This window comes from Malaya genurostris, chromosome 2 (assembly GCF_030247185.1).
Source record: "Malaya genurostris strain Urasoe2022 chromosome 2, Malgen_1.1, whole genome shotgun sequence".
NCBI classification, from domain to species: domain Eukaryota; kingdom Metazoa; phylum Arthropoda; class Insecta; order Diptera; family Culicidae; genus Malaya; species Malaya genurostris.
Genome location: NC_080571.1, coordinates 262,778,430 through 262,850,518, shown reverse-complemented (window position 1 = coordinate 262,850,518; position 72,089 = coordinate 262,778,430). Strand labels below are relative to the sequence as shown.

At 37.1% G+C, this 72,089-nt stretch overlaps 3 protein-coding genes across 5 annotated transcripts in view; 2 read left to right on the top strand and 1 right to left on the bottom strand.

The window, feature by feature from the left end:
* The window catches only part of LOC131429768 (pH-sensitive chloride channel 2-like), a 31,604-nt gene extending 7,643 nt beyond the window's left edge, over positions 1–23,961 (top strand). Inside the window, exons 2-7 of the mRNA XM_058594105.1 lie at positions 21,656–21,765; positions 22,127–22,209; positions 22,269–22,584; positions 22,646–22,804; positions 22,864–23,360; positions 23,420–23,961. Of these exons, the coding sequence (XP_058450088.1) occupies positions 21,656–21,765; positions 22,127–22,209; positions 22,269–22,584; positions 22,646–22,804; positions 22,864–23,360; positions 23,420–23,698 (1,444 nt within the window). The 3' untranslated portion in view covers positions 23,699–23,961. The remainder of the gene's footprint in view (positions 1–21,655; positions 21,766–22,126; positions 22,210–22,268; positions 22,585–22,645; positions 22,805–22,863; positions 23,361–23,419) is intronic.
* Positions 23,962–29,431: 5,470 nt separating this feature from the next.
* On the top strand, positions 29,432–60,689 carry LOC131429767 (uncharacterized). 3 transcript variants are annotated; one of them, XM_058594102.1, is made up of 8 exons: positions 29,432–29,656; positions 41,554–41,745; positions 41,847–42,034; positions 42,125–42,220; positions 43,121–43,348; positions 58,966–59,132; positions 59,206–59,634; positions 59,685–60,689. In XM_058594102.1, the coding sequence occupies exons 2-8, from the start codon at positions 41,571–41,573 to the stop codon at positions 60,004–60,006; spliced, it is 1,605 nt and encodes a 534-aa protein (XP_058450085.1). In that variant the 5' UTR covers positions 29,432–29,656; positions 41,554–41,570; the 3' UTR covers positions 60,007–60,689. The 3 variants fall into 3 exon arrangements, with proteins under 3 accessions (XP_058450085.1, XP_058450087.1, XP_058450086.1); XM_058594104.1 differs by lacking the exon at positions 29,432–29,656 and adding an exon at positions 29,792–29,811; XM_058594103.1 differs by lacking the exon at positions 29,432–29,656 and adding an exon at positions 40,161–40,410.
* A 5,340-nt stretch (positions 60,690–66,029) lies between these two features.
* Positions 66,030–68,395, bottom strand: LOC131429766 (protein transport protein Sec61 subunit alpha). Its single transcript, XM_058594101.1, has 2 exons — positions 68,208–68,395; positions 66,030–67,824 (listed from the first exon to the last, which is right to left on the bottom strand). The coding sequence occupies exons 1-2, from the start codon at positions 68,212–68,214 to the stop codon at positions 66,401–66,403; spliced, it is 1,431 nt and encodes a 476-aa protein (XP_058450084.1). The 5' UTR covers positions 68,215–68,395; the 3' UTR covers positions 66,030–66,400.
* Between the last annotated feature and the right edge of the window lie 3,694 nt (positions 68,396–72,089).

Genomic DNA, 72,089 nt, shown 5'->3' with positions numbered 1-72,089 from the left:
GTGAAAGTTCGAATGGAAGCAGTAATCGGTTCATTAAAGCCAAAACGAGTTCTGTGAAATCTCTGCTGAAGCAGTGATGTATTCCGCAGTGTCCTATTCGGTATCCGAAAATTTACTACAGAGCGTAATTCAGGAGCATCAATTTCCCCATTGATCAGTTTTGCAATTAATAATGCTTGTTGAATTTTTCGGCGCCGATGAAGCGTATCGATTCCTAATAGTTGACATCTATCCTGATACGGGGGCAGATTAGCAGGATTTTGCCAAGGTAAGTTTCGTAATGCCAGACGAACGAATCGTTTTTGAACTCTTTCAATGCGTATGCTCCACGAAAGTTGATAAGGAATCCAAACTACTGAAACATTCTCTAGAATAGGCCGGACAAGTGAACAATACAAAGCTTTCAAACAGTGAGGATCTCTAAAATCCTTGGCGATTTTACTGATAAAGCCTAATTGACGTGATGCTTTTGAGATGATCTGTGATCGTTGTAAATCAAATGATAATTTTTCATCTAGCAGTATTCCCAAATCGCGAACCTGGGTAACTCTAGTCAAGACTGAGCCATCGATGCGATAGTCAAATTTAACAGGTCTCAGAGTACGGTGAAACGTGATCACCTGACATTTTGCGACGTTGATTATAAGTTTGTTTCGACTACACCAATCTACGAACGATTCAAGTGCATTTTGCAACCGCCAACAATCCTCCACAGTGCGAATAACGAGGTACAATTTCAGGTCGTCTGCATATGTCAGTTTGCAATCAGTTCCCAAAGCAAATGAGACATCGTTGAAATATAACACGAAAAGCAAAGGTCCTAAATTACTGCCTTGAGGAACTCCTGAGTTGTTAGAGAAAAGTGATGATGAACTGTTGCTCAATTTTACTCGTAGAACTCTCCCGGAGAGATATGAGCTCAACCAGGACACAAGATGGGCGGAAAATCCGAGACGAGATAATTTGCTTAGAAGTATTGTGTGGTCAATTTTGTCGAAAGCAGCTTTTAGATCCGTGTAAATGACATCCATCTGAGCTTTAGCTTCCATGCTGGCAATACACTTTGAAGTAAGTGTTAGCAGATTTGTTGCAACTGATCTTCCTGGCATGAATCCATGTTGATCGAATGATATATAATTCCTTGCTCGATCTAATATAGCACTACTCACAATAATCTCGAAAAGTTTCGATGAAGCGGAAAGATTAGTTATGCCACGATAGTTTACAACATTACGACGATCGCCATCTTTGAATATTGGGCAAATGTAGGATTGTTTCCATATCCGTGGGAATTTAGCTTGCTCAAATGATCGAGTGAAAATAACACTTAGTGGTCCAGCTAAAGCGTCAATACAGCGACGTAAAATAACAGCAGGTAAGCCGTCGGGCCCAGGAGAAAATGAACTTTTCAGTTTTTTTGCAGCGCATTGGACCAACTCCGGGGTAACGATGAAAGTGTTTAAGTTTATCATGTCAACTGGAACATCCGAAACAGCAGCTTCCGTATCGCTACTTGAAGTGAAACTGCTCGAAAAAACACTAGCGAAATGCTTGGCAAACAGCTCACACGATTCCGAAACTGACACAGCCGTCTCATCGCCAAGAAATACATTCGAAGGTACAGATGAACTTTTTGGGTGATGGGTGTCCACGGGAAGCAGCGGGGTAGGGCTACGATCGACTACACAATCTTTCGAACAAAACACAAGATCAAGTGTACGGCCAAGTGAATTATACACAAGATTCTTCTGACCAAGACCTAGAAATTCCATCCCATCGAGTAATGTGTGGCTAGCATATGGCAACAGAGAACTACTGCAAATAATACTAGTATCGTTTTTTACCCACTGCATTCGCGGCTGATTATAATCCCCACACACGAGAACTACATCCTTATCCGAACATTTCTCATGCAAGTCGTTCAAAGAGGCAATATGCTCATTGACTACGTTCACATCCTGGCTTCGATCTGGTGGAATGTAAATTGCGCATAGGACTAGATTTGTACCTTTAATTTTTGTAGAGATAGATATTTGTTCCAAGTTTCGTCCGTACGTTGTGTGTATCATTCTGCTAGAATATTGATGAGCCACAGCGATCAGCACACCACCGAAGCGTGTTTTATTACTATTTATTTGAGAACGGTCGCAGCGAAACACATTATAGGCCGTTCCAAATAACTGAAGTGAGGAAATACAATCGTCAAGCCCAGTCTCGGTCATAACAATAACGTCGATATCGCATTCAGCAGAGTTCAGGAACAAGTCATCGATTTTTGTTCTTAATCCTCTAACATTCTGGTATAAAATCGAAATAGAGTTGGCCGATAGTTGCTCTGGTGGGAGCCCTGGAGCTCCCACCGTCCGCTGAAATTCGTGTTGCATTCAAACAATTGCCGCCAGTGTTGGTGTATCTGCAGGATGATCGCTGGAGAAATTGATCGGTTGTCTTTCGATGTTTTTTGAAAACTCAACAAATTCTCTAAACAATAGACCAGTTGGCCAACATGCAGCGTTTAGTGCTTGTTGTTTGTGTACTGGATCCAGACCAATTTTGAATGAGATGTAAGTTAACCTTGATGAGTCCGTTCCTTTGGGTACTAAACGAATGGTATCAAAGGGAGCATCCAAATTTAAACACCGAGTGACTATTTTCTGTACATCCTCGTTACTGATAAGGGGATGAAATCCCGATAAATAGAGCCAGAATCTAGGCTGAGCTGCAGGAGGTGTAATGAAGGGAACAGAGAGATCACCAAAATCAATTTGATTAGTTCCGCGATCGGCACCTGGGCGAATAGCTTGACCATTTTCACCACGACGACGTTTTGCACCTATTGGCCATATCGGATTTCGTACAGGCGGCTTAGGAGTTGAAACATTGGAGATGCTATCGACTTTTTTGCTAAGCACTTCAACAATATCGGTCAGTTGCTGTATCTGTACATTGATATTGCTTTTGCATGTACTGGTGGATGTCGTATTTGGATTAAGATCAGCCAAATACGCACAAATGCTTCTACCATTTAGCATGTCTCTGCACTTCGTGCAAATAAACACCGCTTTACCTTGAGCAAACATATCTTTGCATGAGCGAAGATTGAAACCACAACAGTTTTGACTGATGTGGAACGGAGTTTCGCATAAGCCGCAGCGTACTGGTTCCAAATCGTTGATTTCATGGTGACACTCTCCGCATTGTTCTTTTGCCATGTTTGTTTTGATCAAGCTACGTTGATGAGCTGATGATTATATGACGCAATTGACTGGTATTGGTGCTAACGGTCGGTTGTACGCCAAGAACACAACAAGTTGGCCGAAAAAACAGCAAAATGCGTAGATGCGGTAGAAAACCAGACGAGTGTTTGAACTACTAACGATACCAGATGCACTGCCGGACACGATGGAATAAGAACGGATACGATATTTAGAATTTTACACTATAAAATCGCAAAATACAATGACTACGAGTCGCTTTCAAACTGTATCAGTTGACAAGGTTGCCAAGGTATATGGATGGGACAGCCATCAATCTGTAGGTTTTAATAACAGTTTTAAAATAAAAAATATCTAAAAAAAAATTAAAACCATGCTTCTTTTTTATTTAACTTTTTCGGATTATTTTGCATCAATGAGGAAAAAATTAATTTTTTTTAATGTATATATTTTTAGAGTGCCCATTCGATTCCCTACAACTTCTTTCTGAACGCCATTTTTGTACAATTAACGGTTTCCGAGTTACAACGATGTGAAAAAGGCAATTTTGGTGAAATGCAAAAATACATACGCCCTTTTTAAAAATCAGTCGTGAGTCGGGTTGACCTCTCCATCGGTTCAAAACTCATGGTTTGCCATACTGAAGCCATGTGCAAAGTTTCATATAAATCGGAGAAGGTAGATTCTGATTTTGTCACTTTTTCGTCTACTCATTCCTGGAATTGCTCAACCGCTATAATCATTTTTGACAACTTCACTACTCTGGTAACGATGAACACAACTCGAAAGGAGGCCTAACTATGGTAAAATGGACAATATTTTCAAACTTTGCACGGTTGATTCGTGGGTAGATTTACAGTTTCACCACGGTGGCATCGTACCACAAGAGAGCACTCCACACGCAATCACCTTATTCTTATAGTCGAAGCAAAGATGTTGGCTTGAATTTCATCATAATTTGTTGATTATATAGCAGTATCAAGTAAAAAAAAGAGGTTATTCGATTTACTGTCGAATCCGGATCAAAAACATTAACGCGAGCGTGCCTCTGAGACGTGTATGGCCAACCTTTTGCATAATTAAGTGAACTTTTGGAGTCGATTGGTAGCTAAAGATGGAACTTAGATCCTAGTTTTACTACTAATTCAGAAAGTGTCAGCTGTTTTTTGGGTGCTGTAATCAATGCCACACACAACAATTAATATTATTATGTTTAAGTTGTCTTTGAAATTCTTTCGCATTAACTAAAAACTTTGTAATCATTACAAGTAGCGGTAATCATTACAAATAACGAATAATCGAGCATCTAATTTTACAATTTTTATGAAGATTTTTGCCTACCAAGAATTTATTACAGAATTCCGTAAATAAATATTCATACGGTAAATCTAAACAGTCACCGAGTACGATAATAATCCTATCGTTCGTACGGTAAAATTAACTTCTTATTACCGAACTTCTGTAGATACTGATTGATTCATTGGAGTTATACACCAGCGTGTAAGTTTCATGCCTACAACGAAGATGAAGTCGAAGAATGCCGCACTATATGGAAAGCAAGTGCGAGTGCGTGTGAATCACGTTCTCCTCGCATGAATCGCTCTCACCTAAATACACCCAAGTGTGCACTGGCGCGTGTACTGGCGAGGGAACATTTATGTGATTTTACTAATTACTTTTACAATATGTGGACCGTATACCGGCGTGTACACTTTGGATAAAATATCTGCGTCCACCTCAGAGAATTTGAGAACGATTCTCTGGTACTTTGGTGAGATTCGGTGCTGGAGGTGAATGAAAACAAACATGATGCGTGCACACTATACATATACAGGGGTGTATATGTGTCAAAACTAAAAGTTGTCGTTAGTGTTGTCAGTACGAGGGGAGAAATTACACTTGCTCCCTCCCCATGGAAGAGTTCCATGAACAATAGAGTACTTATTAAATAAAAGTGCAAATAACTTGACATATCATACTTCGTTCTCAGAATTTGTTGAACAGTGTCAATATTGTGGATGACGCACTTTTCTTTCAAATTTTTTCGCCTTCTCCACCTTTTGAACACCCCGCTCCATCGAACCCCCCCAGAACCTGCATTCTAGAACTAAATTGGTAACATGGGTTCTGGAGCTTAATTTTGAATCTGAGTTCAGTTCCTTTACTAAGGTTCGAAATTCTAGTTTATAATTAAGTCGCACGGAACCACCCGCGATCCCATTTCAACCAGAATATTAGTTGATTTTCTGAATTCGATTGGTTAAAATTTGGTACAACTAATCGATTGTTGCTTTAACTGAACTGTCATTTTTGTTTTTCGATTAGCAGAAACGAGGGTTGAAAAAAAAATGCTGTCAATTAGTGAGGACACATACCTTTCAATTTCAACAAATATTTTAGTTGAAATAACTGGTGTTGTTATTTAAATAAAATTCTGTTAGTTGAAAAATAAATCGGTTTTATTTATTTTAGACATTGCAAATAGTTGAATCAACTCTAACAATGTTATTGATTTGCGAAAATAATCAAAATATACTTACTGATACACGTTATTTTCTATTTGAAATAAATTCGGAATGTTGAGATTCATGAAATAAATATCGTTGTTAAAATATAAACAGTATTTTATATTGACATGCAATATCATTAGGGATGGTAGAACCACCGATCACTGCTGATTTCAAGTGATCTTAACCAAGGAATAAATTATCATTACGAAATCAGAACTGATCTGATCTCTAAGTCATTTTGTTTTTTGTATGATCATGATCATGTCAAGTCGAGATCAGTAAAGATCTAAATTCTAAAAATATACTTCTGATTCGATCGGAAATGATTGATGTAGAAAAACGTTTTTAATCAGCAAAAGTGCCCGGAGGGGCGAGTAAATTAGCGAAATTATAAAATTTACCTAAAATGAGTATTGAAAGATGATGCCTTCAAACGGTTGAACTACAGTTATGCACTGATAATTTTAGTCAATTTATATAAACTTGTGTGCATCAACCGCTGGGAATTAGAATTTTGCGACGGCAATTCAAACGCGCCATTCAATCGCAGCGCGTTCTGTGTGTTTGAAACCCTTCGCTCCTGTTACTTTTATAAATTAATTTCATGTCAAAAAGCGTTTTATTGCTAATGCATGAACATCATCATCGGTATCAAACATCTGGAAGTAAAACAGCCTGCTGGAAGTACATCAATGATCGAATTTGAAGCATAAAATTTTTGCGCATACCTGAAAGATAACGAGATGATCATTCATTAACATTTTCTAATTTGTCACCAAATCTTTTTCATCTTAAACAAGGTTAACCTTATCACAACACCGCTGTTAGATAAACACTTGTTATATTAAATTTCTCAAATCGATATCACCAAACGCTTTAACCATCGATGTTGTTTTCATTGACATTTTGAAGCGACGCGAACAGATTTCAACTAAAAAAGTTGTTGATTTTGCATTGCGATTATTGTTTTGCTATCAACTGTCTCCGGCATTTGACAGCATTCAAAACAACATATTTTTCAACTACTTGAATATATGCAAATCAAAAACCATATTGGTTGAATCAAAAAGAAATTAGTTAAATCAACTATCGCAAAAATCAAAAACTGCGATATCGCAATTTTATGATCGAAGGGTTCTCCGTGCGGTTCTAAAATTGTAGAACTAAATTGATGACCTGATTTCTTGATCTGAATTCCGAACCAGAATTTTGCAACTAAATTCTGAGGCTGTTCCAGATTTCGTTTTCGACTTTTGAATCCAGTTACAGAATTCGTCAAATGAATTAATGTACACGTGTTTTAAAAAAAGTGTCGCAATTTTTATCCCAATTTCTTCCGTACTATGTTTGTACTTAAATCTATATTGGTAATTAAACCGTAGCAACGACTTTTTTCGCTCGTTTCAGTGAAATGAACAAACAAAAACATTACCGAACTGATCACCGAACGATCAGCTGTTTAAAGTTCGGAAAATTTTTCTGAATTCTGCGAAATTTTCCAAGTGTTTAGAACAATGTTAACAATATAAATTCTTCATAAAACTAACACAACATTTTTTGATTATATTGTTTTTGTAGATTATTTTTTATTTTTTTACGAGCATTCATTCATTGTATTCATCGGATGACAGTTTTACACTTCATATTTATGATTTTAAAGTAGATTTATTGAGTATTTTGACGAGTCACTTTATTTATGAATGCAATTACCCGCTTGTAAGGAATTCTGGCAACCGTCAGAAGGCTGGCTGCATTCCGGCTGCTGTCAAAATTGTCCAGGCGAAATTGCGTCATTATCTCGCCATACGTGTCCTGTTTATTTCTCTCCTCTTTCTTTTTTCTTTTTTTTTATTCGACTTCATTTGATATTCGTTAATCCCGCATGTACGTACAAAAACGAATCTTGAGGCGAGGTAAATGAGATTGAAACATTTTCCATGATTAGTTTATATGAAGGGCAATAAATTATTGTCTTTCATATGTATCTTTTATTGGAAAAATAAAACCAAGACGCTTAAAATGTAGAACCGATTCAAAACGGTTCTGCCAATCTTGTATGGCAAGAATCCGACAGAAAAGAACCGTTAATAACCGCTATGCGAAATTCTCTGCCGGAAGAGGTTGTTGCATTGTTGCCAGACTTTTGCCGGAATTCTGTCAGAATTCCGGCAAAAATGGCTGGCAGACATAGCCAGCCGTCTGAGGGGAAATCTGCCCGCCGCGTACAAGTGGGTAGCACTAATGGCAATTTCACGATAGCATGATATGTACTGTGTGTACATTATGTTCAAACGTGAAAGAGATGCAATTGCATTTGCTTCGGTTAATAACGGGGTGCACAGAGTTCCCTGTGTACATGGTGGACAATGCAATAGAAGTACGCGTGCATGACCTTCACCGCAGACCAGCGATCAGTTCGTTCGGGAAAGTATGTCTCAGTACGGTGAAGTTCTTCCATCGAAAGTGAAGTATGGCGGATTTTTTTTCCGGGTGCGAGTGGTACGTATGAGACTACGTAAAGCAATTCCATCTTACATCATTTGTGGTCAAAACGGGATACATCCGTGTAAAACGCTGATTACGTATGAAAATCAACTGGTTACATGTCAGTTTTGTGAACAACCTGCACACTACGGCAAACCTTGCACTGAAACTGCGAAAAGGACATCTTCAAACAAAAACAAGGACAACCGCCCAACATCGGAAACTAGTGAGCGCAGTACTCCTGTTCCACCATCAAACCAACCAGCAACTGCAATTAATGTACAACAAGGCGCGTCTACAGCAACTAACAACGAGCCCAAGACTCAATCGCAAGATGAAAATGGAAACTCCTCTTCCGCTAGAAAAAGGGTAATAACGAGATCCAATGGTAAAAAAATAATTTTATCTAATACAAAACATGGCTCAATCGGCCACGTAAAGCTTGTACACGAATAGGCCTGAAAAAAATTTTTATTGAAAAAATATGATAGCTATTTGTAATGTTTTACCTTAACCTAGAATAAAACGAAATATGATTGGTATTATTGGTTATTTCAAATCCTATATATTTTTACATTCACTCACTGTTACAATCGATGCCATAATGGAAAATATTCAAGAAAAACTGATTTCGAGATTTTTCAGGTTTAATTACACATCAGTTTGATCAAAAACGTATGAGAATTTTGAAGAATGCTTGAATACACGTATTTCAAACACCATTTCGATGATTCTCATTAGTTACTAGAATAGTGATATAAACTAACTTGATAAATTGCACAATCAGTAGAAATATACAGGACAACAACTTTACATGCTACTTGGGCAATGATTATGCAGAAGTTTTCAGCCACAAATTAATCCAAGTGAAAGAGTTAAGTAACAATGTGATGTTTTAATTCAATCGTGGATGCTTGTTAAATTGGTATCTGGATCTACAAGCCTCGTTGCTATCAGGCTCAATACATATACATTGGACACGCGACGGAAAGAGCAGTCGACTCAAGTGCTCTCGAGACCTACCTCAAGAGAGATTTTGACGAAAATACCAAATCGAGATACCACTATTAACAATCAATAACAATGGTTTATTTGTTGTTTGAAAACACTTCACTTATGATTGGATTGATTTTTTTTTAAATTTTATCAGAGTGGCACATTTGCATGTACGTCATGCAGTGGCCAGAGTACGTATCTTTTTACGTATTGTGCTTGCAGAAAAAAATCAGAAGCGACGTCTCTCTCGCCTGATTGTTCGTGAACAAAGTGAATTCTTTCGGAAGAAAAAGTCTGGCAAAATCGGGCATCTATGTAAAATAAAATCTGTACCTTTCGGAAGAAAAAGTCTGGGAAAATCTGGCATCTATGTAAACAAAATCAAAGTTCCATTTGTTTATTTACGTGTATTTTCGTTTTTTCGACTCATTAGACGATTTCAAACGATTCACTCAAAATTGAGTTATTTCATGTGGAAACATTTTTAAAATCAAGTGAAAACCGAAAATCTGGCAAAATACCTGGTTTGTTAGAGGGTCTGTCGAAATGGGAAAAATCCAGAATATGCCTGATAAATCTGGAATATTGGCAACTCTGAGTAAAAGATTCAGCAAAAAAAGTGAAAGCCGTCTTTAGATTGCAAACGAATATAAACCCGTTGCCGGTACATAATTGAGAAATCATGAAAATCATGAAACATATCTTTTTAGGAGATCATGCCTGATCTCATAAAAAGATATAATGATTTTATGAATGAAATTATTCAAATCATGTGCAATAACTCATCTCCCATAAAAACAAATTAATGATTTGAATCATTTGGCTCATAATATCATTAATAATAGGTATGATTTCATGAGAAAACATGATTCGTGATCTTCATGATGTCTTGATCGTGGTACCGGCAATGAATTTTTATCCGTATACTATCGATTCTCAGTATACTACATATTCATAGTTTGTGTTTGTTTTGTTTTTCAAAGAGAGATTCTATATTGAATAAATAAATCTAGTGATGGGCCAAGAAATAAATGCTCACAATAATACTATAGACTTTTACTTTAGATATATATTAGCGATGTGATTTATTCGAGTTTGCAGTGCAAAACTAGGAAAATTCGAGTTTGCAGTGCAAAACTCAGTACTGAACGGAAAGACCGAATGTAAAATGATTGATATATTGAAAATGAAAACTTACGATTAAATTATCCATGAGACAGGGTTCAAACTCGCTAACTTCTCCCACCTTGGGAAACCGTTCTGCCTGTCGAACTACCCTGGATGTGATAAAACACAACTCAAAATAAAACACTACACGCAGAGATATGAAGCATGTTTAAATAGCAAAACAATTAGTAGATTTTTGAATTTGGTTTATTTCAATATCAAGCTTGAATATGATTGTTTTGAACTAATTTTTAGCTTCAACATCAACAATTATCTCGGTTTGATTTTGGTCTGACTAAAGGAAAAATATATTGGTTCCGGCTGAGTTTATGGTTGAAATAAACCAACTATTTATTACATGTGTCAACCAAAGTTTATTTGATGTTATCGGCCATGTTGATTCAATTCTACTTTATCTCTATATCGAGAAAAAAAAATGGTTCAATTTATCTATATGATCTTATTTGAGCACTAAGTTTACTGTTTAAATTAACCACAGATAACAGATATACAGACTCACATATGAACTGTGTGTAAAATTTGCTCAATCAGCGTGGCGAACACTTGCAGATGTCACCACAATCGACACGAGGTGTCACCACGATTTGGGTGCCGCTTCCACATGAGAATTGTTACTTGGTGATTGCTTTTTAATACGACCGTTAAATTTCTTATACAAATTGAAATCTCTACTTGGATGTCTGCTCTCTGTGCTTGTAATTTAGTTTATTTATCTTATTATTCATCTCATTTGTCATTAAAAACCTGATTTAGCCACTAAAATCACTATGATTTTTTCATATTGCTGCTTAGTCTTGCTCCACAAGGAGAATTGATTCACGTTCCTTGGAAATTAAAATAATGTTCAAAAAATCAGCTAAAAACACTTCTGATATGTTCACTACTCTGCTTCTAATTCCATCTCAAAGGGTTTTTATTCATCCTATCGTTGGTCTTTTATTCATCCTACTAACACAATCAAAACAAAACATTGCACTATTACACTCTCAGGTTCAAAATGTCCGAATTTTTCTTAAAAATGGCCTGATGCCAACTATGAGACAACACACGATATTTTTAGAAACAGTTTGGAATCATTTCGACGTTAAAAAATTTTTGGGTCGTTTTCGTCATCTTTCGTTTTAACTTTAAAATTTTACTGTAGAGTTAATTCGGTAATCTTAACAACAAAACAAAAAAGGAATTGTTTTTATTTAGATATTAGCCCTTCTAAAAACAAAATGCAGGCCAGAGATGCCATTTATACAGATTTATCTGTATTGTACAGGTTTTTTGCGTTGATTGAAATCAGAGTACAGATTTTATACAGATTTCCTAAATGTAATACAGATTTGTACAGGTTCATAAAAAGTGAGAAGTAAAAAATTAGACTTTTCTCTTTGAGTATCTATTACTATTTGATTGGAGTAATTCTTTGAAGGTTCAGTAATCAACGGACAAATCGCATGTTAAAGTGGAAATCTTCGCAGATATGAAGAATTATCTTTTAACATCATTTTATTAGTGAAAACAAATAGAGCAGATATAGACTTTTTATGTAAAATAATATATATTTTCTATGATAATATTTGGCATCTCTGTGCACAGCCGATGAAACGCACACACTTAACAGCGTTATGTTGACATATAGCGGAAAGAAACCAGTGCTGCTGGATTTGCCACAATGGTTATTTCATTAGTATTTAACACGCTCTTTCTGGTAATATTCGAAGCCGAAATAGTTTTTTTGAAATATAAATATCAATAATATAATTAAACTGGTACACGGATACAAAAAAAAACTTTTTGTTGATAATTTGAAGAAGAAAAACAATTTCGTTTTGTAACATTATGAGAAAACCTGGCAATTTTGCGAAACCAAATGAGATGAAAACAAAGCGCAATCAAGTGAACTAAGTGAAATACTTTCATCTCATATTTTTGAAGACGTTTATTGCTTGTCGGGTAGTTTTTGAAGTTTTTACTCGTTAATTAAACAAGTGGCAAGTGAACATTACTAATTATGAAGTCATCCAGCGTTCAATAGTAGTGTAATTGTGCGAAACAGTGATCATGTTTTGATACGAATTGTTTAGTAGATATTCAGAAACATGACGAACTGTAAATCTTGAGACGAAAATGTGTCCTAAATCGAAAAGTGAGTCTGTTCTAAATGAAAAAAAAACGATCACCGAAGAATTTAAAACCATTTCTGCCAATGGAAAAGTGTGACAATAGCTTAAATATTCATTTTTAAACATTTCACAGTTTGGTTCAGGTACGTTGTAAGATATTATTCATATTCAAAGTAATGAGGTGAAGGGATGAGATGGAAATAGGAGCTCAGATGAAATAGGGAGCCCTTACCCTAGTTCTTTTAATAGAACTCTGCATAACTGAACGGTTCTTTGAAATGAACTATTTTGCTCATCTCTACAAATAACAGTGTTTGGCTATATGAAACCAGATTTTCTTTTGTCACTATTTCAAATAAAAAATTCCTTGAGTGAAACCCAAGTTTGGTTATTTTCACAATTACTTTCTCTGCGTGTAGAGTGATAATATTGATTCAAACCAGGATTAAAACCGAACTGAAATGAGAGCAATAATAATAAGATAAACAATAATTCGTTAAAATCTCCTTCGAGTTCGAGGTCTGAGGTGAACACAAGCCATGCACACATGAAAACAACAATCAAGCACCATCGGAAGCGTACATATACGTCTATGAAACGTCAAGTTGTAGCACTACTTCGCAGCGAATGTGACTTACTGCTTCTCGACACCATGTTCCAGTTCCGCTGTTTACTGGGAAATGTTGTATGGCAAGTAAGGCTTAAGTAACGAGACCCATGTTATCAAACCAGCAGAGTTACACAACTTAAAACCATGTTATAATAGCTTAAACCATACGTACATAGCATGACGGATAAGTCGATGCCGTTCACGCAGTCTGACCGGGTTCGATTCCCAACCCCGCACATAAGGTCACGTGCATTAATAGATCCGTCCGCGTAGCTCAAAGTATCATCTAAATTAATAAAACTCCCTAGAAATTGCCTTTTGATCGATATTTCATTATATCATATTAAATAGAAGTATAAATTAACACTTACCAGGATAAAATTAGTTTCCAAGTGTCATTGCGATCGTTTTGCATCGGTGTTGTCCGCTAAGAATCGGCGGCAAAGTCTGTTGAAACCGTAGGGTAAAGCTTCACAAAGAGAATGTTAATAAGAGATTGTAGAATATAACTTTAAAGCATTCTCAGTAGTAACCTTTACCTGGGTAAAAAAAAATATAACATTTTGGGGGAAAGTCCCCCTACATGTAAAATTTTGATATGGAAACGCTGAGCATTCCTTTGTTTTTTCTTTTACATTTTCAATAACATATTTAACTGAAAGAACGTTGTTCAATTGAAATCTGTACCAATATTTATTGACTTTGACATGACTCCGTTTTGCTTTACTATGTAGCATTTTTTCCAAAATTGTGGGAGAACAATAAGTTTTTGATTGCTAGTATCTCGAATCTTACTAAAGATAACTACATAATTCTTTCAGAAAGCCATTTGAAATATGATCAGCAATTTATCAGTAATTTGTGACACAGTGTGATATAACGTGTAGTGACACAGTGTGATGTAACGTGTAGTGACGCAGTGTTTATAGAGAGTCATGTCATTCAGTTAGCGTCAGTATTGATATAGCTCCGTGTGCAGTTTTACGACCTGGTAGTTGGATTCCTCTCTTCTACCTGCCTTATTTAATTGTGTAGGTATTAGAATATGTTGGATGTGAATAAGTTGTCCATAAGTATAGATGCACCGTTCCAATCAAGGAAGCGAAAGTGATGAATGATAAATGTTGATATTACTCCACGAATCCATTCTATTAGAGTAACTTCCTACTACTGCAGTGCTTTTCTAGATCTGTACCGTGTCATACTAGATTAAATACTGCAATGTAAAGAAATGAAACAGTTTATAAGTTTAATTGCATAGCAGACAAAGTGACGCCTAGTCGAAAAGTTAGTGCGGTGGACGTTGAATATTTCGACTTTGTTATTTTATTACCTTCAAAAACATAATGAAAAAAAAAATAAAGAGCTTGGTCTTCTGTTTTGACCAACTTCACATCCGAATTCTCACGGCAATTCAACTCTAGGATTCCTTCCAGGTCAAGAATCCTACAACCGATTAACAAAACCTCCTGAACCGATAGCCTAGGCTAATATAGTAATGGAAAACGTGAACAATATGTGAACGAATCAAGTTCCTGATATATTAATTAAAATTGCTAACTCGATGAGACCTGTCGATAATCGACTTCGTTAATATTCTACTACGGCAGCGTCCCGAATTCGCAAAGGCTAATGGAAGGTTACACCTTTGATGTTTCCTAGATTTCAAAACATTTTATTAACAAGTTGCATAGTAGATTCCTCTTCATCAAGCCAAACTATATTTAATTTTTCTGTTTCGATGCTGATCATGCTATTTAATATATAAACAAATATCCACTTTGTCGCGTAGCCACGTACAAATTGTACACAAATTAATTCATAAATTTAGTCGCCAATAGCATGGTGGACGCGACTAATCATAAATCTGCATCGAACATTACTATTAAGTGATGATGATGATTTGTGTGCACCGGTCGTACTGCTGTAATCATGGTGGCGATAGCAAAAAAAATGAAGGAAGTGATCCTTACCGACTGTGGCTGCTCATTGCACCGAAGTAAACCCTGTGACGAGACCACACGAGCACGCGACCTAACGGTTGTGCGTGTGCATTTTTTTTGCCCTGCATATGCTATGAAAGGTGTTTCGCGGTGGCGACTTGACAGAAAGAGCTCAGCCTATTTATTGCACGCAGTGGCAGGCACGCGTCTATTCCGAAGGGTAAGGCATCTATAATTTGCATTGCAAATACTGTCGGGCAATGATCTGATCTTGATGTAGATAAAAAAAATTGGAGAACAGAAATTGTGGGAGTTTGTTTTCGATCGAGGAATGTGGGCGTACGACAGCAAGGATGAAGCTACCATAATCGTAAAATATCTGTATCTGTGATGATGTCGCTGAATTTTGACAGCACAATCAGTATACTCACGACGATCAATGAATTTTGAGGAAATAGGAATATGATAAGTGATTCAATCAAATCCTCACGAATTAGCATATTTTACTAATAGGCTTACTAATTATGGTAAAAAACCATGTTAATACGAATTATGCTTATTACCATTGTCTTTGAACTATTCGCTTTTATTATTTTATTCGTCCATTTAAAAGGCCTGCAATGAAAATCAATTTTTTATATATTGCAAAATTTTGAAGACGAATTTCGGATAGTTTCGGAGATGTAGTGATTTGAATTTACGCGCGCCATGTCTTCTCTTTGAGCGTCTAAACCTTGAAGCGCGTTTTCTCGAAATCGCCCGTACACTCAATAAAAAATAGATCTACTGAACTAATACCGTTTTCGTTTTGAACCTACACGCGGGTGACTCTGACTCCGAGTAAAACGAACACATGGTACGCGCCTTAAGAAACAACTTATACAAAAAGAAAAAAAATAAACAAACTCGCATGGATGTCGTGGTGCGACCCGAGAAAATTTTCAGAGCAAAACTACGCAATTTGAGTCCGATCTAGAGCGAGCCCAGGTTGCTAAAACAAACATCTCAAAAGTTGTTTGGGCGACTCTGGGTTAGCTCTCGGGCTGCTCTGATCAATAAACGAAAACGGTATAAGCGACACGAATCTTTTTTATTTTGCTAGATATTATACAGAAAAGGGCGTGAACCTCTGAAATGTATTAAAAGTTTGTTTTGAATATTTTATTTTTAATGAAAAATGTCCGAAACATAAGCGCGAGATTGACGTAGGCATTCGAGATATGTATAGATAAAGGATGATTTTTTGCTGGCATCTTTTTGGCACCACTGTTTTTGACAGATCACGCGTGAATCGTGTCTTGTGTCATTGTCAAACTTGTTTTGTTTGGTCTATAATTTAATCATGAATGAGCGCCGGCAAAGTTGGAGGAAGATCCACCTTTTTATCATAAAATTATGTTCAACGACGTAGCTGGATTTCTGGTTGAATGGATAATGGTCAACAAGCAAAATTGTCACATCTGGAGTTAAGACCAGCCAGAAGCATTGTAAGAACTACCAATGCATCCCAAAAAAGTCACTGTTTGGTGTGAATTATTAGCCGAAGACATTTTTCGTGAAATACCGGCCAATATGTTGGAGAGAGTGTGAAAAAAATTGGACCTTGCGCATGGGTCATCTTAAACGGAGCCGCGGTCAACATTTGCTTGAAATTATCTTCAAACATCAAACATCAATCAAAATTCATAATTTTTTTCATTTTTTTTGTGTTTGTTTTTAAAATCAAATTCTATACATCTTCAAAAATCGCCGTTTATTAACTGATTTGATACCGTTTACTGGTTAAGATTTTGTAATCCTGAAAAGGACCATTTGGTTTCGAAAGATTGCATTTGTGTTCTACGAAGTAGGATGGCAGTTTAAGACAGTTTCCAAATAATTACTTTACGCTTTTTTTGGGGATCGTCAGTGATTTTAGAAGTCTTGGAAAGGACTCTTTGGTTACGGATGATTACGTTTGTATTCCAGAAATTAGGGCGCCAATCCAAGCCATTTGTAGGTTTGAACCATGACCTAGAAGATGTCATTACATAAATAAAGACTGTCCCAGAAAGTATGGACGCAACCAAAAACCGCTGCCATTTCGCAATGGTTCAGAATCTGTCAATTTTTATGGCTGCGTCCTGTTGTTTACACTCTTCTCTAAACACTTGTGCAGTTGTTTATTCGTTTTCGTTTTTCTAGGATTCCTTCCAGGTCAAGAATCCTACAACCGATTAACAAAACCTCCTGAACCGATAGCCTAGGCTAATATAGTAATGGAAAACGTGAACAATATGTGAACGAATCAAGTTCCTGATATATTAATTAAAATTGCTAACTCGATGAGACCTGTCGATAATCGACTTCGTTAATATTCTACTACGGCAGCGTCCCGAATTCGCAAAGGCTAATGGAAGGTTACACCTTTGATGTTTCCTAGATTTCAAAACATTTTATTAACAAGTTGCATAGTAGATTCCTCTTCATCAAGCCAAACTATATTTAATTTTTCTGTTTCGATGCTGATCATGCTATTTAATATATAAACAAATATCCACTTTGTCGCGTAGCCACGTACAAATTGTACACAAATTAATTCATAAATTTAGTCGCCAATAGCATGGTGGACGCGACTAATCATAAATCTGCATCGAACATTACTATTAAGTGATGATGATGATTTGTGTGCACCGGTCGTACTGCTGTAATCATGGTGGCGATAGCAAAAAAAATGAAGGAAGTGATCCTTACCGACTGTGGCTGCTCATTGCACCGAAGTAAACCCTGTGACGAGACCACACGAGCACGCGACCTAACGGTTGTGCGTGTGCATTTTTTTTGCCCTGCATATGCTATGAAAGGTGTTTCGCGGTGGCGACTTGACAGAAAGACAGACCCTGTCAGCTTGGAGCGATCTCAATCTTCAGTTCAGCAACGCCATCGCACGGCGTCTCATTCAACATGTCATGTCAATTGTATGGATGTGCAGCCCTGCTATTTTGGCGCGTACGAATTTGACATTTCTCTCCCCTACTTCTATGTATGAGATTCGATGCGGACTCACCTGAGGGCGACATGCTCGCAAAAAAGGATGTTGCCAATTATTTGTTCGGGAAATGTGAGAGCTGGATATCTTGTTAATATGATGTCTTTGCAGAAAGAGCTCAGCCTATTTATTGCACGCAGTGGCAGGCACGCGTCTATTCCGAAGGGTAAGGCATCTATAATTTGCATTGCAAATACTGTCGGGCAATGATCTGATCTTGATGTAGATAAAAAAAATTGGAGAACAGAAATTGTGGGAGTTTGTTTTCGATCGAGGAATGTGGGCGTACGACAGCAAGGATGAAGCTACCATAATCGTAAAATATCTGTATCTGTGATGATGTCGCTGAATTTTGACAGCACAATCAGTATACTCACGACGATCAATGAATTTTGAGGAAATAGGAATATGATAAGTGATTCAATCAAATCCTCACGAATTAGCATATTTTACTAATAGGCTTACTAATTATGGTAAAAAACCATGTTAATACGAATTATGCTTATTACCATTGTCTTTGAACTATTCGCTTTTATTATTTTATTCGTCCATTTAAAAGGCCTGCAATGAAAATCAATTTTTTATATATTGCAAAATTTTGAAGACGAATTTCGGATAGTTTCGGAGATGTAGTGATTTGAATTTACGCGCGCCATGTCTTCTCTTTGAGCGTCTAAACCTTGAAGCGCGTTTTCTCGAAATCGCCCGTACACTCAATAAAAAATAGATCTACTGAACTAATACCGTTTTCGTTTTGAACCTACACGCGGGTGACTCTGACTCCGAGTAAAACGAACACATGGTACGCGCCTTAAGAAACAACTTATACAAAAAGAAAAAAAATAAACAAACTCGCATGGATGTCGTGGTGCGACCCGAGAAAATTTTCAGAGCAAAACTACGCAATTTGAGTCCGATCTAGAGCGAGCCCAGGTTGCTAAAACAAACATCTCAAAAGTTGTTTGGGCGACTCTGGGTTAGCTCTCGGGCTGCTCTGATCAATAAACGAAAACGGTATAAGCGACACGAATCTTTTTTATTTTGCTAGATATTATACAGAAAAGGGCGTGAACCTCTGAAATGTATTAAAAGTTTGTTTTGAATATTTTATTTTTAATGAAAAATGTCCGAAACATAAGCGCGAGATTGACGTAGGCATTCGAGATATGTATAGATAAAGGATGATTTTTTGCTGGCATCTTTTTGGCACCACTGTTTTTGACAGATCACGCGTGAATCGTGTCTTGTGTCATTGTCAAACTTGTTTTGTTTGGTCTATAATTTAATCATGAATGAGCGCCGGCAAAGTTGGAGGAAGATCCACCTTTTTATCATAAAATTATGTTCAACGACGTAGCTGGATTTCTGGTTGAATGGATAATGGTCAACAAGCAAAATTGTCACATCTGGAGTTAAGACCAGCCAGAAGCATTGTAAGAACTACCAATGCATCCCAAAAAAGTCACTGTTTGGTGTGAATTATTAGCCGAAGACATTTTTCGTGAAATACCGGCCAATATGTTGGAGAGAGTGTGAAAAAAATTGGACCTTGCGCATGGGTCATCTTAAACGGAGCCGCGGTCAACATTTGCTTGAAATTATCTTCAAACATCAAACATCAATCAAAATTCATAATTTTTTTCATTTTTTTTGTGTTTGTTTTTAAAATCAAATTCTATACATCTTCAAAAATCGCCGTTTATTAACTGATTTGATACCGTTTACTGGTTAAGATTTTGTAATCCTGAAAAGGACCATTTGGTTTCGAAAGATTGCATTTGTGTTCTACGAAGTAGGATGGCAGTTTAAGACAGTTTCCAAATAATTACTTTACGCTTTTTTTGGGGATCGTCAGTGATTTTAGAAGTCTTGGAAAGGACTCTTTGGTTACGGATGATTACGTTTGTATTCCAGAAATTAGGGCGCCAATCCAAGCCATTTGTAGGTTTGAACCATGACCTAGAAGATGTCATTACATAAATAAAGACTGTCCCAGAAAGTATGGACGCAACCAAAAACCGCTGCCATTTCGCAATGGTTCAGAATCTGTCAATTTTTATGGCTGCGTCCTGTTGTTTACACTCTTCTCTAAACACTTGTGCAGTTGTTTATTCGTTTTCATTAGTTTGTTCGGAAATGCGTGGACTTTCAGCAGAACAACGTCGAAAAATTGTGTACAAACGGTGCACAGAACGCGGACTGTCACTGAGAAAGATAGCAAAAATGGAAGGAGTAAGTGAAAAAACCGTGCAAAATGCAATCAGGAGGATAACACCGAAAACGGGTCGAAAAAACCCTCAGTTGGATAAACGTATACTGAAGGTGTTCGAGCAAAAGAAGGAGGAGGAAAATCTAAATGCTAGATTCATTTTTGGCTTTAAGAAGGGTCAAATTGTGAAATATCTACGATATTGAACACTGTTCGGAACAGTTGTTTTCTCGAACGCGAAGCAGCCAAATGCTAACTTTATTTGCACTCGTTTAGTGCGAAGTTCGCACTATTAAAAGAACATAAAACTTTTAAAATTATTCTAGATTTGCACTAAGCTGATGATTTTTAGGTCCGATTTTCAAAGAAGTAATCTTTATGGTTCTTTAGCATTTAAAGCCACTAGAAGGACTGACTTTGTATAGTATATATGAAAAAATGAGCACTCAATTTTCACGAAAACTTCTAAATTGATTTCCACAAACCAAGATGCAAATTACCAGACGCTGCCTAATTTTGGGTCAAAACCTACCCAAAATCAACTAAACTGCATCTCCCCCAATTATGGATAACGAGTGATGATCTCGAAATTTAGGTAAATGTAAGTTTAGTACAAGTGTTATGCCATACTAAAGCACGCTACCCATGTTTACCGATCAACTCAAAGATTGAGTAGATAACGACCTAATTTTGGGTAGCTTATAGAAGAGCTCGACAATGAGAAACCGGTTTTCACAAATCATGATTCAAGTTAAATCTCTCATAGTCTTAAAAGATACTGTGCAATTTCATCCAGATCCGACTTTCGGTTCCGTAATTATATGGCGATGAGTGTAAAAACTTTAAAGCCGTCATACGAAATGACGATGCAAAACCGATACGCATCGATACGTGCTGGTACGGAAGAAAAAAACACCTCCGCCTTCCGAACGAAATACACAACGTGCTTTGTTCAATTTCGTATAGCGTGCAGGGTGTGGTGAATCTATATTGGGGGTCAAAAATCTGTGTTGAAATGAGATACCAAATCGAATTTTAATTATTTTACACTATGACCAAGGCTACCATCTTTCCTTGTAATTAGAAGAAATTTTAGAGACCAAATATAAATAATTACAAGAAAAGTTAATATAGATAAACCGTCATCAGTAGAGGTGATAATGTGTAATGTTTACCATCCTTAATGTTCTCTTTTATGATTACGGAAAAAATTGATTGACTTGACATAAGTGTTCACAAAATTGAAAAGATTTCTAAGATATACAAAATACTTAACGACAAATAGATTAGTTTATAAGTTTCAATATCGAACATACACAGTAATTATTTGTGGTTTGGTTATCTTTTTGTTTTTTTAGCGATCCAAACTGTCCATCTTTAGAAGACGCAGATCACATGTCGCAAACGCAGCTACTTTCCCGACTGACACATGTTTGCCGATTTGATCGTTTGGAACGACCTATGACCGGTAAGTTCTTTGTTGTAAACGATATCCGAGCTAAAAACAAATAATAGTAATATGGGATTGAATACCTAGTTACTTGATTTTTGGCACTTTATTACGTTTTTATTAACTTATGATTTAAGTTTTAAAATGCTTCATGCTTTCGAATTGTTGGATTGTTGGAAAAAAAATTATTCATGAGAATGAAAAAGTTTTAAAATCCACAAACATTTCCAAAGAGAACTATTACTTAGTTTTAAGTCTGTGTTAAATACACACAACTAAACTATACGATTATTCAATAATCTTAGTTACTACCGTTTATATCTCATTCAGAGCAAATAAACAAATATTTATTTTAAAGTATAAAATTTTCTTTTTTCAGTTAAAAATGGTAAAAAATTACCCGTAGAAGTATTTGCTCGAGCATATATCTATTTTCTGCAAAATTTGGAAGCACACGACCTGGTAAATAATCTCAAAAATATACTTTTTAACTAATTACTAATTACTCTTTCTTTCGACAGCAATTCAAAATTCACGCTCTTCTGCAGCTACGTTTTGTTGATCCCCGTCTGGTTTTCGAAAAGGTGGCGCCCAACCGAACTGAGCCGATCATGGGCGAACAATCGCTGCGCGATGTAATCTGGGTTCCACATGTATTTTTAGCCAACGAACGCAGTTCAGACATCTTGGGTACTGCCGAAAAAGATATTTTAACATCGATTTCACCAGACGGTACCATCATCATCTCGACACGTATCAGTGCCACCCTGTACTGTTGGATGAATCTTCAGAAATTTCCGTTTGACGAGCAGCATTGCTCAACGGTACTTGAAAGTTGTAGGTTTCAGAAGCATGTTTTTTTTTTGTAGCAGTTAAGTAAAATATTTTTTTCATCCAGGGATGTATAACGAGAGTGACCTCATATTGAAGTGGGAGAAGAGTACTCCGGTGACACTTGCACCCGAATTACATTTGACTGAATACGTACTCCTAGATATGTTCACCAATGAGACTATAATCAATGCCGATCTGAGTGATCTCCGACACGGTGCATTTGGTAGGTAGTTTCATTCAACACTCCAAGTTTCATTTGATTTATTAACTGATTCATTTCAGCTGGTAACTACAGTTCCTTGAGTTTCACAGTGCACCTAGCTCGGGAAATGGGCTTCTACTTAATGGATTATTTCATTCCATCTATCATGTTGGTCACGATTTCGTGGGTGACATTTTGGCTGCAAGCAGATCAATCTGCACCTCGAATCACACTGGGGACGAGTACGATGTTGACGTTTATAACATTGGCGTCCGCACAGGGAAAAACACTTCCCAAAGTGAGCTACATTAAAGCTTCTGAAATTTGGTTTCTGGGATGTACGGGATTCATATTCGGAAGTCTGGTCGAATTTGCATTTGTAAACACAATCTGGAGGCGAAAAAAGAATGTCGAGTTGAAGAAAAAGAACAGCAAGTATATAATCAAATCTTTGACACCCCTTCCCATCAGAAAAGATATTGGTGGCTTGCAAAAATCTCACTCATGTACTAGTCTTGATGGTCAAGCTACGGTAACTGCTTCAACAAATTCGTTCAATAATTACCTAACTGTCCATGTGAGTACTCTGATGAATACTGGCAGGAACATAGAACTTTATCATATTTTTAATTTCAGTCATTTCCTTCAAAGTCCAACTCCACTTTTCCAACTATTAATAGTTCCAATGCTGATGGGTTGGACAAGCGAAGTAATAATGTTTCAATTAGAATTGAAGATACCTCACTGATAAACGGCGATCAAAAACAAGATCAATCCGATGTAAATGGAAACGGATGGACAACGATGACACCACAGGAGATTGCCATCTGGATTGACAAGCGATCTCGATTCGTTTTCCCGCTTTGCTTTCTAGTTTTTAACATATTTTACTGGTCGTTTGTGTATTACACGTAGATAGTGGTCAGCTAATCAAATAAAAGATTTCGATTTTACTTCCAATGTGATTTAGATAGGAATAACAAAATAACATTTGTGAATTTAAGTTTTAAAAACAAGTGATTTGTTGTACGATCCTACTTATGATTTCAGTTTTTTGTTTGAATTCTGGCTACTTGCTGTATTATTTAAACATGGCCGATCAAGCAAAATAAGCAACGAATGTTCAACTAAGAAATAGTCAATTATTTATAAAATGAGTCATATTTATATTTCTTGAATTCAGTCTAAAATCACTTTTTAGATGACACATTCTAATTCACAATTCTTGTCACATGTCCAGCCCACTGTAGTCCGTAGCCCGTTTTCGATGAGTCTACCAATGTCAGCTTGTTTGTATACTTTGATCACCTCGTGATTCATTGGACTTTGGACTGTCTTGTTTTCTGCCAGCCGTCATGTACTGCTTTTTTTTTTTTTTTTTTGTTTCTTTCTGACCCTATGTGCGGGGGTTGGGAATCGAACCCAGGCGGGCTGCGTGAAAGGCATCGACTTACCCATCACGCTATACCCGTCCCCCGGTCGTCATGTACTTCGTCTTGGTAGAATTGATGGTAAACGCTATTCTCACAGATTCTCTCTGAAAAGGTACAAAGCCAACATTAATAATAACAACCATCAAAACTAAGAAACATGTGAGACTGATGATGGATCCCGTTTCTCTGCACGCCGAGTCTTCGTATCGCACTTTTCAATGCAAAAAAAACAACAAATTATAGAGCGCATCTCCCTGTTTAAATTTATCTAAGGAACCGTTCAAAAACAGCGTAGACCAACTCCTCGTCTCCCCGCATAGACTTTCGTAGACTTTTTCAAATACATCACCTCACTCCCTCTGAAAGACTGCGTAGACAAAACGTGATGAAAATTTGGTAAAATCTATTCTCGGTGACAAATAATGTTATCATGACTTCAATCACTAAAAATTTCATGAACACGATTTAAAAAAAAATATTCTGTAAAATTTTACCCAAGCATTTCGAGATCGCTTCGAAATAGTGTTTCTAATAAACATAATTGATCAGTAGTGTTAACCCTTCGTGAATATCGTCAAAAATATCGTGATAGTACTGAGCCCAACAACAAGGCAATATGTTGTTTAGCCTTTAGAATTGAAGTTTAGTCAGTAGCCGACTGAAAACAATAGCCAGTATTCTGTATACGTTATTCAAATGAAATTCCAGATCTATATATACAACGTAAGTCACTTTTGCAGATATATGACAGAACCGTTTTGAAGCCATCGCCATAAATAGTCAACTCAACGGTGGCCTCATGAATAGCTCGGGTTACGGCTCAGGTATAAAAGATACATTGCAAATAGTGCTATGCAAGTGAACATGCTCAAGGCATTTCACGTGAATTAGTCATGCCATTCTTGTTAAACGCAACGAAGATTGAATTCAATAGCTTTCCTGCATACAAGTTCACTTTTTGGTAATATGCTTCTAGAGCAATATTATAGTAGCTTAGCCTTCTTGCAATAACCGAGATAGATTCATAGTTGCTGCAAGTTAATGCAGTAGATCGATTATGGCATTTAAACATCTATGAAAGGGTTCTTTGGTACATTACAAACATTCGTATCCAACTTGCTGTGAAAAGTGGAATCGTATAACTTTTATAATGGAACGATTCCGCCGTATGCCAAACGGCTTACCTGTTCGGTGTACTTATATCACCGGAGTTTAAAAGGGAACATTTTTACATCAAAGTTGCTCTCTTGAAATGTGAATTACTTACACACTTAAAACCAATTCTCGAGCTCGGTATAGAAAAATGCCGAGAAAGATCGGCAATACACAATTTTGCTAATTGTTCAGTATTCAACATTATGTTTTCCGAATTTTGGTTAGTTAATACACTGATTTTTCAGCGAAGCTCATCGTTTTTCTTGTTTTCTGACGAAACGAATTCTTCATTTACTTTCAATTGCTGAAAGCTCAGTAATTTATAAATTTCGCGTTGCTTTTGCCGACAATTATACCGGTTATACCAAGTAGAATGTAAACTTTTGCTGACGATTCCGGTAATAACTGACGTTTGACAAATTTGAGATTACCGACTCTCAGCAATTTTATCTTTTACCGAGATGATTACCGAATACTCGGCGGTGCAAATCTCGTCAATTATTTTACCGAGATTCAACGAAAAAAACAATTTTGTACGCTGCGTGGCGTAGGGGCGTCTGAAACTCTCTGGGCGTGGAATTCCATACCTGGAAATGCGTTTTGTTTTTCACTTCCCTTCAACATACCAATAGTTTACCGCTACGGTCTTAGCGAGTGTGTAGAGAAAACATCGTCTTTACAACGTAGTGTTAAGCAATCAGCAGATGAGCGCTGAGTGCACCTCAAATATTAGAACCCACTGAGAGACGATTTGTGAGTTGTGATTTGATGTGTTTGTACATCAACACATTGAATCAGATTCTTATGACACTGTCTCGCTTGTATTCCCCATCCACCAGAGTTGCCATGAGCGGCCAACGTTCGAATAGATACCATTTCAATTCAATGCTCAACACATGTTCTCGTATGCTGGAAACGCATTCGGCTCAGTAGCCAGTTGAACATGAAATTCAATCGTGTATGTTATACATCACGCTACGGTTCGACTTTTGTTTTCGTACATTAATGCTCGTGTTCGTTTTGAGTACCAGCAAAAACTAAACCGAAAATCTGGGTTGTGTTGGCAGCTCTGTGGTTTAAGCATACACTCACCGGTGTAGCTCGGTACGGTGATGCCAAACTCAGTACTAACTTTTAAAAACTAGGAATGAGAGTTAGATGCGGATTGCATCGTAAATCATGAGGTGAGCTGATAAATAGAAAAAATCGAGCCTCATGAGCGAGTTTTTGCCACCCTTGTACATAACTCGTGATACTTGACTTCCGGCTCTGAAATTACAAGGTGATGAGTGTCCGATATTCCAACACCGAGATAAAGAAAACGAAAACCAACCACGAAGCTCGATTTTGAAAACACATGCTAGTCCATAGGCACTGAACACACACGAGTCCGAGTTTTCAAATGAAAACAGAATCACGACACTGACACAAATGTCTGTTACCGGTGTGTGATTTTTATTGAAGACGGTTTTGTGATAAAGACAGGATAGTGAAAGATACAAATGTCTAATCTTCATACAATTGACGACACAAAAAAGTACGAAATTTTAGAAACAGATTGTATAATTATGCGAACTTGTGAGTCTGGCTATTGAATGACCCTAAAAGTTTAATGCAACTTCGACAGTCTCCCGATTCCGGTTCCGGAAACATTTATTCAAAATGTTCAATATGAAACATCCTTCGATGAGAACATGAAATGTTAATGGGCACAATGAAATGTAGAGGCGCTCACCTTTCTAACAATTTCTTATAAAAACGCAAACTCATTTGAATAATCATAGTAGAAGTGGAAGAAAAAGTTTTTACTCTGAGATGGTAATGTTTATTAGTTTATTTAATGTTAGATGGTAACGATTATTTAGAATGGAGCATTATACTTAGTTCAAAACCATTTTTCAAATGCCCAGAAATAACAAATAAAGCATCCAAAATAAATGGTACAATGTAAAAAAAACATTACATTGGTTACATTGGTAAATAGATATCAGCAATAAAAATAAACTTGGAGTAGAAGAAAATCGATTTCAATGTGATTACTATAGCTTTTTTTTAGTGTAAACTACGATTAAACAAGGAAAACTCTCAGAAATGTGTGAAATTATGTAAGGTTAGGTTGTTTCGGATCAACATTTTTTTTAACAGAAACCAGTGTAATGTTGATTTCTCAAGTACTAGAATGTATAGCGATCGAGTACCAGTTATTTTTGATACTTTATTCGTTATTTCCGGACATTTAAAAAATGGCATTTAACCAAGTGTAATCATTCTAAATAAGCGTTAGTTTTCGCACAATAAGTTAAGATCAACGTTACCACCTCAGAGTAAAAAAATTTCTTCCACTGCTACTATGATTTTTCAAGGTGTTTACCCGTTTTTATAAGAAATCGTTAAGAGGTGGAATGATTTTAAAAGTTTTCTACCGATTTAACACCTCTTACTGAAAGTATCATCTTTAAACAAGCAGCGCCCCTACATTTAATTTCGTTTGTTAATTGAAACACTTCTTAATCTTCGAATTTCCGGTCTCCGTGCGGAGTGCTGCTATTTAAGAGTGCACGAATTTGACATTTCTCTCCCCTACTTCTATGTACGAGATTCGATGCGGGCTGGCCTGAGAGCGCCTACTCGCAAAAAAGTTGTTACCAATGATTTCACGCCTTTTTTTATAACGACCAATAAGCCACCTGTCAACTTTCGAAAGAAATTACAGGCGAGCTAAGAAAAATAGAGTATTAAATTTAACACCAGACTTGCTCTTAGCAAGTGCCGAATCATTCGAAATTACTCTTCAAAGTAAATGTTGATAGATGGCTTATTGGCCGTTATAGAACAAAAACGCGTGATTTGTTCGGAAAATGTGAGAGCGGGATATCTGGTAAATATGATGTCTTTTGTTTTGGTCAACTCTCGGTTTATTTTTCAAAAGGGCGTATAAGCAAGTAACAGTTTCTCTTTAATCACTCTCTCTTTCGATTATTGTGATGTGATTAAAAAGATTTTCTTTGATATCACTATTCTGTTTGAAAGTCGAAAGTTTCGGGTATCATTTCATGCAAAGAGTTGAGTGATAAACGTGGAAAGCGCTTGGTAATTAATAGAAGAGAAAGTAAACAAAGAGAAACTGTCATTTGCTTATACGCCCTTTTGAAAAATTAACCGAGAAATATCTCCAGTCAGGGTTGGAAAAGTCTGTATATCCGAAATCTGCAGTCAGCAAGTATGTCTTGCTCGCAGCCATTTCTTTATAAAGTGTGATACTCTAAACTGATTTGGCGAGCAAAAAAAAAAGATCGCGACAATTTCAAAAGTCTGTAAATTTTGACGAAAGTCTACGAATAACTCGTTTTTCGAAAGTCTGCAAAAGTTTGCACAACAAAAAATGTCTGCAGCACTATGTACAAAATCTGCAAATTTACAGACAAATCTGCAGACCTGGCTTCTCTGATGGAGAGGCATCCCTGCGTGCGATGTGGACGGTCCAAATAGAGTTGCCAACTATTTTTTTTTATCAAAAATCTGTATTTCTCGCTAAAATCAATCTGTACAATATCTATCTCGAAAAATCTATTTAGTGAGGACTGGTTCTGGGGGCAAAAAAGGTCGCTTCGTTTGTTTAACCTTATGGAACAAAACACAAAAACTGAAAATCGGTATTTATCTGTATGCAAATTGAATTATCGGTATTTTAAGAGAGCATATATGTATTTCTGTTTCGAGTACAATTAGTGCATATCATACTATGAACCCTTACAAATGTTATAAAATAGAATGCTCGTTGATCGGTTTTACTACATTAATTTATACAATAATCGATTTAACCTCGTAGACGGAGGCTAAATCTACGAAATTATGCACAATGTGTTCAAGTAATGTGCATTATTTTTTGTGACTTTTAAATAGAGCCTATCACACGATATGCCCTAACCATATGTTAGTACTGAGTTTTCAAAAATTCAATATTCCAGAGCATCCCTGGGTCGTATTGTTCTAATTTAAGTACTAAAGCTTTCACTTGTTTCTGGCAGCACTTACCAACTGTCAGTAATTTTCCTGCTTCATATATACGGAAAGGGGCGATTGTTTTTTCTCTTTATTCGAGAGTGAAAAAATGGTGACGAGTGCTCTAAAATTTTGCAGTTTTTAAATTTGCTGACCCAAAAGGGCTTAAAACAAACTTGAACAAAATTAAAAGTCAGGAAGAGTTGTCTATTTCGTGAGAGGTGCATAAAGTGTACGGGTGAAACTTTACGGATTATATCAGCTTAGAGAATAATACCACTTGGTAAGTAGCATACAAATTGCACAGGTCATTTTTTATGTGATGATTGTCATACCAAATAAAAGCCAGTGAAGTGAAATAAAAGGCAATGTAATTATTCTTTGGAAAGTGTAAATTATGGTTTGTGATTTTTTCGCGTTTCTGTGCAATTCGTAAGCGTGAGTTATGACTTTTATTTATGGTTTACCGTACATTAATTTTGACAAAGACTTGAAATATGGTTCATGGTAGATTGTTATCTTCTAATCAAACATTGTAGTTTATCCAGGGTTGTTACGGTCGCGCGGATTTCGCGGTTTTCGCGGATTTCGCGATTTTCGCGGATTTGGCGCGGTTTCTGCTAAGATTTTGATGCTATGGCGCGGATTTCGCGCGAATTTCAAAAAACATCATTCCACAAAATTCTTTGCAAATTTTTGAAACTTGTGAGTTTTATGAAACCCTAAACAATTAAAGATGGGCGAACGTTTCAGCAATTGGTCGAGTTGACCGAATTTTCCCTTGATAAAACTAAAATTTACTAGAAGGCGGTTCTAGCCAATGTTTACTTCAGTGGACATAATTTCGATTTTATGCTTTTCGATCTCGAGTGATACAAGTTGCTATTTCAACATTTTGCACTCAAGGATATTGATGTCAGATGGAAGATATCGTCTCAGTGATAATACATTCAATAATGCAAAGAACGTAATAAATGGAATGCGATTCTTCAATAATATAGTAACAAATTTTGTGTATGATAAAAATCGAATTCTTAAAGCAAAAATTACACGACATGCCTACGAAGCGAAGTCTGATAATAAAAGAAACGAAGAAGTTCTGGGATTCCATTCGTGGTGATAAGAAAGTGTTCTAATAGTTTGTTTTTTTGCGTTCTGGAATTTGTCCTGAAATATGGAAGAAATCCTATGTGAATAAGGGTATAGTATCCAACTACCTTGGAATTGTTACTTTGTGCGCTGTATCGAAGCTGTTTGAAATTATAGTTCTGGATTTTATAACACATAGTTGCTCTGACTACATATCAGAGACTCAGCTTGGATCCATGCCAAAGCTTTCAACTTCCCCTGCTGCGGTCGACAAAATCAATCATCACATAACGATCTCCAAGTTAAGTAGACTGGGATTAAATGGATAATTTTTTAATTGGCTTCGATCATATCTAACTGGTAATGAAATGATAGTGAAAAAAGGAGCCTGTACAACCTCACCAAGTGCTGTTACATCTGGAGTTCCTCAAGGAAGTCACCTTGGACCGTTCATAATTTTATTGTATCAACGATCTAAATTTTTCGATCAAGTGTAAGAAACTATCGTTCGCTGATGACTTTCGTATTTCATATTTCTAAATGGTTTAAATGCCACTAAATGCTCCGTCGTCTCTTTGTGTAGCAAAAAGTCTGTATTCAAGTTCGACTACAATATGCCACAAACTGTTCTCGAACGCGCATCGTCTGTTAAGGACCTGGGTGTTCTGGAAACCAAGTTAAATTTTAAAGAGCACATAGAGCTTTCAATTGTTACAATTTGACATTCGACATCGTAGTTTTCCTATTTTTTCGGATTCCCTATGTTAGAACTAATTATGGATATAACGAGCCCATTGCTAGCATGTGCTGCATATTTAACAAATGTTTCAATTCTTTCGACTTTCATTTATTACGTAATGTTATCAAGAAATCGTTTCTCATGTTACTGTCTCATTAGATGTAGTTACTATAGAAGCACTAGATTTAAGCAAATGTATCATTTGGATGATTTTGATCTATTGATGCAAAAGATGAGGAGTTTTTATGCCTACTTGAGAACAAGTTTGACAGAAACTAATTCCAGTGAGCTTTTCCCTGATCCAAATAAAAGAATAAAAGATGATTTCCTCCTCAGACATTCAGAGTAAAATCTTTCAGCAGAAGAAGACGCTATTATAATTGAAACTGATATTAAAAAGAGTGAATCAGATCATCCCGATGTGGTTTACCTAAAAATTCTTCTTACCAAGAAGGAAATGTTTGCCGAGCAAAAAAAAGTCGAAACAAAAAAAAATATCTTCGATGAAATCTGTTTCACTTCTTTTAAAATCACAAGTGTAAGCATTTTTATTTTTACTGTAACATTTTCCGTACATCAGAGAGTATTAATTAAGGATCAAGAATAAACCAAGTTAACTTGTGTATTACGTACAATTTATTCAGTACGTTTGTTATAGATTAATAAATGCAGTGCAACGAGTTTCTTAAAGTAACTTGCAGGATTGAGTTTCAAACAATTTTTTTTAACAATAATTTATTCTCAAATGAATGTTAAACCTAACATTTTGTATGATATTTCAGCTTTGAACAATTTCTCACCAACGTTTGATGGAAAATTGCTTACATTTTATGAATATAGATTTTAATTCCCTTATAAAAAAGTTGGCATCACTGCTTCAAATCATTTGTATTAGATTGCGCTACACAAAATAAGCAAAACTAAATATTTTCTGTTAAAAAAGTAGTTTTCCGGAAAAATAAATAGTTTTACGACAACATGCCATTTCCATTGCCTCTCGCATGTTAAATTAAAGGTTCCTATTTTACGGGTTCACTTGTAGAAGCTACGAAAAAAAATTTTGCAAGAGGAAATCCATATAGGAATGTGTTTGTTGCTAATCAAATGTGTCAGTGGAAGTAAGCTGAAACTGAGATAATTTTTCTCGAGCAGTTTTAAGGAAAACCGAAGAGTTCTAGACTAAGACACTTTTCTTGAATTGCAATTTTAAGTAGAATGAACTGATTGGTTTATTTTTCAACCATATGGAAGATTTATTGATTAAAATCAGTAAAAGAAGCGCCGGAATTTGTTTTTACGCACATATTGTTGACATTACTCATACGCTTGCAAAAAGTCTTGCTCCTTAACTAAGGGCATCGAAAAAGATGAAGAATAAAAATGAAATCGTTTTCGTTGGGTTTTTCGAAGTGACGTGCTGTATGCGGACTTATTTATTGTGTTCATATGACAAACTTATGCAGATTTTTAAATTATATTTAAGTGAATTTTCAAGTACTGCGTAAAGTATCACCTGCATAAAAATAGTTGTCTAACGCTTCGCTCGAATATCGCGCGTTTCAGTTTTCAACTTCGCGCGGATTTCGCGCGTTTTAGTGTTCGACTTCGCGCGGATTTCGCGCGTTTTGATTTTGAAATTTTTCGTAACAACCCTGTATCTTGCTAATGTAATGAAAAAAAAAACTTATTTTGAATCACTTAGACAGCTACTTTTCTACATTAATTATATTATCATTGGTTTTAATCGTTCAAAGAAAATTACAGTTCAGACTTTGTCAACTCTCTTGACCTCTGCGCTAGCTTTGTCTATTAACTGCTCCAAAAAGTACTAGATACTATCAAGTTTATGCTCTCATATGTGCCGAGTACAAAGTTGTAATTCAAATAAATAATGCTGTTTGACTACTGTCAGCGTTTCCATGATCGGTCGCTCAAACATAAATGTACATGCACACATTCAACGACCAAAGAAACAAAACAGTAATTATTTGCATATGCAGCATACAGAGATAACCAATGTGTACATCCGCGAGTGCAAAACAATTAGACAACTCGCCAGTGCATGAGTGAGCCATAAATTACGTCCCAAAGTGAAATTTGCAACGAGGTAGTATCATGATCAAGTATTATATTAGGTGCTCGTCTTGAACCCGTAGGGTAATAAACGTTAAATAGTGTAAAATGTTACGTGTAGTGATCAAAGTGAAAATCGACCTCAGTTGCTCCGTATTCCAGTACACTTGCACCGGAGGAGCTTGAGAGGTTGTTAAGGTGAAGTGGAGGGACAGTGCGGTTCAGTGCAGCTGTACTCGATGGTTGCACAATGCGACCGGTGTATTCTCTTGTATCGCAGATATGTTTGATTGTTTATTTCTCGTCGGCTCCGATTAGAGCCGTATTCGAGTGCTTTTCCAAAGAGGTAATTGAATCAAGTCTCTACAATACGACGATGACACGCTGGTGTGGCATTTGATTAGTAACTTTTCGATATCGTGATTTTACAATTAGACAGATGGATAGATTCGTCATCGTTATAGTTTAGAATTTGTTGTTTTGCAGTTCCATTTGGGGAGAGCGTAGTTTCATTCGATTGAACCGATTCGGGTCATCATACATTTGGTTGGCTTCGGGATTGTGCTCTCATACAGTGGTACAGTTTATGTTACGGTTTGCAGCAAGTAAAACCGAGGATTAGTAATGTGTATTAGTCGGCAGTTGGTCTACCACTTACGAACAGCACCGGACATTACTATCACACCAAACGTTCTTGTGCTATTCAGTGAATGATTTCCCTTCGACACTTGAGTACGTTTGGTTTTGTCCGGTTCTATTATTTCTAGTAATTTACGGTGTGTGCGATTCGATAGTTGAAAGTCTGCATGGTCACAACTGACGTCAATTAAGGCCTAACAAACAAGCAAAATGACTTGTTTTTTTCATTCTATTATTTGACACGGTTCAAGATCCTCAAAGCTAAACAGAGCCGGTTTATATCATATATTTTAAGTATAAATAAAATCACTGCAATGTTTTTTAGTTCTGGGTCATTTCTCTCTCCTTTTTGCCTTTCTCATATAGAAAGGTTATACAATCATACATACAAGAATGAAACGATTTTTACTATCTTAGATTCAACTGAGATGCCTTCAGATCACGATTTTTATTCAGATCCAACTTCCGGTTCCGAAGAGAGCTTGCAGGATGAAGACGAGAGCTTTCTAGAAGCGAGCAAAGAAAATAATTTGGTTTACCATCGCAAATACAATTCGGAGATCGTATTGGTTCGTGTACTCAGGAAATTTGCCAGCTGTTCTGGGAAAGGTTCGCAAGTGTTTGCTCTTGCGATTTTCTATCTTCGCAAGAAAAAGAACGCGCGGCGATCAACGTTCTTGTATCCAATTATACTTTGCACTCAATTGATATAGACGTGGAATCGATACAAACGGCAATAGTTGATATGAAGGCTTCCATCTCTGCAGGCCCAAACGACATACCAGCAGTCATCTTAGAGAAATGTTCAACCGGGTTAATCGCCCCCTTTGCCGTTTATTTATTTTGTCACTAGTTACGGGAATATTCCCCAACTTATGGAAAACTTTATTCATGTTTCCGATCTACAAGAAGGGAGACAAAAAAGATATGTATAACGAATTACTGTGGCATTACTTGTATGAGCGCTATCCCCAAGCTATTCGAAGAAGTAAATCTAACTCCATTTTTCAACCATTGCAAGCAGTATATCGATGATTCCCAACACGGGTTCATTTCTAAGCGTTCCACAACCACCAATTTGTTATCCTTCAAATCTTACGTAAACAATTTCAGATGGCCGTCATCTACACCGATCTTTCCTCCGCCTTCGATAAAATTAACCATGACATAAAAATTGCAAAATTTAATCGACTTGGCTCTGGTACAAACATCCTTCGATGGATACTATCATATTTCAGAAATCATCATCTTGTGGTTAAAATTGACGATTGGGATTCGGGAGGATTTTCTGCAACTTCTGGAATTCCGTAGGGCAGCCATCTCGAGCCTTTGATTTTCTTGCTGTACTTTAACGACGTTAATTTTTCTTTGGATGGTAATCTTTCGCAGATGACCTCAAGATCTACCATGGTATTCAGCGACAAATGGTAATCTTTGCGGATTGGTGCAAATTTAATCACATGACTGTTAATCCAGACAAATGCTCCAGAAAAAAAGTGCCTTTAAAATTCGAATACTATATTGAGGGATTCATGATTGGCAGATCGACGTTTTTCATGAACAGTTGACATTCAAGCAAAACACCAACTACATTGTTGCTCAATCTTTTCGCTTCCCTCGATTCGTGATGAGGATGGCCATGCATTTTACGGATTTTTACTGCTTGGGATCCCTAAATTGTTCTTTCTTTCGCTCTACTCTGGAATATTGCTCAGTTGTTTGAAACCCTCCGCACCTTAATGACGTTAATTGAACCGAGTCGATTCAACGTAGATTCGTTCGATTCGCTCTTCGCCGTTTACCTCATGAGCCGAGCTTTGAAAGTCGCGGATTGCTAGTTGGTCTAGACACACTTCAAGTAACGGGAAGACGGGTGGTTATGTAGTTTTTGTGTGAGATCCGTTAGGTAAAGTGATGTAAATAAAGTGTAAGTGAAAGAGAATGCAAGAACGGTAAAAAGGCCACCGTCTCATCTAAAAAAAAAATCCAAAATGACAGTATCGGAAAACCACCTTTGTTGAAAAATATTAAAGCAGTTCCATTCGTTGGCGGGTTGGCGGTTCAATGCATAGGACGCTGGTCTTACAAGCCAGCTGTCGTATGTTCGAGCCCCGACCTGGAAGGATTCTTAGTGTCAGTAAGATCCATAGTACTAGCCATGCAATGATTCTGTACGCTAAGAATCGGCTGCGAGGTCTGTTGAAACAGAAAGGCCAAATTCCACGAAAGAAATGTAATGCCAAGACTTTGCTTTGCTTCCTTCGTTGCAGCTGGATGAATCTTTGTAAGAACCTGTGATTTAGTTTATTACGAAGCGAGCTCAGGCAGAGATGGCATTTCACCAGAGTGATAAACGCTAGAGTCAGAGTTTTGCCACACCGAGGATGAAAAAAACGAAGCACCGCACAAAGAGGAAAGCGCACTTCTTCTCAGTGTCGAATAGACAGCATTTGAGTGTGTGCTTGAGGTTAAAGCAGCTGGCGCGAGTGAAACACATTCTCTTCGCATGAATCGCTCACACGCGCTCTCGTCTAAATACACCCAAGTGACCACTGGCGCGTGATGATGAGCGAACACTTCTGTGAACTTCAATTAATAGAGAGTAGATCTGGCCTTGCTATGAAAAATTTGCAAGGAAAACCGAAAATTTTACGATAAATTGTTTTATTTTGCTGATTATGCGTGTCCACGCTTCATCTACGAAAACCATACAGCAGAGTGCTCACCGGCGTGTACACCTCTGTGAAAGCATCTGCATCCACCTCGGAGAATTTATTAGCTAATGCTCTAGCACTTTGGTGCGATTCAGTGGAAGAGGTAAAAGGAAATAAACAAACGCTCCCATGATGCGTGCACACTTTACACAACAGTGGTGTATAAATGTGAAAGAGAAGAGCTCTCGTTGAAGTTGTCAGTGCGAGGGGAGAAATTTTGCTTGCTCTTCGTCACACAGAGGAGATAGACATCTCTGAGCTCAGGAACGGCTTTTGGGCAGGTCAGGGTAGCGAAACGAGTGCAACCAGAACCAAATAGACTATGCGTTAAAACTTAATCTTTCGACGGAACCCAAGTGCCGTAATCGCACTTGAATCCCACACTGTAAGAAAACGCGATAGTGAAAAGAACAGCAAAATTGGGAAGTGATGATGCAGCACTAGCCACAGGGTGGGAGAACGTTGGAGGACGGAAGAAGAGCGCGATTAAGACGGTGAGAAATCCGAGGCTCTTGGCAAAAGGTCACAAAAAATAATAACTGTTACACTTCGGAAAACATGCATTCTAAAATGGCTCAAGAATAGGTTAACTAATGCAGCCGAAACTAGATCCATAATAGTTGAAAACTGTGGCATACGAGAAAATTTGGCGCCCGGGGCAAAGTAAGAGATTTGCCGCCTCCTTCGTTGGTTTAGTGAGCAAAAAAACAACTGAACTCCATCTCCGGAAAGATGACTTGGACGAGCAAAAAAAAAAGATCCCATGAATTAGTTTGCCGCCCCCCTAAAAACGTTGCGCCCGGGGCGAATGCCCCCTTCGCCCGCCTCTAGATACGCCACTGGTTAAAAAGATTAAAAACCAAGACGAAGAGTTTTTTTACCCACATAGTAAAAATTATGCATGCTAACTTTTTTAAACTAATAAACGTTTCACATTGATACATTTGGATGTGTTTCATATATTTTTTCAAACTCGGCCAACCTACCCAGGCTCTGGGGTTGGTTGGCCGATTTTTTTTTCAAAAAGTCTAAGAAAGAGTACAGAAATTCCGAAAGCGAAACTCGGCCAACCAGCCACGGTCTCCGCTACTTATTATCAGATAACGAATATCGGCCAATTTACTAGCTCATGCGAAATTCTATCAGAGTGGAGAGTTACGTTCAAAACCTCTCCCAGATCTCGTAAAAATTGCACTTCACCAGATCAGAGCCTCAGATTAATATCTGAGCCGCCCCATATGATACGGTGTGCATTTACGTCACTGCCGACTATAAGTTTGCGGCAGTATGACTCAACCTTTTTGAAGTCATCACTCGGCGGAAGTTGGGAGCAATCGACATATTTTATATCTATCCCATCAATAGTCAGACTAACTGTGACAGTACTAATATCCCGAGTTGTGAGCTCAAATACATCGAGAGCACTATTTGCAAGCATGCATGCTCGAGGCATTTCACGTTGTCATACCGAACGAAGACTAGGTTTAAAAACTTTCCATACATTTTGGCTTTGAACTCATAACTTCAATATTCTTTGGTTGCATCCTACGGGAAACGAAGAAGCTTCAATATGACGACTTCCGCGATAAATCATATTCGCAGTTGGCAGAATTTTCTCAGATTCGAATGAAACTATCTTGACATGTAGACTTTGTTCTAAAATGTCATATTGCATACTTTGTTTTTCCAAAATTGATCTACACAGTCTTTCAAAAAGGGCTAGACTTCAAACCATATTTTTTAAATTTTTGACGACAAATGACTATACTATACTAGTGATTTTCACAAAATCAATCAAATTTTTCAATAAAAACACTGAAAAACTTCCATATCTAATTGAAATCAATTTACAAAAAAAAAACATTTTTTTTATTATAAACATTTTACAGTGTGTTTTTGATTGAAAACTAAACTAAACTGAAAGTTATTAACATCCAAGAATTCAATGAATCTCAATTTGAGAGAAGATCCCACAGAACACTGGGTGCCCGATATTTGCAAAAAGTTTCAGCAATGGACAAGAAAAAGTTTTAGTTAAAAACACTTTTTTTCGCAAAACTGCCCGCCTCACAATACATGGACGGTTGAAAAGGAACATAATAATCCACCTTGGGATAAAGTTTTGTTTAATTCGAAAGTGGTGTTTTTTTTTAATTTTTTGAAACCGATTTTTTTCCAGTGTAGGATTCCCTCCCTTTGGTTGGTGGGCTTGACGGTATTGCAAACATCATCACATACAATCAATTAGCGTTACAATTTGATAAAAATATGCGTTACAGTTTTTAGTTTCATAATTGAATTAAATGAATAATATATGGAACGACTTGAATAAGATGTTGATTGCATTACGCTCCAACATCCGGGGTTGGAGAGGCCGGTAGGGCTTAACTGAGCTCTTTTTTATGTTTTATTTTCATACTACCGGCCCTTATTACCAGTGTGAAGTGAAAATTAAGTAGAGTAAACGTATCCCAATTGGGTTTCACACGATGACAATAAATGAACGGTAAATCGAATCCATCTTTGACGTTTATTGGTGGTTTGTGTACCATGGAATACTGTGGAATGAAATAGAATATTGTAGAATATAATAAAATAATAATGACCGAACCAATGAGCAAACCACTGATAGCTGTCAAACGATGTTCATCCAGTTTATATTGTGAGGATGTATCGTTTGGGACCTGATGGGTGAGATGATGTGTGAATGAAATGTAAGAGTGAGTGCATGCAAGAACGGTAATAAAGGCCACCGTTTCAGCTCAGGACTAACGATCGACCAATAGAAAAGATAGAAATTGGGTAACGGTACCCCCATTCATCTCAAATCCATTAGTCATTTCATGTAAGAAAACCATTAGTTAGAGTGAGATCTGTTATCTCTGTTTGATAGATTAATTTCAAGAATAACATGAAATCTGGAGCATTTTTTTTTGTTCGTTAAAACAGCAGTATTGAATCATTTCTGAACTACTTTTATGTGCCATTGCTTCTTACAGACGAGGCAAAGATTTTGTATTCGATTTTATCTCAATAAATTTATTGAAAGTCGAGTAATCGGTAAAATAACATGGTGACTCTACTAATGAGATGACTATTGGCACACAAATTTTAGTTAGAATCTATTAGAATAGAAATAGTAACTCAATGTTGTGATGCTTGCTTGTGGAATACATGTAGGTATGTATGCATGTGTGTATGCGTATGTGCCTGTGTGTATGTATGTGTTTTTGTATGTACAACATACATTATACCGTTCCCTCGGGTGTGTTGTATCAAATCGGTTGTGACACATTTCGATTGCGAGTCAGTGTACCAGATGTTCAAAACTGCCTGAGCGGATGGTAATATACTGTCAAGAATCAACCGAAGATAACGAAATGTGAACATGCTGTAGCAATACTATTAAACCCAAGTGTTATTATCATTTAAATAAAAACGCATGTCCTCAGTTCTTATCCGTCAAACCATGATGAGCTGCTTTACAAAGATCAATGAAACACTAATTTTTTTTATTTTTTTTTTTTTTTTTTTATTTTTTTTTTTTTTTTTTTGGAAACGGATGACTGGATGAGGAACAAGAAATACGAAAATGCGGAAAGAATTAGAAAGGAATATTGGTAAGAATATAAACACCATTGCATACAACTAACTTTTACATTTAAGGAAGCAACATAACATGCCAGCAAAAGTACGGAGTGAAAAATGACAACAAAAGACACGAATCACAGCTGAATAGAACACTGGAATTAAGGTAGAACAGAATACAAACTATGAACAAAGGTAAGAAAATCAACATGAAGAAATAATAGAAACTGCTGGGTAACAATGTAATTTCCTCATATTGAAAGAGGCGTTTATATGGCGCGCATGCGCTAATTCGGCCTGATACAAATTAACGGGGAGGGCAATACATTTTGGACAGGGCTGTAAAAAGCTGATTGGAACCCTTTCCCCACCAAAATGTAATATAAGGAAACTATAAGGATTTTTTTCCAGTGTAGGATTCGAATAGACGAATTTTACGGAAAACCTTATTCAGAGTTGACAGCTTATAGGCTTTATCACAGAAAGCCCCTGTGCTCACTTTATTTTTCCAAAATTGATCTAGACAATCTTTTGAAAAGGACTAAACATTCTTATCTTTTTTTGTAAATAATTAGAGTAACTAAATGACAAATCCTACAAAAAATTGTTGGGCTGTTTTGTTTTCAAAATAAGTCTGATTTTCGAATGAAAATACTGAAAAAACTACTAATCGATTTTTACAATGAAAAAAATCGATTTTAAATATTTGAAGTCAAATTACAAATTACGCCATATTTTATTTGAATGAATTTTGTCGCAACATCGATAATTATTTTCCCTGCCTACCTTCCATATACTGTATGTTTTAAAGGGAAAAAAGTTTTTCTAACAAAAACTTTTTCTTATCCAGCACTGATACTTTCCGCAAATATCGGGCAACTAGCAATAGCGCATTTCTCACCAGAAGACGATTTTAATGATACTGATAGCTATATTACATTACTTATCGGGCCTTTAGTTTTACTTGTTCTAAGCCTCAATATTTGAATACCAAATAAACATATTAAAAAAAATATCTGCATTGGTAATTACATTTTTTGTACTCCATAAAATTGAATCAGTTAAATAGGATTCGATGTATCGTTTTGCTTTTCGAAATAGAAAGGATAGAGAATTGTTGGGAAACCCGATTTTTGATCGAAGTCTCAGAGATCCCTAATGTCATATACCATTCGACTTAGCTCGACGAGATCGTAATATTTTTTCTTTTCATTTGATCAATACAAACATAGGAATTTCTTTGGCACTACATTTCAACGACATCACGTTGCATTCTAATAAATCAAATATTTTCCGATACGTTCTTACTCATTTCTCACTCTTCCGGTATCTTTTCAGACTTCTAATGTAAGATTATGGTAACACGCTTCGAACGCCTGATGGGGTGCTCCTCTATCCCGATAGGAGAGACCCCGCCTGAGGACGAGACACAATGCTCAGGCCGGGGTGACTGTCTCAATGGAACCTGTCTCTGTGAAATACGCTACAGCGGTGACGAATGTTCGGGCTTCAATCTACCCTACCATGCAAGTAAGTAATGTGTTACTATTTCAACAAACCGAACAAGCAAGCAAAACATGCAAGTGTCTGACGAAAAGAAATGATTCTCATCAATTGCTTCTTCCTTCTAGGCATATCCTCCGTGTTCTATTTCGTCGCATTCATCTCGATGGTACAGCTAATGATCTGCATAATCGCCGAGTATCAACGACTGAAGCAGCCAAGTTTTTTGCGCGCCTGTCGTTTAACGACGCAAAAGTTGCTTTATTTTTTCGTTTTTATCGCATCAGTACTGCGCGGAGCCTACTTCACTACTCCGGTATGATCTGGTTTTGTTTCACCTATCTTTATTTATTTCGATACCATTGATTGGTAATGTTGTTGTTTTTTTCCTGTTTATCATTTATAGGCAATACTACAACCAGCATGGGTCACCTATCTGATGTCGGCATACTATCCGCTGGTGATGACTTGCGCGTCATTGGTCGTCTGCTTGTGGGCAGAGGTTCGTCACTGTTTAATTTGTAATCTATTTATGTTTAGATAAATCGTATACTCATTGAATTACATTCATAAGTGCACTTTTCTGTATTTCCGGTTAGAAGTGCGAAAGTCTATTCTAAAGAGTACAGTAACTGTTCATGGGAAACACTTTTATAGAGTGTTTCTACCTTCTTAAAAATTCCGCAAAGCAATCATAACTCTATACGGCTACTGATGATTCCCACGGTGGGCTGGAACCACCCTAACCGACAAGTTCTGTTTACCCATTGTTGCACCTTCACTCATGTGATTATTTGCTTGGTGCAAAAGGCCGCACTCGTGCAAGCACGAAAGTACTCATGAACTCGTTGCGTTGCCGCTATGATCGATCAGTAAATGAAATCAGCCCCGGCAACTTCCGATAGCGCGAGTAAAGCGCGAGATAGCACGGCACACGTCATCGTCATCGCTTCCAGTGAAAGCCAACTTCGGAACAAGAATAAGTTCCATTCAATCAAACGCAGCGTAAACAATTATCACTCATGGTTCAATGGCAGATGGTCAACGCACAACGTGCACTTAAATCATTCATTGGCGACATATGTGGGACAAATTTATTGTCCCCCGCGCGCGCGTACTTCACATTGGTGATTTTGTTTATCATTGTTATTGCTCTCCAATCATGGCAAGGGAGGATAATTCGTTGCGGTCGTTACTTATCCCATCGTTCATTACGGCCACATTCGAGTTGTTGATTGTTGACTCCGAACTACCAACATTCATTCTGTGTCCCGAACTAGGTCTGGTCGTTTGATCCCGAATAAAAGTACATATCCAGTATGCTTATTTTTAATTTAAAAATATATTATTCCCATTCAGATTAGCAGCTGGTAGTGATTATATCGATCCCGTTTCGTTTCAGATATTTCATCTGCGCGACATCCGTTGGGAACGCTCCCAGTTTCTGTCCAAAAGTTTTCTTGGTTTTCTCGCGTTTAATCTGCTTCCATACAGCTTGTTCCTGGCGGAGATAGCTTACTCACATCTGTTCTCCGGTCGGAGTACGCATTTCTTCAACGGCTGCTACGCGGCACTGCTGCTTATCGTAGTAATCTTTTTCCTGATCTACGGAGTGGAAGTGTTCTTCAAGGTAAGTGAGGAAAAACGGTGATGTGACGAATCGGTTGAAGGTTTTTGGAATCAAGAAATTTTACTTACGTTTTGGTTTTATTCAACAACAAAAAATCATTGAGAATTCTTAGTGGCACTATTTATGAAGTACTAGAAGACACCAAGATATGGCTGAAAATCTGTTAAAGTAAAAGATTGTATCGAAATACTTTGAAGTAAAATTCAAGATCAGGATTCACTTGCTCCGATTTGGATGAAACTTTGCACACGTCTTCAGTATAGCAAAACATATCTTTTGCACGGATGGAGAGTTTTAACTCGTATCGAAACTGTCAATTATATAAAGATGGTGTCCACGAACGAGTTACTCACCTGAGAAATTCTTCGTATTGCGGCCAACTGGGAATACGAGAATGTTAAGAAAGAGCACGAAAAGAGTGTTTCTGATGATTCATTTCACAAATATGATAAGAAACGTAAATATGGTGGCAAGTGACCGGGAAAATTTGGAACAAACTTTAATGAATTTTAGTGCCAAATCTAGTAAGATATTACTAATCCAAAGCTGTGTTAGGATTCTAAGTACACTGTGGTCTCGTTTTACGCGGATGATACGTACCGCGTAAAAAAACCGAGTAACTTCGGAAATCCGCGTAACTTAGGAAATTCGTGTAAGAGAAACCGCGTAAACAAAACCTCAAAACTTAAGGAAATCCGCGTAAAAAAACTCAAAACTTGAGAGCAAAAGTTTTTTTGATGCCAAATATCTTAGAAAGGCATGAAACGTCCAGATCTGGTGTAGTTTAAATTTTTTTTTGTGAAAATCGACTTTGGGACTTAAAACCGCGTAACCTCGGAAATCCGTGTAAAAAAACCGCATTAAAACCGCTTGAAAAAGACCCCGGTGTATAATGATTTTCTTGTTTCAACAAGTGAAAAGCAGAAAATCAATTTTTCGTTTCAGTGAGAAGTCCAGTAAAATTATGGAAATTACTTGGTATCTCATAGGAATCTATGTTGAGTAACCAATTGGAAGTCGGATCAACGTCCTTGTCGGTTTGTCTTTCTCTATAGAAATGATACATAATTGCTGGAAAACAGACGCTGGTAACCCCAGAATTCATTGATCAGTACCGGCGCCGGCCAGGCCCGAACGTAGATCGTCTAAGGAATGGGAAGGGATGTTAGTCTAACACTTGTTGTTACTAGAGACCGTATATACTACTGCGCACTCCAAAAGTGTCACGGGAGAAGGATATTTGTTAGTAAAAATTTCAGTATTGGTATTATTCGCGCGATTCAGTATGTTCCGGTTTCAAGATGCTCGGATGCACTTATAAACTCACTGACTTCCCGAGTGAACGTTTCAACAATATTCTATCTTGAAGTCCCGGGAAGTCTTGATTCACAGCTCTTATTCGAGGAAACTGAAGAAAAATTTGCAATACTATCGCGTAAGAATAAAAACTTCCCTATTTTTTTATAAATGAAATAACGTGATACAAAATAAACGAGTGAAAAGGATTTAGACAAAATAGTTCCAAGTTTTTACGTTTCGTCTTCGACTCATCAGTGCATCAGCAGATTATGTTAAACTGCTGATGCAAAACTCCCGGTTCAACATAATCCGCTGAGCAGACGTAAAGTTAACGCGTTTTGCAATACACTTGTTTGCGCCGAAGCGCTATGTCTAACCTGATGTGCCGAAAGAACGAAACAAATTCGACGGCATACTGACCGCTAACAGATTTTCGTCATTTGGGGGTTTGGTACCTCGTGGGTAGCCAGTTTGTGCAAAGTGCACATGACTTATTCCTAGTTTTTATGATCCGGGAGTTTCGCATCAGCAGTTCAACATAATCTGCTGATGCACTGATGAGTCGAAGACGAAACGTAAAAACTAGGAATAAGTCATGTGCACTTTGCACAAACTGGCTACCCACGAGGTACCAAATCCCCAAATGACAAAATAGTTGATTCATTGCATTGACATATTCTAAACAGTTGTTATGAAATCATTTTAAATTACCAAATCAAGGTCAACAGATTTTACGCGCGTCTTGATTCTGTATTATTTCCGCTTTATTATCTAAATTATTTATTAAAATTATTATTATTGGGTTATATTGGTTGATCTGGGTAGCCGGCTACCGAGAAAAATATTAATTTATTGTTTGAAAAATTAATATCAAGTGTTTTTTTTTACTATGTATTCAATATACCGGTATATGTTATCTCTGTTATTAACTGTTATTAACTCTGGTTGTAATATCAACGGATTTGCGCAATAGTTGATTTTCAGCATTCAATTTATAATCCTGAAAGACAATCAATAACATGGAAGAACAAAACATTCCAAACTTTTCTCCGAAGCTAGAAGGAAATTGATAGGTGGAATGAAGAGATAATTTAGTAAAATAGAGTAATCAGAAGAGAAACATTGAAAATATCTGATAACCGAAAGGAAATAGAAACTCCTGCAATTGTCGCCTTTTGCGACATAGTAGCAGGAACCCAGTGGATCTATTCTTGGTTCATTTTTTTCCGTCGGATTCCAAACGGCATCTAGGCTGGTACTGTCCGGAGAGAGCTAATAGGTACTATCAATCTCCTAGTGGACCCCAGCCCCTTCAGTTTCCACCCATCCTCTGAAAAGCGAAAAACAAGGTAGATCTTGAGGTCACTAGCGAATGATATCCGCGGTTTATCCAAAGAAAAAAGAATACAATCAAAGAACCGAGAAGACTTCCCTGTGGAATTCCAGTTGTTGCAAAAAATCCATCAGAAATATAAACGTCAATTTTTACTATGAGCCGGCGATTCCTAAGAAAGGACGTACCAAAGTCAAGTTGATTAAATTTTGCAAGTGTGGTATCGTGGTTCATTTAATCGAAAAGCAGAGGAAAGATCGGTATAAATTTAATGAGGAAATCCTATGCTAAGGCATGGTGTTGATGACGTGCGATGTGAGATGATAAAAGATTGATAATGGTGGAACGCTTGGGCATAAACCCGTGTTGAGAACGTACGGTTGAAAATTGGAGTTAGAAGCAGTGATGGCCCAGCACACTTTCAAAAACACGCACACGGAGTCTGAAGCACACGCTCGTGTGCCGTGTTGCTACTAGATCGAGAGTCGTGTGCTTCGTAGAACCAGCTAGTGATTCAACTGGTGTGCTGGCTCATGTGCTGACTTGAGTGTCCGTTCATTTTTTTTATTCAATAATATAATATAATTTTTAAGCACACAGTGTCCGCTCTTATCAGTAGGTGGACTACACAAATAGCACACGCTCATGAGTCTGGTTTGAAAAAGCACAGCACACACAACAGGTATAGAGCAGCTCGTGTACTAAGCTCGAACATCACTGGTTAGAAGCCTTTCTTGAAATTGGTAACCATTTCGAAGTTTACCATTGATTGGAAAATACTCCTGTAGCTAGTGACATCCCAAATGCGATTTTAACAAACCTTGGCGTTACTTTTGTGTCATGAATCAAGTGCAAACAAATGAGGAACGCTTCTGGATATATATAATGGTATAAGTGACGTAAGCGACAAGCCACATATTTGTTCTATCTGCTCAATTTTCTTGGAGATGGCTGAACCGATTTCAACAATGTTGGGTCGTTGTAAGACGTTGAAGTTGCTGACTAAAGGTACGCTTTTCGCCGCTAGCACGTCGATAGTGGTTTGTTCACACTTCTACAGAGAACTAGGGTAAGGGCTCCCTATTTCATCTCATTTGTAAAAACGTTACCTTAAGAACCTGATTTAGCCACTAAAATCACTACGATTTTTTCATATTTCCGCTTAATTCGCCTTGCTCCACATTGGGAATTGATGTACATTCCTCGGAAATTAAAATAATTAAAAAAAAACTCAGCCAAAACACATCTGATATGTTCACTACTGTGCTCCTAATTTCATCTCAAAGGTTTTATATTCATCCTATCGTTGGTCCTTTATTCATCCCATCAATTAGCATTGGCGACAGCAATCCAAATCAAAATATTGCACTATTACACTCTCAGGTTCAAAATGTCAGAATTTTCATTAAAAAGGGCCTAATGCCAACTATGAGACAACACACGATATTTTTAGAAACAGTTTGGAATCATTTCGATGTTTAAAATTGCCATTAGGGGCTGGGGTCCACTAGGAGATTGATAGTACCTATTAGCTCTCTCCGGACTGTACCTGCCTAGATGCCGTGTAGAATCCGGCGGAAAAAAATGAACCAAGAATAGATCCACTGGGTTCCTGCCAGCGATGCCAGATAGTAGTAGTGTCATTTCCGTAGATTTGAATTTTTCTCGGAAACGCTCACGGTGAAAAGCTTTTCTTTTTTTTTTGCTCGCCAGAAAAAAATTGTTTCCGTAGTTTTCCGTTGATAAATTTTATTTTCCGTAGATTTCCGTAGAAAAAATCCAATTCCCGTAGATTTTGTCTACGGATCCGTAGATCCGTAGAAAATGTTCGAATCCGTAGATCTACGGAGATTTCCGTAGATCTGACATCGCTGGTTCCTGCTTCCATGTCGTAAAAGGCGACAATTGCCGGGGTTTTCTTTTTCCTTTCAGTTATCAGATATTTTCAATGTTTTACTTCTGATTACTCTATTTTACTAAACCATCTCTTTATTCAACCTATCAATTTCCGTCTAGCTTCGGAGAAAAGTTTTATTAGGAATGATTTCTTCTTCCATGTTATTGATTGTCTTTCAGGATTATAAAATGAATGATAAAAATCAACCATTGCGCAAATCCGTTTATATTGCAAAGTTAATAACAGAGATAACATATATCGAAGATTGAATACATAGTAAAAACACTTGATATTAATATTTCAAACAGTGAATTAATATTTTCTCGGTAGCCGGCTGCCCAGATCAACTAATATAACCAATTAATAATTTTAATAAATAATTAAAATAATAAAGCGGAAATAATAAAGAATCAAGACGCGTGTGAAATCTGTTGACCTTTGTTTGGTGATTTAAAATGATTTTATAATAACTGTTTAGAATATTTCAATGCAATGAATCAACATTTTTGTCTAAATCCTATTCGCTCGTTTATTTTGTATCACGTAGTTTCATTTATAAAAACGTGCTTAATCCACCTAGCAGTGAGATGATACCTTTTTTTTTATCAATCCGCATGTGTTTTTTTTTCATGACTAAAAAAAAACGCGAAAGGTAGATGCATAAACGAGTGACTGCATACTCGACAGCCGGCTGTCCGGAGTTTTGTCAATTTCGGAGATTGACTGTTTCGTGCATTATATTGCCAGCACAAAGTAACACATAAAACCATAATACTTTAAAACATTCTTGGTAGCCGGCTACCCAGAGCAATAAACACATGATAACATTATTAAAACATTTACTAACAAAGTATCCTCTCCTGTGATGCATGTGGGAATGCAGAGGATTCCTCGGTTCTTAGTAGCAACATGCATCGAACTAACAATCCTTTCCCTCCCAAGTAGATCTGCACTCGGACGTGGCCGGCGTCGGTATTGATCAGCATGCATGGTTCAATACAGTTCGCACAGTGTGAAACAATGCGTTATTCCCACTTCAAAAAATCATTTTGCAATCTCAATTGGTCCAGATCAATAACGGAGTAGCAACACACGGGCGGTCTCTAATGCTAATGCTAATTCTAATTTCGATGTTTAAAATTGCCATTGAACCAGAGATGCCATTTATACAGATTTATCTGTATTGTATAAATTTTGGCGTTCGCATACTGATTTAAACAGACTACAGATTTTCTTAATTTAATACAGATTTGTAAAGGTCAATAAAAAGTGAGAAGTAAAAAATTAGACTATTCTCTCTGAGAATCTGTTAAAGTTGATTGCAGTACTTCTTTAAAAGTTAATTAATTAACGGACAAATGGTTAAAATGCAAATGGTTTGTGCAAATATTTGATGATGAACACTAATAAACATTTATATTAAAATTTTGTACCAATTTGAACTGATTCATTTTATTAGTGAAAACAGATAGAGCACATACATATTTTCTATGAAAATATCTGGCATCTCTGTGCACAGTCGATGAAACACATACACTTCACAGTGTTATGGTGACGTATAGCGGAAAGAAACCAGTGCTACTAGATTTGCCACAATAGTTATTTCATTAGTATTTAACACACTCTTTCTGGTAATGTTCGAAGCCGAAACAAACTTTTATTGCTTGTCGGGTAATTTTTGAAGTTTTTAATCGTTAATTAAACAAGTGGCAAGTGAACATTACTAATTATGAAGTCATCCAGCATTCAATAGTAGTGTAATTGTGCGAAATAGTGATCATGTTCTGAGACGAATCGATTAGTAGATATTCAGAAACATGACGATGACGTACTGTAAATCTTGAGACGAAAATGTGTCCTAAATTGAAAAGTGAGTTTGTTTTAAATGAAAAAAAAAAACGATCACTGAAGAATTTAAAACCATTTCTTCCAATGGGAAAGTGTGACAATAGCTTGAATAATCATTTGAAAACATATTATTCATGTTCAAAGTAATGAGGTGCAGGGATGAGATGTGAATGGGAGCTCAGATGAAATAGGGAGCCGTTACCCTACTGGTGCAAGTTTGATCAAATTAGTTGATCGCGTTCAAAGATAACGTCAAATGGAACTAGATAGAAGAATAAATATTGTGCACAAACACCTGGAAACCCGGAGTGGTTTGGTTCCAATCTGGCTAAAGTGCTGAAGATGCCGAAAATAATAATTTGTTAAGTTCTCAAAATCTACAAGGAAACCCTAAGTGTGAAAAGGAATCAGCGGAAATACGATATAACTGGAATCAAGGATTGTCGCTGCGTAGCGCCGTGTGCGCTAAAGCCTACACCGGTTTTTTCGATCCAACATGTGGCCAGAATGTGGTACATCGCCAAGTGCGTGTTTATCGAAAAGCTCGCGAAGAAGACCGTGATTTAGCAAGCGGTTTGCAGTTGAGGTTTGAAAAGGGAATCATTCGTCGCCGATTACATCCAAAGTTTACACCAAAGAATGCCTGAAACAGCGCGTTTTGCTGTTCATCCGCAAGCATTGGAAAGTCGTCTTTCGAATTGATTTGGCCAACTGCCTATACTTCAAAATTGATCTGTAGTGGTATGCTGCTAACAAGAAAAATCATGAAGAATTCTCAAAATTTATCGGAATTCAGACCATTCGAAAAATACTGAGCTATTTCAAAGCAGCGGCAAAATTGAAATTCACTGTTTTCTTGTCCTTTTCCATTGAAGTTACATGAACTTTCTGAAATCGAATTTTTTTTTGTTGATTCCAAATGTCTTAGAATGGTCTGAAACGTCGAGATTTAGTGTCTTCTCGAAAAGTTTTTTGTTTGAAAAATTGCGACTCTGGGACTGAGATATCTGAAATCAAATCAATAAAAACAAATTCGACTCGGAATTAAAAAAAAAAATACCTAGAGTCGAATTTATTCAAACAAGAAATTTTTCGAGATGACACTAAATCTCGACGATTCATGCAATTCTAAGACTTGACATCAAAAAAATTGTTAATTTCGGAAATTCCATGGTGATTTTTCAAGATTGAAGATTTTGAAACTTTGACCGCCGTGTGGCACCCCTTACCCATATACGGTATAGCTCAAATTTTGCATAGGGATTTTTTTTAAGTGCTTAACCTTTTGAGCACTACCGCTTAACGAATAAAAAATTACCCTAAAATATTGGCACCCTAGTCAACTACTTGAAAATACGCGCCTGGTCTTTATTAATGAGGTGACCATTAACTCAAACTCAGCCGATTTAGACAAGCTTGGACTCGTTTGAAAGCTGCTCTCGATAGACGAGTCGATCATTTAGCGACCCTAACGTGTACGTGTACAATACTACTAGAAATGGAATCTACTAAACTGATCCCAAAATCAAACAAATTTGTTAATTTTTTTTGTTAGTCGAACTAAATCCTAGATTATGCTGTCGTTGCTTTCAGCATCGGAAAACGAAGACAGCGGTCAGAAAACTTTACAAATGCATAGATATTTCATATATTACTGTGGCCAAAAAGTAGTAAAATTTTTGAACTGTATTTCGCCCGGAAACCTTATTCGTCGAAATATTTTTTTCTAGGTTCGTATGACTGTCAGTGACATCTGTGCCAAGTGTCACGTCAAAATATTCTTTAGTGTTTAGTATACGTCAGTATTTTAGAAGTGCAATAGACGATTATTACAATGAGTGAAATTATTCAACCAATTTCATTAAATTTTGTATGCGGAATCAAATTTCTGGTATCGAAACGATCAAAACGTTGCAAAAGGTCTTCGGTGATAATTGCATGTCGCGAGCAAGTGCGTTTGATTGGTATAAGTTGTTCAAAGAACGCGTTGACGGCGAACCACGTCCAGGACGGCCATCAACAGGTAACAGTTGACAGTTTTCTTCGATTATCGAGATGTGATGCACTCCGAATTCCTTCCGACCGACCAAACTGTTAACTAGGAATACTATTTGTGTGTTATGCGTCACTTGCGCGAACCTATTCGTAAGAAGAGGCCGGAATTATGGCCCGATAGCTCTTGGTTTTTGCACCAGGATAATGCACCGTCGCATACTGCATTGATTCTTCGTGATTTTTTCGCCAAAAATTCATTCATTATCATTCCGAAACCACCGTATTCGCTTGATTTGGCTCCGTGTGACTTCTAGTAGAAGGAATTATCTTGCTACGTTTAGTTCAACTCGAGATATTCACGATCAATTTCTGCCCTATATTGTGTCGGGCGAATTTTGAAAAGACGCCCCATAGTAAAGTAAGACGTATTCATGTCAAAATAGTGTCACTAAATTTTCTCAGACATGGCTGAGTCTATTTTCATCGAATTAAACTCAAAAGGTTTTATGGTCCCGTAGAAAATAAGTGATAAGTGTAAAAAATCCATTGTCGAGAGCGAGAGCGAGATAAGTAACGTAAGCAAGTAAAGGGAGTGAATTTTAGAAAACTGTTCGGCAAGTTCCCAGTTTTTCAGTTCTTGTTAGTTGATGGTTAAAAAGAAGGAGAGATTTGGCATCACTGGGAGTGCGATGCGGTGTCCTGGTGCTGCTCTCAAAAAAGTATAATTTCAATGTGTTGTTTTTAAAAATTTGGTTAAAATAGTTATTTTGAGTGACAGTGCAGGTGTGGCAAGTGTTTGTTGAGTAGTGAGAGTGCTATTCATTGAATAATATTGATCTACGAAACTAAAGATGCTTAATCGGCGGAAACTGAGAATTTATTGCCCCAAAATTCAACTATGTAACCTGTTAACCGATCGAAGCGCGTCTGTATGTCATTTTCGGTGTTGTTGGATTTCTATGAAATGTGCGAAAGTTTACAAGTCGATTGACACATTGTCGCAAAGCTGATTTACTGGTAGCGACACCTGCCAATGAAAAATGGAACCAAAAAAAGGAGGATTCTTTCGGAAATTTTCATATCGGCAGTAGTGATTTGTAACATTTTTATCGTTAATTCAAAAGTACAAATAGATATGAGCAATAAAAGTACACTCGGAACAGAAGAAAATCGATTTCAAAGTGATTACTACTACTTTTTTTTAGTGTAAACCACGATTAAACATGGAAAATCTTCAGAAATGTGTGAAATTGGGGAAGGTTAGGTTTTTTCGGATCAACATTTTTTTAAACAAAAACCAGTGTAATGTTAATTTCTCGAGTACTAGAATGTATAGCGATCGAGTACTTTTTATTTTGGATACTTTATTTGTTATTTCCAGGCATTTAAAAAATGGTATCAAATCAAGTTTAATACTCTATTCTGAATAAACGGTAGATTTCGCACAATGAACTAAGATCAACATAACCACCTCAGAGTAAAAACTTTTTCTTCAACTTCTACTATGATTTTTCAAATGAATGAAATCGTTGAAAAGGTGGAGAAATCAGAAATTTTCCTACCGATATGACAGCTCTAGCTAAAAGTATCATCTCTAAACAAGCAGCGCCTCTACATTTCAGTATTGCGACAATATGCCAATCATGTTATTCGGACTGAGGGTCTAGGATTGGTCTGCTGCAGACCCATTCGCGAGTGTTTTTATTTTATTCTTTCAGTGGTCGTTGTACATCTCGCGTTGCTGACAGTAGAGCGAGCGGGAGAAAAGGGATACTGGTGAGATCGTTCCTTGGAGATATTTTATATTTTTCTTACTTATTATATTTCTCCTGAGTATCGAAAATCAGGTTTTATTGAGATCATATTGTTTACCAAAACATATCCGGATCTCTTTCCCTCCCTAATAACAAATCTCGTATCCCGTGATGCTCGTGGAGATACAGTGGTACCCGCGGTCTCTAGGAACAACGAGTATCGAACTAACATTCCTTCCTTTCCCTCAGTAGCACAGCCTTTGGTCGTAGCCACCATCGTTATTAATCATTTAATAAAAAGTTAGGAGTGAGTGGATATGTACAGTGGAAATGATTTGCTTCTGCCAAGCTTCATTTTCTTGGTTCATTGTACATTTCCACTATTTCGGTCAATCACGAAGTGCAACTACGGGCGATCTACTTCAGCTCAGCTCTTGTTAGTTGATGGTTAAAAACCTGTTTTAATCCACTTAGTGGTGTAATGATGCCTTTCTCATGTATAATATTGTGGTATTCTATTTAAAAATTTTCTCTTCGATTTTTGAAAGAAACCAAGAGATTGTTTGTGCATTAACTAGTATAACATACAGAATAAAACAGTGCTTTGCTCGCGTAGGTCATCCTTAAGAAAACGAAGTAGGTTCACTATTATATGCAGTTCCGGCACCGGAACCCGAGAACCCCAGAGTCGGTTGGCACGGCCACCAACTAACATGACGTACAAACTATAGTAGATTTTATACAAATTTTGAAGATATTATACAAACGATAATAATGATTTAAATGTTTGTTGCATCCGAAAACATGCAGTAATTTTCGGTAGGACCATCAGACCTTTCATTTAACCCTAAGATTTGGAATAACGGTTTTGAGTCCAGTTTACAACATTTTTTACTGTTTTTGTTCCGCCAGTTTAAGTGACGGTGTACAATATTGAAAACACTTTACCCTATAACTCCGGAACCGAAAATCGGAAAAGGATGAAATTCAGGAATTCTGTATAGGACCGTGAAACCTTCCATTTTAATCCAAGTTTGTGGAAATCGGTTAAACCATCACTGAGAAAAGTGAGTGAGATCTATTTTGGTATATATGACCACTATTTCCGGTACTTCCGGTACCGGATACTGGGAACCAGGATAGCCGGAATCGGTTTGTTTAGTTGCCTAATGATAATGACTATCGATTTGTGTAGTTTTGAGACCAATTTAGAATTTTTTTTACGTTTTTTGTTTCGCCGGTTTAAGTGACGGTGTACAATATTGAAAACACTTTACCCTATAACTCCGGTACCGGAAGTCGGATCCAGATGAAATTCAGGAATTTCGTATGGGACCGTGAGACCTTTCATTTCAATCTAAGTTTGTCAAAATCGGTTCAGCAATCTCCGAGAAAACCTAGTGAGATTATTTGACACATACACACACAAAGACATTGCTCAGCTCGATGAACTGAGTCGAATGGTATATGACACTTGGCCCTCCGGGCCAATTTTCACTGGTCGGTTTTTCAAGTGATTGCATAACCTTTCTATATGAGAAAGGCAAAAACTCACTTTGGTTACACTGGGTTTCGTTTTTCGGTTCCGGAAGCACCGGTAGTAGAGTGCAAAAGTCTCCGCAATGGAACTAACATCGATTTCACAGGATTGGCGACTTCCGGTTATGGAATTACAGGTTGATTATTGTGAAAATTTGCAAACTTTCATATAAGTGACAAAGCAAAATAGGTAAATGTTTAAATGCGGTCTTAAACTATTCCAATTGGTAGGTCTTTTTGTTCTTGATCGAATAACTTCATTTCGGCTAGTTAGGTCTTTGAAACCCGAAAGTAGTGCTTAAAAGACTGTCAGTAATTCACATTTATTCATTTCCCAGAGATGACCAAACCAATTTTCACAAACTAAAACTCATATAATAAGATTCAGTTTCGGATTTTAAAATATAGGGTGCTGAGTTTAGAAAATTTCAAACAATCACGCATATTTAAAAACGCTACAAAAATGATTAAATCTGCAAAATTAGTCCAATTATCTTGTGCATTTTGTTAGTTGAGAGCCAGCTCACTTTTACTGTACCGGTTCCTAATATCCAGTTTCGGAGACACTGGAAGTAGTGATCAAAAGACTTAGAAATAGAACTAATATCGATAGTGTTATATATCATTCAACTTTGCGCACTTTTCAAAGATTTTTCTATCCACTCTATTTTCTCGAAGATGTCGAGCCAATTTCAGCGAGCATAGACTCGTTTGAAAGCTACCATTGGGTCATTGATTAGGTTCGAAGATGGCTGTCACTTTCGGTTCCAGAAATATAATGGTTCATCACTACACTACTTTTGTCAGTACGCAAATTCACTACAATTTTGGTCGAAGTATTGCGAATCATCTAGTGTAATACATTACCTGAATTGGGACGTTCACATTCGTACCATTTTTTACACGATTTGCTACTTCAGAGGCAAGTTCCGTCTTTGAAGTACTGTTTGTGGTGTAATCTCCGATCCTTTTTAAAGAACATTGCTTTTACGACGGCTTCACTATCCTCAGTTTTTGCATGTTTTTCCCTGATCCTACACGATTAAGTGTTGTACTACAATGGTTACAATTGTTATCCAGTAATGAGTACTTGAAGCTCGGATCAGAGATTCAACTAATAACATGTTTTTTATGTGCCCACGGTAGTCTTGGATGGGTAGGCGGTAGTAATTTTTTTTTACCTATTTTAGTTGTTCACAATATATAAAACTTTTTATGGCCAATCCTAGAAAAACTTAGTTTGCAGCAGTCTAGTTTTATTGTGATCTGCATTTGACATTTAAATTTTTTGGTCCCACCCCAGTTTTTCCATAACTTTTGCGCTTTCTTGTGAAAGATACGAAACTGTAAGACGCGTGATTGCTGCTGTATGGCATTAAGTAATTAGCTTCCGACATGGTTTGTCTTGCATGTAAGATTTGAATGTATCTTATTATTTCACTAAGAACATTAAGTGATGTTAACATGGGAATCAGTACATTGACTGTGTAATTAATTGCTGGGGCAATTAGAAACCTTCCATTCCTTGTTTAATTTTGCTTATTGTCCAGCGGTGGCAGTATGAGTTACGCTGTAGCAATACTAGAGATTGAGTTAACGGCATTCAGCTTCCAGTGTGTCATCCGACGTGGATGATTTTTTTTCTGCATAAGAATAGTTCCACTTCTCGAATAGTGGCTCAGTTTACAATATAGAAAATTGCTTTGACTTAAAATTTTTGACACGCTTTACCCTATAATTCCGGAACCGGATGTCGGATCCACATGAATTTCACGAATTCTTTATAGGACCACAGTATCTTTCACTTGAAATTGGTGAAAATCGGTCAAACCATCGCTAAGAAAAGTGAGTAAGATCCATTTGGGAAAATATGACCACTGTTTATGGTGCATCCGGAATCGGAAACAGGGAACCAGGATAGCCGGAATCGGTTTGTTTAGCCGTCTACTGATAATAACTATCGAATGGAGTAGTGCGTGGGCTAGTTTAGAAAAATTGTTACGTGTTTTGTTTCGCCTTTTCAAGTGAAGGTACGAAATTTTCAACACACTTTACTTTATAATTCCGGAACCGGAAGTCGGATCCGAATGAAATTTAGAAGCTTTATAGAACTATAAGACCATTCATAAGAGTCTAAGTTTAAAAAAAACGGTCACACTTTCGATGAGAAAAGTGAGTAAGTAATTTAAAATTGGAATTTTAAATATTTCCGAAACAGGAAGTCGGATCCATATATAATTCAGATGTTTTGTAGAGAACTGTGAGACCATTCAAATGAATCTAAGTTTGTAAAATCCGGCACGTCCGCTCTGAGAAATGTTAGTACACATATTTTCATTTTTTGGCACATTTTACCGCATAACTCCGGATTCGGAATTCCAATCCAAACAATATTCAATAATTTTGTATGGAACCACAAGACCTTTTATTTGAATCTAAGTTGGGTGAAATCCGAGAAAAGTTAGTACAAAAATCCACCTAGAGGTGTAATGATGCCTTTCTTATATTATTCATTTTCCTCTATATATTCCTGCAGAAATTCCCCAAAACACAGTTTTTAAAAAATCTTAGAAATGAATTTTTGAAGATTTCTTTTGCATAATACTACTACATTGATTTACTACTTTTGAATGTAAGTTAGTGATAATCTATTCCATTCTATGTGAGAAAGTGAAGTGAGCTCCATTTTATCACATTTGATTACTATTGTCGGTACTTCTGCAACCGAAAGCTAAATATCGGCATAATGATATTCGGTTCATTCAACCATATACTAATAAGACCTACAATTTTTTTTAAAGATTCTCTATGGTGATTTGAGTTTTGGAAAAAAATGTCCCGTTAGTCGGACTTGGATAACATTCAGCAAATCATTTATTAGACTCTCAATGGTTTATTCGGTTACAGACTCTCTTAGTCTGCAAACTAGAGAAAATCACTAGCCAGTATAAAGAGTAAGGTTATGAACAAAGTATTCTTGAAACATTTTTACACTAAGCACCCTACCTTCGAAACCAGGGATTTGATCCGAATGAAAATTGGGACATTCTTATGGCACCTTATGGCATTAAAACCTTTCAGTTGAATCTAAGATGGTGAAGATCAGTCATCTCCAAGAAAAGTGAGTGACATTATTTTCACAGTTTTGGTGCATGTCACCCTGTAATTCTGGAAACGGAAGTCGGATCCAAATGAAATTCAGGAACTTTGTATGGGTCACTTAAGCTTTATTTTTAGCGAATGCGAATTTCCGAGCCTCTCGCTTGACCCCTTCCATCAAGTTTTGCACAGGCTGCTGGTCACTTTACTCCCCGTAGAACGCCTGTTTACGTGAACTACTTATCGCTGATAACTGTCTTCACTTTCCGTTTCTTCGGGGTTCCGCTTAAAGATAACCCATCAGTTTTCTATTGGGACAGCTTGTTTCGTTTTTTAGCTTGATTTGCGGTTGTAGACAATACTCCCTGCTTTCTGGCAACATCTCGGACGAAGAGGTTAGAGTTTTGCTTGAAACATCTAGATCCAGTCTTCCTGACTGACTGTAAAAGTTTTCCGAAATTTATAACATTTGTTGGTTAGTTGGTTTAACATTTTCGCCAACTTGGCGTGCGAGTAGTTTGAATTTCGACGATGCGAGAGCAAAATTTTTTCTTCTTGTTTCAATGTCATTTTTGGAACTGAAGAGCAACTGTCAAAATCCTATTGTAGGCATGATGCCACACATACTATACATGTACATATTTGCTTTCCTCTAAAGATAGCTCAGTTCATATTGATTCTGCCAGCTGGTTTCTTTAAAAACAATTCAGATGATAAAAAGAAAATAAGGCGATGAATAAATCTGTTTCAAATACAGAATATAAGGATCGAGCTAGTTTGATAAAATTGCAATACTTTTTGTTTTGTATCTTGTATTAGAAAAATGTTTATTAAAGAAAATTCTTTTCCCCAGGTACGTGGCGGATTCGTGTACGACTTTGGAGCAGCTCCCAGCAGTGAGAATGTAAACGCTTCCCAATTGCATCAGTCTCGCTTCGGACTGTTAAGCCAAGCTATAATGCTAATTGTCATAATTGGTTTTCTAACGTCAGAAACTTTGGGCGACTTCTGGAAGAAAAAGTAAGCTTCCTCCATCCGTGCCTTCCTGAGACCCATAGGCACAATTCTAAATTGTCTCTTTTTTCTATCGCAGAGTTCCGGTTTACTCCCGCAACTGGCATGATATTGTGTTTCGGTTGGCGGAGATAGGCGTCGCACTCTGGTTCCCGTGCTGTCTATGGAACTCGATGGCACCCGAACAACTGTGGATTTTGAATCCACGCAAACTGCTAACTCGCCAGATCGATCCGGTAAGCGCTGGTGCCGGCAGTTCGCAAGAACCGGAAGCTTCCACATCAACCGCCGAAGAAGGACAATCGTTTCTCGGGAAGAAAGATTGCTGGATTTGCTACGACAACGAGAAACCGGAACCGTTAATCCAACCGTGCAGATGCACCGGTGACGTTAGCTCGGTCCATCACGAATGTCTCCGCCGTTGGCTAGTCGAGAGTTGTGCCAATTCCGACACCGTGCTCATGTGCAAGGTGTGCGAGTCCCCGTACGAAATTGAGCGGTCCAATCGGTGAGTGACTGGATTGTTTGCTGCACCGTATATTAACTCTCCTTTTTCAGTCTCGACTGGGAAAAGGGCTTCACAATCCAGCACTGGGCAAAGACAATCATCATCGTCACGTTGATGTGCATCACCGGTGCCGGCGCATGGGTCATTATCCAGCTGAACGAGGATTCATTTGTGCGTGTGCTGGTCGCTGGGTTTGCCATCATCATAGGCTACATTCTGTTCAAAATGCTCGGTGAAAACACAGTGACGGCAATCGAACGCGCTAAGGTCAGTTCGATCAACATTGTCACGTCGGCGAGTGATCTGAACAATAGCAGGAACGACGTACATACAAAGCTCAACACCATCTGTCAGGACGTAGAATGCAAGTGAGCAAGACGGGCTTGAAAGGCAAACAAACAAAACAAAAACAAAACTGTGACTGAACCATAATCGTCTTACAATAGAAGCAAATTGGTCTTAAATCGATGATATATGGTTCCCTAGCCTAAGCAAAAAATGTTTTAGTCCATACGATGTTAACCTATAAGTTGTTTTTAGGAGACAGTGGGAAACAGATTTAACCATATATACAGCGTAAGCGTATATTTAATGAAAGGCCCTACCTACCACACCTGAGACTTTTTACAATAGATACCGATCTTTTACAATGCAAGTCCAGAAAATAAGCGAATACATATTTTTTACATAGAGGTATACATTTGATTTGCTACGGAATACAGGCAGGGTAGAGCAAATAGAAAGCTCATTTCTCAACGGCTTATGTGACCATTTCTGTTTCTATTGTTTTCAAATGATGCATTTATGAGTTGAATATTCGAATCCCCGAAACAAACAAATGTTTGCATGGAATCAGCAACATTCAAATCACAGCTATTTCCTTTTGGTTTAAGGTGTTAGTGGGAGAATAAGTTCTCGAAAACAGTGGAATGATTTATTTCCGTTACAGTCGGTGATCGTGCTTTGCGAACCTCGATGTATTGCTATGTGCAAACAAAAATCAAAATCATCTAACGCATTAGAAAGAGAAAAAGTGCTCCACGAAACGCATTAGATAATCAGTTTAGTGTGATCTCATGGCATTTGTGAATGAGTTTGGTAACGATGCTGAACCGTAAGTGAACTCTAGACGAAAGGAAATCAATGACCTTATTTAATTGTGAAGTCAACATTCTGAACAAACTGTCTCCTATCATTAGATTGTTTGCAACCATCAAGAAGAGGCACAAAAATAAATCTTTCTTCATATATTTTCAGAGTTTACTTTCAGTTACAAGAGTGCTTTTTTAGATAAATTTTTGATTTAACCTTTACAGTTCAGTTGATTGAACTAAATATTCTTAGAAGGCACGGTTTCTATTTTTTTTTCAAATCCATTGAATATATTCATTCAAGTAACATAAGAGTTAGCAACCTATAGAAGCGACTTAATCTAATAAGAACTTTATCTAAGAAAACATACCTAGAATGTAGAAAGTGCAAACGAAGTCGACATCAATTTGAACCCTCAACAAATGTTTTGCCACCTGTAAGTTTTAAATAGATAAAATCATACAGAAGAGATTACATCAGAAAATGATATCATAAAAGTAAAGTTTTGATTCGAATATGCATATTTAATAACAAAGAATTCTTGAATCATGAAAAAAATCCTTTGAGTAATTGTACCGAAAATCCATGCTTAACATTTGCCATCATTTACAGCTATCCTTCGCATGTCGCAGCTAGTACTGTCATATGGACAAATATTGATATTGTTCGTATTGGATCTGGTTCTGGATTGTAGATCAATATTTATCAAAAGAATCAGTTATAGAATAAATTGGGGTAAAACGGTATAACAAGATTCGTGCGGTCATTGAATCGATATGTAATCATATTTTAGGTCCTTATTCATAATACCAATCGATTTTCATCAGCCTCCTTTCGGAATGCGAAAGAAAATTAAACCAATGATACAACTTATAAAATAAATTGGGGTAAAACGGGTTAAACAAGCTACTACAGTCGTTCTCATTGTATTTCATTGGATCACATATGTTTTGTACGTAATATGAACCAATACTGATAGATCGTATTGGATCTGCTGGATTGCAGATCATATTCAAACTGAATATTATACCTAGAAAATAATTGAGGTAAAACGGTATTACGAGTTTACTGCTGTCATTAAAATTATGTGCAATCGCACGGGTTGGCGGTTCAAAGCATAGGGTGCTGGTCTTACAAACCAGTTGTATGTTCGAGCCCCGACCTGGAAGAATTCGTAGTGTCAGTAGAATCGTAGCACTAGCCATGCAATGGTTCTGTACACTCTGAATCGGCTGCGAAGTCTGTTGAAACAAAATGTCAAATTCCACTACAGGAATGTAATACCAAGGCTTTGCTTTACAATCGATTTGTTAGACTTTTTTACATCAGAAACACTCTATTCGCTCTTCTTTAAGTACTTCGATCTGATGTTGTGTAGTTATGCTTGAATACAATACAGTACAAGAAGGGATCCTGGGGTAAAATGAATATGATAGCGTTTCGTGCGTTCCTTCTAAATACATGGAATCGATTTTTCTGACCATTTTACACCAACCCAATTCCTTGTGGTCAGCTGTATTATGCCTCCTAAAAAATCGTCGCGTTTTCGGTCCATTTTCCCCACTGTGCGTTGGTACAAACTAGAACGCTCGACTAAAGAAGTGCTGGTAACACCATCCATAAACACTTTCACTACAAATAAAGCTTGAGAAAAAATTCTTTTCATTTCCGAAGGTGCGATGTGTTGTATACACTAACAATCTTAATAGTCATTTTTAACTAAACTGATTATGAAGACATGGGTATTGGATGAAGATCTATGCACGAAGCGAAAGAATTGTAGGGGAAATAACATGGAAGAAGAAAACATTCCAAATAAAACTTTTTAATGTCGAACACATGTTTGTTTTCTATATAGCGGGGCAAACTAGAAACTCAAGAAAAATACACGTAGAAATGTGGTCAGGTTTTGAACAATTACAGCTCAGTCAATTTTGTATCAATTATTAATATTATGTCACCATTTGATTGGAAATATTTCTACGTATTGATTTGAATGTTCATAGCCATGTATTTTTAATTTTATATCATTGAAATGTTAATTAATAGCTAGCAGTGTCCTATTTTGGCTGCAAAAAATCTCCGTCATACCGGATTTCCCTGCCATAATCGACGGTTTTGAAGGAGTAAGCGATATATCAAAGGGAAAGCAGCGCTCTGATTGGTCAATCGAAGCAAAACCAAAGCTGTTGGAAGCACGAAAATCTACAAATAGAAGCGAAATTATAGCTAACGTTTCAGTCTTATGCGTAACTTGCTAGAGGTAGGTTGTTGCTACACAGCCAGACAAAAAGTGCCATAAACGATTTGAAGCTTTTATTGGTATGCTCTGATCTTGTGACAGGGGGAAGGAGGGGAGGTTTTTGGAATGTGACGTCCAATATTTTCAATAAGCGCATTTTTGAAATACCTAATTATATTACTGCTTTGCCCTATTTCCTGAAAAAATCTCCACAATAAACGTTTAATTTCTATAGGAAAACGTGTATTTGTTGATGTAAAAGCTTCTTCTTGTAAATTTGAGAATGAATGATGCAGGAAATCATTTCTGTTGTGATCAGCAAAAGTGCACGGAGGAGCGAGTAGATTAGCGAAATTAATAAATTTTGTCTTATATGAGTAAAAAAGAAAAAGATGCCTTCAAACGGTTTAACTTAAGTTATGCACTGACAATTTTGTTAGTAATTTGATTTTCTAGCGTTGATAATAGTATATCATAAGAATTTCTCTTATCTGATTCTGATGCAGTTTATTCAATTTTACAACATTTGAAAAAGGGCGGAAGATCAACGATTTCAGACGTAGATCACGTCATGTCTTATCTTGATCATATGTGATTTTCCTCCACCAACATCAAAGCTTATCGAATCATCCAATGATTGAACTTACATAAATCAAGAATCATTTTAGCTCAAAATCACTACCCATTGTGTGACAGAAGGTCAGTACCGATATTGATCGATGTGATTTAAATTTCACTGATCATCTGATAATGAAAAGATTCTCCGGCAGTGATCTCGTTTTGATGAGGTTTTGATCTTTATTTTCTTAGCCCTGTATGCTACACTAAGGAAATATTATTCTTTACCTAAAACAATAATATATCGGTGTACCCCTAGGAGGAATAAAACAGATGATTTAAAGGTTTAATCAATTCCAACCAAATACTTTTGTTAATTTATATAATTGATATTAATAAAATAATTCCGATGATTTTGTAGTTTCAGGGATATTTTTAATCTAATGACAGCATTTAATAAATCGATTTTTCCCTCATATTTGTATGGTTTGTCATACATATTGAGAATGTATTGAGATGAATTTTATTTATTTTGAATTCGTGACATGTGACATAGGGGGGGGGGGGGGGGGGGTGGGGGGTCTTTGCTTCTGTGACAATTTGTGACAAAGGGGGGATGGGGAGTCAAAAATCATCAAAAAAAAAGCGTGACGTCTTTTATGGACAGCCCCTATCCCCAATTTTGGGTAACGAGTGATGACCTCAAAATTTAGGTAGCTGAAAGTTTAGTACTAATGTTATGCCATAACAAAGCACGCTACCCATTTTTACCCATCAACTCAAAGTTTGAGTAGATAACGACCTAATTTTGGGTAGCTTATAGAAGAGCTCGACAATGAGTGATTTCTCCTCAAAAAATAAGTAGAAATGATTTTCAGTGTGTATTCTGGGTTCGCGTGTTCGGTGTTGATTTCTAATAAGGATCAATCTAAGCAGACTCTTGTGCATTTGCGGATTCAAAAGTGTGACGATTAATTGAAAATGTCAATCATTGGAAATTTTGGTTGCCTTGTTCCACATCAACGGCTCGAACAACCCCATGGGGCTGATCCTTGTAGTTTTTTCGAAGTTAGACGGAAATTGACAGGTTGAATGAAGAGATAATTTAGGAAAAATAGAGTAATCATAAGTGAAACATTGAAAATATCTGATAACTGAAAGGAAAAAGAATTTCATTAGGCAGAAAATCGAAGCGGCAGCCTTTTGCAAGTGAATCTGTATTTCAACCATTTTCTCGGATTATTTGAACATAGGCGCAATCCTCCGAAAGCTCTGGTTTGTACGTGCACGATTATTATATTAAATGCGTCTTCGTATGTATCCCATGCAATACCAAAACCGAAAATTACTATGTGTTGATGGCCAGAAAACCGTCAATAAGGTTTTTTTTTCATTCGGCACTTCAGTACAGAAATAGCACTTAGTAGCAAAAGTGTTTTGCGAGTAGCATTAATTTTACGTCTGTTTGGCGATTTATGTTGAATCGTTAGGTGGTGATAGCAGCTCAACAGAAACTGCTAACGGACTGATGAGTTAAAGACGAAACGTAGAAATAAGATCCTCGTATGAATTTGACGTGCTGTGTTTTACCGTTTTGAGATTAGGATGAACAAAACCCATAGGTGTGATAAAGCAGACGGGAAGTAGAGTTCTGTTCACATTGTAAAGCAATCTGGTCATTATACCATATGGTTTTGTCTATAATGCGTTGATTTCGAGTTGTTGAACGTATTGGCATTATCTAGTTCGCCAGAACAGCCAGTTCAGATATTCGCCCTTAATCTGAATAACGGTGTATTGATTTTTCGATTGAATGTGATAGGATGGAATTCAAGTTGTCTTTGATTTTGCTGGTGTTATGACGAATACGAATGAAATTCGATCGAAAAATCAATATTCCAGTTCAGGAATCCTTCGATGGGTACAATCATATCTCAAGAATCGTCTTTTAGAAGTCAAAATCTGCGAAAACATATCGAGGAGTTTTTCGCATCATACATAAATTGACAGCGTAGCCATCTCGGACCTGTAATGTTCTTACTGTATTTAAACGAAGTCTGCTTGTTTCTAAAGGGTTCTCGTATATCGTTTACTTGTTTCTCGAAGCAGCTAGAAATTGTTATTCTTAGCAGAGTGGTGTAAAGTGAACCGTAAGACAGCGAATTAGTGTTCGTCTTGATACTCTTGCACTTATCCGAAAAAAAGCTCTGAGTTATGGGTTGTTGAGTACATATAACAGGATGTGAAATATCTTTGAATTTTGCAAACAGATGAGTTATATAGAACATCGGTACCAAGTCGCGGCTATAGGTAGGGTTTAACGACTGATAACCAATCAAACACTGAATTGCCAAACGGTGCTACAATATTCATTTACAGAGGACTCGAAAAAAGCGACCAAAACTGTTAGGAAAATCGCACCGTACGCTCCAGCACAAAAATATTACGAGATTGATTGACACTTCTTTCTCAGTTTATTCGTTTGAAATAGAACAAACACATATTATTCATTATTCTACACATTTTTATTGACATCATCTCCGCTATTATAGCGTTTTTAGTACAATATTGTATTAGTTTTTTTATAAGGAATGAACTAAAATTATACGTAAACAATAACTTCTGGTTTCAGTTTGAAAAGACGTCTCACATTATCTACGAAACTAAGCCACTCGCCCGAATCAGCAGCCAGATTCTACTTATAACTTGTTCTCTTGTATGCTTTTCTGAAATCAGTTTACAATTTACTCTTTTGTTTACATAAATTGTAGTGATTTCCTTGCCGCTGCTGTTTTGCACACATACCACGAAATGCGCTTAACTTAAGCAAAAAGTAAAAGATCATATCTCGCAAGATACAACACTGCCAACGATCTAAAATAGTAGCGTACCCATTCCACCCATTTCGCTTTGTTCCTTAACGAAGATCTCGAAGTACTGATAGATGATTGTGACGGCCAGCAGGATACCGGTTCCGGAACCGATGGCACCCATAAAATCGGCCAGCACGGAGAGAGCACCGATACATAGACCACCAAATGCAGCCGCCGTTGGGATGTACCGATTCAATTCATGAATCATCGAATTTTCCCGATGACCACGCATGACCATCTGCTGTTCTTTGAGCTGTTTGGCAACGTCCTTAGCCGAGCTACCGGAAACATCGATCCATGTTTTGGAGAAGAATGCACACGAACCCAGCATGAACACAATGTACAGAACGGCATGGATTGGATCGGAAACGATGTGTCCAAGTGATTCGGGTGGCGAAAGATAGTAGCATAGACCACCAATCGGATACGAACGGGCCGGACCACCACCACCAACATCAGCCCACACGCCTAGCAAATTGATCAATATATTTCCATGAAATTTAACTGCCAACATTTGCGATATGACGTACAGATTGGAAACGAGAGCCGACTGTAGAATGATCGGGATGTTTGATGTGTAGAATAATTTGATAGGATAGCTGCTGTACTGGCCGCGATATCTGGCAGATTTAATCGGGAGATCCACTCGGAAGCCCTGGAAATATATTACTACTGCAAAAACGAGAACGGTCGCAAGAAGATTCATGAGATTTGGCAGGTTTTGGCGATAAAAGGCTTCTCGTAGACCACGAACTTTGTCCTGTCGGGTCGCTAATAGATGGAATAATGCAATAACAGCTCCCTCAAACTCTGTACCACGTCCAGTGTTGACCGTCGCTGGAGAAAATGCTTTCCACACAATGGTTTCACAGATGTTGGTGGCTATGAACAGTGAAATTCCTGATCCCAGTCCGTAACCTTTCTGCAGCAATTCGTCCAATAGCAGCACAATCAATCCGGCTACAAACAGTTGAATAATGATCAACAGACAGACACCGGCTCCAATCTCCGCCGGATCTCCGTACATTCCAGTCATAACGTAAACAATCGCTTGCCCCACTGTTATAACCATTCCAAACAATTTCTGTGCTCCATTGAACAATGCTCGATCCTTGGGAGTGTCACCCACTTCAATTATTTTGGCTCCTGCCAGAAGTTGCATGATTAAACCAGATGTCACAATCGGAGAAATACCCAACTCCATCAGGGTACCTCGGTTTGACGCCAAAATGACACGGATCCAGTAGAACGGATCGGCCGAATCGGAACTCATGATGCCAAAGAGTGGAATTTGGCAGCAGACCAAAAATATAAACAGTGTTATGGCAGTCCATAGTACCTTCTCGCGAAACTGAATTTTTCGTTCGGGTTTCGCGATTTCCGGCAGAATACTGCAGAACGGTTTTATCACCTCAAGAAATTTGACTGAAAGAGAAAAGAAATAAAATTTATTGTAACTATTTTATAAACATACTAAAAAACGGTAACTCTAAAATAATCAGATCATCAATTTGATTTTAAAACTTTAGTTTACACATGGTAAGGATACACAGAATGTATGGAAAAAAATAAAACTTATCTAAATAACAAAATTGATTTACTTATTAACTTTCCGCTAATTTAAATTTATAAGCGAATATAATTTTCCATCGGTACGCAAACATTGGTTCAGGAGTTATGGGAGGGGAAAGTTCCAACGCGTAGCTTTCAGACTGTCTACGTGGAAAAGGCTAAGGTAGAGACTGCTGCAGGTCTAGTAAAATCGGCAACAGTCTGATGAGTCTTGTCGAGAAAACAAAACAACTTACTTCCCATCGCGAGCACTTATAAATCAGCCGGTTCTGATTTCTACCACGAAATGTGATTGAAACAGCACTTTTTTCTTTGAAAATTTCACTAATTTACACGGGTTTTTTACCATCCACAGGTGCAACCAATATAACAACAGATCGCACTCGCTGAAAATAGTGACGGTACACCCTCCGCAGAATTGACACATCGTAACCGAAATGACAGATGGACTCCAGCGCACTGACTAGTGGTAGGGGGTGTGTATAATATACGTAATACAAATAATAAATAGGAAGCTAAAACACTCAATTAAGGTGATAATTTTCAACGATGTTATTATTGATTACTTGACCAAATTAATAGTTTTATAATTTTATTAATCTATGAATGCTTTACAAACTCTGTTCACTATTATTTTGTATATTTTATATTCATTACGCAATCGATTGCTAAGCCACTTATTAGTATCTCGCCTTAGCATGGCACAGTGATGTTTATGTGATGCCTTCAAACGAGGGATGTTGCGAAACTGAATTTATCGATAAATAAACTTTTTGAAAATTTGTGAGGCGGAGAGATACCCTCTTGTACGCGGCGGCAGTTTTCCCCCCAGACGGCTGGCTATGTCTGCCAGCCATTTTCGCCGGAATTCTGACAGAACTCCGGCAAAAGTCTGGCAACAATGCAACAACCATTTCCGGCAGAGAATTTCGCCTAGCGGTTATTAACGGTTCTTTTCTGTCAGAGCTTGCCATACAAGATTGGCAGAACCGTTTTGAATCGGTTCTATATTTTGAGCGTCTTGGTTATATTTTTTCAATAAAAGATACATATGAAAGGCAATAAGTTATAGTCCTTCATATATACTAATCATGGAAAATGTTATTGCTAATTACATTGCTTTATCACTACCAAACATTCCCATATTTCAATCTCATTTACCTCGTCTCAAGATTCGTTTTTTGTACATACATGCGGGATTGACGAATATCAAATAAAGTCGAATAAAAGAAAAGAAAAAAGAAATAGGAGGGAAATAAACAAGACACGTACGGCGAGATAATAATTTCGCCTGAACAATTTTGACAGCAGCCGGAATGCAGCCAGCCTTCTGACGGTTGCCAGAACTCCTCACAAGCGGGTATATTCAGATATCTCGGTTAATTTTTCGAAAGGGCATATAAGCAAGTGACAGTTTTTCTTTAATCACTCTCTCTTTCGATTATTGTGATGTGATTAAAAAGATTTTCTTTGATATCACTATTTTGTTTGTAAGTTGAAAGTTTCGGGTATCATTTCATGTAAAGAGTTGAGTGATAAACGTGGAAACCGCTTGATAATTAATAGAAGAGAAAGTAAACAAAGAGAAACTGTCACTTGTTTATACGCCCTTTTGAAAAATTAACCGCGATATAACGGATATGACATTGGGAGTAAATTCTTCTAAACATGAATTTTGGTGGGGTGCTAGTTCCACCTGTATTGAACTGCGGGAACTATTTACCGATAGAAAGAATGCCTGATTTCATCAGGCTTTGTATAGTATTTGAAAATGAATCGTCGCAATAAATTATGGAGATACGTTAATAATATATTTAACTTGAAGTTTGGATTTTTGAGGGTAACAATGGATTTTTCTTGACGTTGTTCAGAAAAATGATTTCTCAGGTACGTGAAACCGATAATTGGTTTGTGGTATATACATATCTGTAACATTTATTCACTTTAGTTAATTTCTCGTACGGAAGGTTTAAGAAGTTCATTATCGGGCCCGATGTAAAATCAACTTGTAATCATCTAGGATATTTGTGATTGTGTTGGTAATTTTCACCCGAAATTAATTGGTGGCAGATCAGAAGCAAGTAGATATCGTAATTAAACATGGGTTCGATTTTATATTGCGTTGGAGGATAAGAAGTAGGCACAATTTAGTTTTGACAACATGTATTAAATCTGTATTCTGCATGAAATCGGCATAGACGTATACAAATCAGTACATTACAGATAATTCTGTACGAATGGCAATTCTGTTGATAAATGAAAAAAAATAAAAATAAACACAGTCTAGATGACAGACTGGATGTTTATGATAGGGTAACGTGGCGCCATCATGACATATGAGAGTACTGTCCCAACTAAAGGAATATTCGAAATGACCGTTAAAATTATTAAAGAATCCAATTTGTGTCTCCTGTCTGTTAGTCTGAGATATATTGTATTGTCAAAACCTGTTTCAACCCATCTAATAGTATAACCAAATACAAATTATAATACGGAATACTTCGACAAATTTTCAAGGACACATTTTGCATCGTGCGGTACACTGTCATGATACACTGTCAGAGTGACAATGTACTTTAACGAGTTTTCTATAAAACTAGCAACACTGAAGGGTAAGAACAAATTCACCATGGTTACTGTTTATTGTAGTGAAAAATAAACTTGAACTATGTTGTTGTGCATGAGAAATGGTTATTCCATATCGGATTTTGTTTTTTGTCCTCCTTGGTTTTTCAGAAATTTGCTCCTTGGCTTTTCGGGAATTGCTCAGTATTATATGTTAGAATGTCAGCACTGTTCACCGAATCGTGATGGTAGCCACCCGTTCTTCTCATTGCAAATCACTCCCGTCAGAGGAGTAGGAATTTTTCCAACATCTGCTAAATGCGGGGAACCTTTACGTCATAATACTAATAGAAAATAATTCAATTAATAAGTTTATCCATTGTGAGAGAAAAACTGCTGTGTCTGCCACCGTTCGTGCTATAATCAGTTTGTCTGGGTCACGCATAGATGAGTGACTATTGGGAAAACGCATACACAGCTTGCATTTGTTTCTCTTTTAACTTTTATTTTATCGTGTAGAGCGCTAATCGCTGTTTCCGTGGTACGTATACGAATCGTACCCATGTTCCACGCACTGCCAAAATATATCGCAATTCTTCATCCATCGATTAGCTGGAGTGTACCTTTGAATTTGTTGCAATACAGCAACGGAAAACATAAACAAACAAATTTGTTTTGCGCCGTAGCAACTAGCATAAAGCGTTGCCAGAAGCGATCTCCTTCCACATTTTCAAACTATCGCAACAAAAGGGAGTAATTTGCTAGGCTTGCTTGTTCAGGCTGTGAACCAAACATTGGCGGTTCGTTTGTATGGGACTTAGGGGTATTATTATTTGTATTCGGTATAACGATGCCTTTTCTTATAGCTAAGTAATGTGGGATTCTCTAAATTTCTGTAAAGGCTATCAAGTACCTAAGATTGTTTCAGCATTAACCAAAGTGTACTTAAGCTTAAGTTAAACTATTATGTTGGTATAGCAGTTCAAAATAAACTGCTACTGCTCTGATGAGTCTGATGAGACGAAACGCGAAAGAAAATGAAATTCGGTACACTGCACTTGAATTATATCCAGACTCGACTTCCGATTCAGGGATTACACGGCTATGCATTTAAAAAAAATCGAAGCGTCATGACCCATAAAACAAGCACAACATTTTCAATAGTGGTCCAAAACGATTCCAATTTGTAGGCTGCAGGACCGCCGAAAAGGAAAGCTCCACACCCACTCCCGGAACTATTCCAAATTTTGAAGTTGATTTAAATTAAATTTCTAAATATCAAGAACGGCTTATTCTTAGAGAAATGTCTCTATGGTCAAATTTATTATATTTGATTTGTACCCCCTGTTACTTGCACGAAACGCAAGTTTGCGCACCTTCATCAACTCAGCCTTACCTGGAAATGTGGACACCGTTTCTATAAATCCAGGGACTTACACACACCAACTCACCAACGACGATAGGCCACCTATGCTGGTTGCGACATCGCTGCTGTCATCGGTGTTAATAAGAAAAATAATAGTAAAATCTAGTGAATTGCTAACAAAAATCCC

Bases quoted from the DNA above. Each gene is read 5' to 3' on its own strand.
- LOC131429767 (XM_058594102.1), top strand. From the start codon at position 41,571: ATGGTAACACGCTTCGAACGCCTGATGGGGTGCTCCTCTATCCCGATA. The intron at 42,035-42,124 runs GTATGATCTGGT...TATCATTTATAG, and splicing joins GAGCCTACTTCACTACTCCG to GCAATACTACAACCAGCATG. The intron at 43,349-58,965 runs GTAAGTGAGGAA...TCTTTTCCCCAG, and splicing joins GAGTGGAAGTGTTCTTCAAG to GTACGTGGCGGATTCGTGTA.